The 64,415-nt window shown below is 36.6% G+C and overlaps 1 protein-coding gene across 1 annotated transcript; it reads left to right on the forward strand.

Annotated features, from left to right (window-relative positions):
• The first annotated feature begins 14,166 nt into the window (after positions 1 to 14,166).
• On the forward strand, positions 14,167 to 60,660 carry ORAI2 (ORAI calcium release-activated calcium modulator 2). The gene is made up of 3 exons (XM_053704598.1): positions 14,167 to 14,396; positions 29,785 to 30,023; positions 57,671 to 60,660. The coding sequence occupies exons 2-3, from the start codon at positions 29,799 to 29,801 to the stop codon at positions 58,217 to 58,219; spliced, it is 774 nt and encodes a 257-aa protein (XP_053560573.1). The 5' UTR covers positions 14,167 to 14,396; positions 29,785 to 29,798; the 3' UTR covers positions 58,220 to 60,660.
• Positions 60,661 to 64,415: the final 3,755 nt, after the last annotated feature.

A 64,415-nucleotide genomic window follows, 5' to 3' on the forward strand; every position in this document is an offset into this window, starting at 1 on the left:
TTACACATTGTTTGTTTGTTTGTAACAGTGCATAGTTTAAACATGTCACATACTTCGAACAATCATTTGTTATAACCGTAGTTTTACGGTAGTGTGTTAGATTAAGTACAAACCAGGCCTGGGTTTACTAGTTACTCCTTTTTAGTATAATTAAGGGTTTTGTGAATTGTTTTTGACATATGTAGGTTTACCAAATAAACCACTTGTTATTTACGCAATTTGAGTGCTGCCTTGTCATTCTTTCTCACAGCATGCACTTTTTGCTGTGACTACTCTCTTATCCTTTTGTTTACTATTGTATAGTGACTGCTAGCACCAAAATTGTTTTTTGTTTGTAAACTGGATAGAGTGCACACATTTCAATAATTTATATTTAATAATTATTCCTTAAAACAAACCCCCAATAAAATGCATATATGAAAAAATTAAAAGTAATATAAATTCCTAAATTCTTTATATTAGTTATAAACACATTGAATTATATTTATAGAAATCAATGAATAGAATCAAACTATACAAGCTTAAACTGTTACAATATTCTTTACAAAGCAAACCAAATGTACCTTTAGAATTAACCTTATTCACAATTGAATTACATTACATCACCACATTGAAATACCAGAGTATGGATCACTAACTTTAACAGTGCTTAGTTAAACAATATAACAAGGTGCTTTAACAGCCAATTTCTCTGAGCTGAAATAAAATCTATTTTAGCTACAATTAAGGCAAGTTCTAAAATATATATAGTTGCCAATAACTTAATGCACACCAGAGAGATTTATTTATAATAATAGGCCTGACTTAGAAATATGCAATACAAAGGACATTTATTTAGCAAATAAATTAATTACTTAGCATACAAAAGACTAGTTTTAAACTAGTAATAGATAATAGGTGGCACATTAAAACTGCTGTTCCTATGTATAACTAATGATAAAAATCAAAATAATTTCAATGCGTAATCCAAATAAGTCAAAAGTGACTATGACCTTAAAAAACAAACGGATATATATAGTTATATCAAATCGATGTTTATTACTAAATATTTTAAAAAGTACCTATTGGTATTTATCAATGAAACAAATAAAATCAGATAAAATGGATGACGTGTCTATACACTAAATAAAAGAAAATAAGAAACAAATTGAATAGTAAAAAATACAGACACCGGTTTCTTACCTTGTACTACTAATGTAAAATAGTGGATATAATATAGTGCAAATACTAATAATCACTTCTTAAACAATGTATCACTTTATACACAATGTATCTTATTATACACAATGTATCTTCTACATCACTTTATACACAATGTATCTTATTTTAAATCAGGGTTAGTATGTGAGGTAACCACCAATTGTAATCCAATCTGATGGGCTGATGGATATATCTGATGTCAGTCTTATTATGATATTTATCAATTTGGCTTTTGAAATGAATATTTGTGGTTGGTTGTCGCTATATTGGCAAAATGATAAGTTCAAAATAGTTCCCAAGTAGAAATGTACATGTGACTTACGTGGATCTTCAGCCTATGTGGGCAAAAAAGTACCTTAGGGTGGATAGGAGTATACCACTCTCCTTGATGTCAATTCAGAGGTCGCTTAACAGTGCACTGTTGTCAGGATGTCCTCTTATCCTGTCAATATGTTTGAAGGTTTACCGGATGCTTTGTCCAATAGCTAAGTTTTTTAGCTGATAGATTGACAAGTCCCGGTCTGTACTCTCCTCCTGTGTCAGAGATGGATCCTCCACATATAACGAGTAAGCGTATAATCCCACGCTTCGTGTCTTCAGGTATGTAGCCTTATGTGAGACCAGCAATCAGCGTTCCTCTCCTCATAGATATTCATGAAAATATTGGCATATGTAGGAGCGACATTCGACTCCTTGGCAGTCCCCTGGCACTGGATATAAAATTGATCCTTTTCTGCAATATGCAGTTCCCTGTACCGCACTGGAGATCAGGAAGTTTTAAACTACACAGGGCTATGAAACACAAGCTTGAAATACAACTGTGCCCTTTTAAATTTACTAATTGCAATTAGACTGTAGCAACAATGAATGTACAGGTAGCCCTCAGTTTACGCCGGGGTTAGGTTCCAGAAGGAATGGTTGTAAATCGAAACCGTTGTAAATTGAAACCCAGTTTATAATGTAAGTCAAAGGGAAGTGAGGGAGATAGGTTCCAGGCCCCTCTCAAAATTGTCATAAGTAACACCTAATACATTATTTTTAAAGCTTTGAAATGAAGACTTTAAATGCTAAACAGCATTATAAACCTAATAAAATAATCACACAACACAGACTTTACTTGCATTTTTCTGCAAACAGTTCTTTCTATGCATTCCAATCTGGACTGATTTATAGACAGGAAGATCTTGTTCCTTTGAAATCTGCTCGATAGCTCAGGTCTGGTTAAATTGATTAATTTCAGCTTGCTTGGCTTTGCTGCAACACAAGCGGACAGCTCCACCTACTGGCTATTTTAATAAATGCACTGCTTCTCAATTCTTTTCAATAGCAGTCACATGACTGCAAAAAAAGGTTGTTATTCTGAAACGGTGTAAATTGAACCATTGTAAAACGAGGGCCACCTGTATTTGCTTTAAAATATCAAGTTATATATTTAACAGTTTCTTATACTTCACCCAAATAAGCAAATCAATTCTTCCAGGGTTCCTCTGATAAATCCAATTTCACCTCATAAATTAAAAGAGGTAATTTTTGCAAGTTGGATAAAAATTAGGCCCATATTACTTTATAATAGACTGGATCATAAGGCAACAGTTTTTCAGTCAAAATTCAGCACAGACCTTTTTTTTCTCTTGCCTGGGGTTATATCACGTGATATAATCTCACCCCTTTTTATTCTAATCATAGGTGATTATTTGGAAATGCCCCATGATGCTTGTCTTTTTGGATTGGCCCTTCAGATGCTTAGCATTGATTGGTTATTTGGGAGACGCCTCCCTGATTGGCTCATCTGGCTCTGCATGTGTTCCAATAGTTAATTTATTTGGGTGTCATACCAGTTTTAATCCCCTAGGGGGCAGTAGACAACCGCAAATGCAGTTTCAACATCAATTATTGCCACATCTTAATATATCATTTTAAAGTGTTTATATTCAACATACTATAATTCCTAGTATTAATAAGTCACATGTTCAAATACACATGGATCACGCAGTACCATTTTTTCTGATTATTATAAGACCGAACGTGAATATATTCCACTTATGATATTTTAAAAATGCGTTTAAGAATCATATAAATAAGCTATTGCACTGTCAATTATTTGCTCTCCCCAGAATCATAGTATTTAACATCCTGGCATTATATTCATACAAACACAGCATATTTCACATTCCTAATAATTTTTGAGTACACAGATCTATGTTTATGGCTAATATTCATAGGACATCTTGCTGTCTGTAAAATAAAGAAACAAATGTTACCATTTTGAAACAAACATTTATACATCTACCATACAGCTATTCATTACGTTCAGTATACACTTATCTAATATGTTACTGTTAGGCATTTCTTCTCAGGATATATATATATATATATATATGTATATATATATATATTGTATATATATATATATATATATATATATATATATATATATATATACCTGTAAATAAATAAATATATATATATATATATATATATATATATATATATATATATATATATATACAGTCTGAGAATCTATTATACTTGAAATTTAAACACAAGTTGTAATTCAAAAATGAATTTACAAGTTATAATTCAAAACATGTGTCTCTGCTTAGCTAATCTTCATCTAGACATAACGTCTAGAATTCGTGGATTCAACACAGCAGGGGCAATCAACTCTTGCATACACTTAAGCCATGTCTGTTTATTTACAGGGGTCTGATAAGTTTATTACCCATCTTGGGCAGGAAATCAACTTTAAACATAGCAGCCAAATGGTGAACATTTCTTTGAAATAACTGCCTGACCTTTGAAATGACTGCCTGAACTAATTAGACCAAATGTTTTCTTTTGAATCCTTAGATGTCTAAGGTAGAGAGGGGGGTCTGTTGTAGTTACATTCTCACAAACAAATGAATAATTTGTTGTAGACAGCCATATATATATATATATATATATATATATATATTAAATATATTTAATAACACTCACAGATACACTGACATTTTAGAATTTTTTGTTTTTTGTAATTTTAGATTTATTTATTTTAATTTAATCTTAGTTTTTTTTAAGTACTGTTAGTATTTTTTATTTTAATTTTAACTTAGTATTTTATTATTTTATGTAATTGGGATTATTTAGGGGGTGTTAGGTTAGGGGGCTTAGTGATTAGTTTATTGCACTGTGGGGGGTTGGCGGTTTAGTTTTTTTTAGGTTAATTAGTTTTATTGTGTTGTGGGGGGTTGGCAGTTTAGGGGTTAATAGGTTAATTAGCTTAATTGCGTTGTGGGGCTTGGCAGTTTAGGGGTTAATAGGTTAATTAGGTTTAATGCATTGTGGGGGTTGGCGGTTTAGGGGTTAATAGGTTAATTAGGTTTATTGCATTATGGGGTGGCGGTTTAAGGGTTAAGCACTTTATTAGGCAGTTTGCGATGTGGGGGTTGGCAGATTAGGGGTAAATACATTTATTAGGCAGTTTGCAATGTGGGGGGATGGCGTATTAGTAGTTAATGCATTTATTAGGTAGTTTGCGATGTGGGGGGATGGCGGATTAGGGGTTAATACATTTATTAGGTAGATTGTGATGTGGGGGTTGGCGGATTAGAGATTAATATATTTTATTTAGTTATTGCGGTGGGGGGATGACGGTTGACAGGTAGATATTGCGCATGCGTTAGGTGTTTGAACTTCCAGGGAGTTCTGATGCTTATTTATTCAGTGCAAGGTTTGCCCTGCCTGCCTGCCTATGTGTGTTTAAGTAAAAATGGAGTAAAATGTCTCAATTTTCGCCACGTAAGTCCTTTCACTGAATATATGATACCGATTTGCGACGCAGTTCTATGTTAGTTTATGGGAGTAAAATTAGCGGGCAACGGGTGAAATATACGCGCCGAATTTATATGCGGCACTGTATATGTGATAGCAATTCCGGACTAAAAACTGCCAAAGCCGGCTATTGCGGGCGATGCCGCATATGTAATCTCGCCCTTTGTGTCTTCTTTAATCTGAATAAGTGCATGTGTTACAGTCTTTTTAATGGGTGCTCCTGGGCCATATAAACTAAAACTTGACTTGTTAAACTTATAAAGGTTTGTCACTTTTCACAAATAATGGGACCTGCAACTGTCAGCCAGTAAGAATTAAAGACATTAAACCGCAGCGCACAACTACTCACTACTTATCATGTTATTGTTTTTCTTCCTGTGCGACAGTTATCCGGATGGTAAAGCCTGCATCGTCACACTGGATGCTGCCATATTGGAGCGTATCCTTGCACCCTGTGACACAAATGACATTGTTGTCTACCTAAAAAGCCATATCATGCTCTTCAGTTTAGCATGTACAATTCAAAGCAGGAGACGTCATTTTTGTAATAGCTTCATTGGTCTATATTATTCACAAGGGTTATTTTTTATATTTATTAAATACCTTAAACTGTTTAAAAACAAACCGTAAAAATGCAAAGTACAGTTGTCAAAACTCCAGAATCAGTGAGCTATGAATGAGCACTGCTTTTGTCACAGGGTCAAAACTATGCCAAGATGGGATCACTCAGTATGAAGCTGTTGAGTTTCCCTAAACAGCAACTGTAATGGGTTAAAATATGAGAACTGCTTTGCAGGAAGATGCAGGTACTTGAGAAAAATCACAACATGCGGGGATGTAGTAGTAATCATTCTATTGTAGACGTGCTCAGCAGTTTAATGTCACAATAATACAACAGAATTAGGTGTTAAAAAACATTAATTTCTTCATTATTTAATTTAAATTTAGACAGTGTCCTTTTAACACCATAAATTACAATTATATCCTAAAAGATTCATGTGTTTTTCCCCCAGAGATTGAATTTTTGTGATCAGCATGGGCATATTTATTTCTCTAGAAATACTACAATTAAAAACAATCATTGCAAATGGTCGGTGCTCTTAAAATCAATTACCAGTTACAGATTTGTTATGTTAAATATGTATTCATGGCAAATTTGTCCATGGGATTCAAACTGCATGTAAATAGGATATTACTGTTGTAGATAATGTACCGTAGTAACATCTTTTAACCTTAGTTATATATTTTCGGCACCTGTTGTGGTTGACCCTGATGGATAACTCCTGTTTTTAGCGTTAACACATTTTGCCAGCTTTAGCACAATGAAACAAACATCTTCCTAAACTAAACATATATTCTATTAAGATTTGTGCGTTGTATTTTTTTTTTTTAATGTCTCAATGCCTTGCTTTTAGTCGCCACAAAGTGCCACACTAGGTGAAATTTATTTGGTCTGCTATACCACAGCATGGGCTAAATAGCATTAGTAATCAGGAATATGAGCTTTAATTGCAGTAGCATATTTTTTTACATTTTATTTTAAATAAAGACATGTTTTCACCACTATTAAACAAATTCTGTTTGGCTAGATTATTATCGTTATTTTTTGTCTTGCCATGTATATGTAAAGCAGTGCCAAATTCTGTAGCACTGGGTAATTGTCAGCACCAATCTCTGTAACATTAGCTGCTTATGTACTTTTTTGCTTAGAGTCTACAAAGGCAGGTGGTGTTGCCTCTGATTGGCTGTGTCGCTAACTTGTTCCTAACTGGGCAATAAAAGGCACTTTGCCTTTATTTTTCAAATGCAAGGAGGCAAGTAACATTAAAAGAATAGTTTGTTCCTGATACTTACACAAACAGCACATACATGTCCTCCTCCACTAAACCACCAGAGCACCAGGAACAGCTCAATGAAATGAAAAAAACCTATGTGTAGCTGAACATATCATATCCTGCATATCCTGCAAAGTCCCTTGCTTCTTAAGGGCTAGATTACAAGTGGTACACTATTTAGCACTCCACTTCTGCGTAAACATTACTAGAAATAATAATTTTGCGCGCACTGGTTAGCGTGCGTATTACAAGTTGAAAGTAACTTTTTCTCCCCATACGATTTAATAGATAGTGCAGAAGGAGAAAACACATTGCTTGCGCATTAACACAAAAGGGCAATTTTATTTTAAATGCATATATATATAACAATAACTCATTGTGTAGTTCATTAACAAATCTAGACAGGCTCGAAGGCTTGTTTTCCCACAGAAAACCTCTGAATTAAATTGTTTCCAATGCAGCAAAGAATTCTGGGTAAGATATGCAAATTAAGTACACAATGACACACCTTTTTACTTCAGTCTGCTTTTCAGCAGATTCCCTTTACGCCAAAGTATCACTGTTTACACAGCTTATAAACTTAGCTAGGGTTAGTGCAGTGATTCATAACCATCCCAGGACAGACTGTTTTGTAGTTGTTGCTACTCATCATGTGGAGAAGGTTTGAATCACTGCTGGGTGAAGTTGATTCCGGGCAGAATACAACAACATTTTAAATTAGGGGGAGATAAAAGGTGAGTTTAAAATCCTCAACTACGCACAAAATATAGAAAAATAACTCATTGTGTAGTTCATTAACAAATCTAGACAGGCTTGAAAGCTTGTTTTCCCACAGAAAACCTCTGAATTACATTGTTTCCAATGCAGCAAAGGATTCTGGGTAAGATATGCAAATTAAGTACACAATGACACACATTTTTACTTCAGTCTGCTTTTCAGCAGATTCCCTTTACGCAAACCTTCTCCCAGCTGATGAGTAGCAACAACTACGAAACAGTCTGTCCTGGGATGGTTATGAATCACTGCACTAACCATAGCTAAGTTTATAAGCTGTGTGAACAGCAATACTTTGGTGTAAAGGATCGGGTGGATTGATGTCCGCAGCCTCAAAGGCAGCAGACCAGTTATGAAGCAGCGGTCTTAAGACCGCTGCTTCATAACTGCTGTTTCTGGCAGGCCTGAAGGCTTGCGCAGAAACAGGGGCATCAGGGGCCATTCGGCCCTTGATAAATCAACCCCAATGACTCAAAACACATCTCCAAACTCTGCAAGAACTATTAAGGGGAGGAACAGTCAGCTGGTATTCTGTCTTTAATGGAGTGGCCAGCACTGTCACCAGGTCTCAACCCTATTGAGCTGTTGTAGGGGAAGCTTGATCATATAGTACGTAAGAAGTGCTCATCAAGTCAATCCAGCTTGTGGGAGGTGCTTCAGGAAGCATGGGGTGAAATCTCTTGAGATTACCTCAACTAATTGACAACTAGAATGCCAAAGGTCTGCAAGGCAGTAATTGCTGCACATGGAGGATTCTTTGGCAAAAGCAAAGTTTAAAGGAAACAGTTATTTTTTTCACTTAAAATTAATTATGTCTAACCTTGTCAATTACTATATTTCCTATCCAAATTCATTTCATGTATATGTTCATGGAATGTAAGAAAATTAAGTGAGCTTAAACTTTTGAACGCAAAATAGATAGATAAATCCACAAAGTCTCATTGGTTTCATTGACACCACTCCCAATGTTGTTTTTAAACTCTGTTTTTCATGGTATGCTAAACCAAACTTTGTGGATTTATATTTAAAAATGAAGAGTGACCATCAAGTATCATTGAGAGGGAGGGGAAGAGACTATTGCTACAAAGGGAGCCAAGTGTGTATTTCAACTGGACACAGTACTCCCAATGGGTTTCATCATGTGTTTATTTTTTGTGAGTTTCTTATAATGAAGGAATACTAGCTCAAGAATGTGTACAAATCTTTTACAGTATGGCCCCTATTTATTAAAGGTCTTGAGGACCTGATCCTACAGTGCGGATCAGGTCTGCAAGACCTCGCTAAATGCGGAGAGCAATACGCTCTCCGCATTTAACATTGCACCAGCAGCTCACAAGAGCTGCTGGTGCAACGCCGCCCCCTGCTGACTCGCGTCCAATCGGCCGCCAGCAGGGAGGTGTCAATCAACCCGATCGTACTCGCGGTTCCTGTCCGCCTGCTCAGAGCAAGCGGACAGGGTTATGGAGCAGCGGTCTTTAGACTCGCCAGAAACACGGCCCTTCAAGCTCCGTACGGAGCTTGATAAATATGGGCCTATGAGTTGATTTTGAAATGATGTTTCTTTTTTATTTTATATTTTACCTGCTGGGATCTGATACATAAATTCTTCTGAGTTCTATTTGTACCAAGCGCTTTTTGAAGTGTGATTTCAAAGATGTCCGCTAGGTGGCAGCAATTGGCTTTATAAGTCAGGGAAATTAAGTGTTATGTAGATAAATGTGATATGATTACTGCTTGTTTACCTTAAGAAGTGCCCAATAGGTGCACCTAAAAATTAATAATATTATGCATAGATACATAAGCATTTCTGAAGTACCAAGTTTTTTCATCTCTCTCTTTCTATTACTGTAGAAACCAGTAGAATAAATGGAGGCAAATGTTTAAACCATGAATGGGCAACGGGTGGTTCCTCTGTACTAGTCTAAGTGGCCCTAGGAGAAAAGCATAACCCATACAGATTCAATGTAAATGCTGCTCTTTGTTATGCTTGGCAAAAACAGTACAATGACCCTTTAAAGAAAAAGAAAAATAATGGGGTATGATCTGGTATTTAGCTCTTTAGTCAAATTTTGCATCCTGGATTTTACAATCTATAATATAAAAATGTATTGCTTTATATTGTTATCATCTCACTGATATTTTGCTGCTTTTTTATATTGTGTTTTAAAGAGTAAGATTTATAAATGATATGGTCAAAAATGTACAGACACCTTTTTTATACTAATAATGAGCCTTACAATAAATGTACATTTGTTAAAAAAGTACTCCCTGAATTTATATTTTCACGTTTGTGTTGCAAAAAATTGAATTTACACAATAAGAATGATACAGACTAGGAAATGCAAACTCATTTTCTATTTAACTATCATACTTCTGATGAGTATAGCAAGTGTAATTTAAAGGAAAATTTTAAATTAAAAACAAAAATATAATATTTTCTAAGAGAATTTTATTTTTAAACAAATTCCAAAAGAGTTAACTATAATTAAAGTCAAATGTGTTCTCTTCTGTCACTTAAGATGAGGATACAGGGCTAGATTAGAAGTGGAGCGCTAATTTATTGAGCTCCCATAAACGTGCAAATTTTCCCATTTACAGGGCACGATAAATAACCAGCCATTACAAGAGGCGCTCTAAAAATTAACCAGAGATCACATCTCTGGTTAATTTTCTAAATGTGCCTCAATTGCCCTCAAATTTAAGTGTAAGGTTTTTTTTTATAAAAAATTTAAATAAAAGATAACTGCACAAAGCAGTTATGAGGGGTTAAACTGAGCGGGTGTGGGGTGTTAGAAAAAAATGTCACTGAAAAGTACCTTTACATTGCGGTCTATGGGGACTGTGTGTTACCTGTAAATATATATGTATATGCTTATATACATATATATGTATGTGTTATTATGTTTATATACACATACAAACACATAAATATATATGTACATATTAATCGACATATATATTTACACTTTGCTGCCCAACACTGTGCAACTTACCTCCGCTGCGCTAGGTTCTCTGCCATGTCTCACATCATAAGAATGAGGATCCCATGGGAGCCTATGGAAGCTCACTCTCATGAGCGCAAGGCCAGTGGCAGATCCAGGAGGGGGGGGGGGCATCGGGGCAATTCCCCTTCCCCCACAGCCCTTCACAAAGAACCATTTTAAAATGGATCCAATACTCCAGTACCAGACCCATCTTACAATGATCCCTGTGATGAAGCGATTCACAATAACAGCAAATGCTCATTAAGGCTGATGATTTAATGAGGAGTTTCTGACAACCCCCCAGACCTGAGTGCAGACCTCCCAATTCCCAATTTGCACTGGAAAGACCTTATTTCTGATGTCTTTCATGCAGTCCCGCTCATAAAGTCTTCTGTCCCATACTGCACAGATATTATTTTCTTTCCTGTAGCCTGGACAGAGTGCTCCTCCTGACAGAGCCCTTATCAGCTGCCTCTAGTCTTTAGTGAGGGTTTGCTAGTATGAGGGACAGAGTTCATTTTCTGGCCTCTGCACAGACTGCCCTGAGCTCCAATGAAAGCTACAGCTCTCAGTAGTAGCCACAGGAGGAGGGGGCACCGTTTTGGGGAGAGTGAAAAGCTGCTAAACCTGTCACTGGCTGTCGTGATATAATCCAGCTGGGTATCTTTGCTGATCTCCGGTTCCCACTGCAGCGTTTCTCTGGCTGTCACTTGTGTACTGGATCTGCTGTGTTGAAATATTTCAGGTAGTAGCAAAGGGCTTTATGTTTTTTGTTGCATTTAACAGTTCTTCCATACATATCTGATATAAGCATTTTAGAAATATTTTCCTCTTTTGATGTCATCCTACTATGGTATGTGTGCATGACTGACTTACAGGCTGCGTAAGGTGGACAAGGAACGTTGTGAATTTAAGAAGAAAAAAGTTGAAGGAAGAAATATGAATTAATATATTGTAAATATGTCTTTAATTCACTGAAATATATCTATTGGTGAAACAAATACATTTCTTTTAGGTTCCTTTTAAGTTTCATATCTATTTACGCACAGTTTTCATGTATTTCCTATTTGGTACACTTTCAATAACTGTCAAAGTACAGCATTTACACAAGCTAATTATAACATTTATTTTGGTTTCCCAGAATTTTTTTTCACTACTATAGATTGTTAAAGGGGCATTTTTTGGTAAATTAAATGGCACAATATGTTGAAGATTGGCATGTAAGTTTTACAATAAAAAAGCCACTACCATGTGAATTTAACTATGACAAAGGCATCACTGCCAGCTTCCTGTGCAGATTAATCTTGTGAAGTAGCTGATTGGTACATACATGCTATGGGGTCGATTCTGACCCACTCTGCTTTAGATCTGCCTGAAGCGTAAGTTAAGAAGCAGCTGTCGCAAGAACACTGCTCTCGTCTGCCACCTCTGAGACAGCGGACAGCAATCAGCTCAGCCCAATAGGATACGATCGGTTGCTTGACACCCCCTGCTAGCGGCCGTGAATGTGCAGGTGGCGGAATTGCACAAGCATTTCACTAGAAATGCTTGTGCAATAATTAATGCCGACAGTGTATGCCGATAGCTTATCAATGTGCAGCGGACATGATCCACAACAGTGGATCATGTCCGCTTGCACTATAATAAATCAGTCCCTATGAGTGCTCTTCAGAAAAAGTTGAGAGAAGAATATAGTGTATATGTACCAGACCCCTTCTTTGTATGCTGTGAGATCATTACTACATGTGCTCACTGATCTTAGTGTTTATCTGTTAAATATAAATTAAAAATAACTTGATGTAGGAGCTAATATAGCTGCATCTGGGATGCTGGAATACAGTGATAATGCACAGAACCTGCTTGTGTTACAGTTGAATCTTTTGTTCGTAAAAATCATTTGTGCTGTGTAATAATGGGGTTGTATCCCTTTTTCTAATGTTCCCTTGGTAGTTTGTATGTTACTGTTTGTGTATCTTGCTATCAGTTTTCAGTGGGATCACACCAGTTGCATTTAGAAATGTAAAAACAGATGACCCCTAATTGCATTATATTGAATTCTGAGCTATGTTGTTCGAAGCTTTACTTACAATTGTTAATGTGCAGTCCTGTATTATGCTTTTGTGCTCATTCATTTACAGTGCACTCTAACTTACACTTTGTGGTATATGTGCATTTTACAAAATAGCTGTTAGGGGATCTGGACATTATGAGTGTGGAGTGAATATGGGAGAGTGAGAACAGCCTATGGGGCCTATCTATCAAGCTCCGAAAGGAGCTTGACGGCCCGTGTTTCTGGCGAGTATTCAGACTCGCCAGAAACAGCAGTTATGAAGCAGCGGTCACAAAGACCACTGCTCCATAACCTGTCCGCCTGCTCTGAGCAGGCGGACAGACATCGCCGGAAATCAACCCGATCGAGTACAATCGGGTTGATTGACTCCCCCTGCTGGCGGCCCATTGGCCGTGATTCTGCAGGGGGCGGCGTTGCACCAGCAGCTCTTGATCCATTCACACAAAAATATACAGGAAAAAAATTGTATTGTTAAAGTGCATCATGACAAAATTATCACAAATGTACATTTATAATGCAAATTACACAGGAATAAAACATATTAAATATTCATAGTGGAAATCGTAATTTAAGTACCCTGGATGCACAAAAATCACACAGAAACGCATACTTATAAGTACAAAATACGCGTAATTGTTATTTTATTTGTAAAATGGGCTGAACATGGGCGTTCCATGGGTGTATCTGAAATTGTCTCTCTAAGCCTAGCGTAATTCTGTAAAGATTTTCACACTACAGATTTTACAGTTTATTCTTGCAAACTAAAAGGGAGTGAGCTTTTCTCAAAACATTCAAGATCCTCATAACCCTAATAGACAAGATGCTACACGCAAAAAGCAGCATAATGGGATTTATATTGGCTGCAAGATTTACTTTTTAAAGTGTGCCCCCTACTCACTGCTAACTTCGCACAAGGAACATTTTACATTTGGCCACAGATAAGTAGGTAAGGTAAACATACTTTAGACTGCTTTAAAGGAGAACTGCTCTTGTTTAAAAAAAATGCAACAAAATTAGATATGTTAATGCATTTTAAAATCTTTATTTTTATGTAGATGTTTTGCAATGTTGTTTTTAACTAATGATATGTGTAGATAAACATATACTGCATATAGTTATTTGATACTACATAGCAGAACACATTAAAATTCCAAGGATGAAACATTTATTTATTTTGTTTGTATTACAACACATGCAATTTAATGGTTAAAGCTTTGCTGAAGAGCATATTACTTTCATTGCCATCATTTTCCTAAGGGTGTTTGTACAGTGAATGTGACACTATTTACATTTACATACAGCTATCATATTGTGGAAGTCTGGGCTGTAACCAGGGAATGACTTGTCTCTGCTGAGAGAGAACATATTATGCTTACAAAACCTACTGACTAATCACAGTGAGGGATACAGTCACCAGTAAGGAAGAAGCTACTCTACCCAATCATAATCTGGTTTACATCTTCACATCAGACACTGGTTCCCACAGCTGGAAGGCAGCAATGCATGTGTTTTGTCTGCATACTCTGTGTTATGTGTTTTGCCTGCATACTCTGTCATTTAAGGTTACATTTCTTATCCAAGGCTTCAGGTGATCATCAGCATTTGCCTGAGACATGGTCTGATAGTGATGCTGGGCCAGTTCAGGAATATCAGCCTTGTACAGTGGATCAAGTGTCTGGTTAAAAAGGACGAAATCTAATAGCATCAGAGCTGTGCCTGGTAAGTAGCAGCTTGTCATTTTAACTGTGTATCTTTTGCAGAAATTGACATTCTCCAAAAGCAGCGTAGGCGTTGAGCAGCCCATAAAGAAGCAAGGGCTTATGAGTATATTTTATATATACAGAGTTCTGTCTTTATTTAGATTTAACAAAGTGCAGAATTGTCATACTCTTAAAAGAGTCACTTATTCAAATCACAAAACCTAATAATACAGAATAATAAACATTTGATCTGGTTGACTACAGGTTTAGTATACGTTGTGTTTATAATTATGTCACTGGAGGATTTTTTTTTATTTTTAAATGTATTCACATTTTATGCAGTTTTTTAAATCACAGTTTATATTTCAGGAATTTGGTGGTGCTGTGCAAATTAGTAATAATAATTTCACCAGTTGCTTGCAGACTAGGCTGAAATGTTACACTGTTATTGGCGATGCTGAATTTGTGCCTTTTTCAAATAACAACAAAATGAATGAATAGAATGATTTATTTTAAAAAAGCATAGACTTTAACGGTGGTTTTCTGTAGAAAAACATTTGAAACATTTTTCGAAAGGATCTAACCCCATATATCAAGCATTTGTAAATAATATTAGAGTTGATCACAGTCGTTTAGAAAAATGTATCCAATGATAAGCAACAAAAAAAGTCTATGGGGATGTGCAGATAAATAATTAGATTTTTTTTTTTTTTTAAATTTAGATTGACTTTATACATATTAGATATATTAATAAGATCATAAAGATGTCACATAAGGGTTCTTATATGCCTTAGATATTACTATATTCTTTTTAAACTAAACATGAGTGTTTTTTGTCTTTGTTGCATCTTAAAATGAATTATCTTTTGTTACTTTTTTTTCATGGGGAATTTTTTTTTATTGCTAGTGGGAGGTTTGTTTCTGTCAACCAATAGAGCTGTGGGAGTTTTCTGTTGAATTCAATATTAGCTTAAGTTTTTTTTTACATAACCCTTTTTTATTAAAACAACATTTTAAAAATTTAAGTCTGGAGAAAAAAGAAGAGGGTGCCACAGAGTGTATTACGAACAGTTAGATTGTTTAGCACACAGAAGGTAATATGCTCACCAGAAGATGTGGCACCGTACTGTGACCGATGCTAAAATACAGACTAGCGGCTAGTACAGTGTCAGCTGTTCCTTAGCTGGGGGTAGCTGTGAATACCGGAATTATCTCTTGTTAGGTACTCATCCAAACTGGAATCTTTTTGCTAATTAGAAAGAAAATGGGCTGAAACTAGGTCAGCATATAAAAACCACTTCCAGAATGTTATTCAAACTCTTTAATATCTTTTTGCTGCAACGTGTTTCTCGACCTCTCAGTGGTCGTTTCCTCAGGTAAATACAAAAAAATTATGTTTTTTGCATTTGCCTGAGGAAACGACCACTGAGCGGTCGAGAAACACGTTGCAGCAAAAAGATAGTAAAGAGTTTGTTTTAATAACATTCTGGAAGTGGTTTTTATATGCTGACCTAGTTTCAGCCCATTTTCTTTCTAATTAGCAAAAAGATTCCAGTTTAGAAGAGTACCTAACAAGAAATAATTCCGGTATTCACAGCAACCCCAGCTAAGGAACAACTGACAGTGTACTAGCCGCTAGTCTGTATTTAAGCATCGGTCATAGTACGGTGCCACATCTTCTGGTGAGCATATTACCCTCTGTGTACTAAACAATCTAACTGTTCTTAATACACTATGAGGCTCCCTCTTCTTTTTTCTCTCCAGCCTTTTAGATAATTCCACACACCGGAATTGTAAGTGGAGCAGCCTTCTGTTATTTCCATTGAGGAATTACCAACTAGAGGCACATTGAACTACAAACAGCAGCTGATAATTCGAACATTAGACAATCTGCCTTTAGATATTTGGATCCCACACCATCGTTGACTCAAGTACTCTTTTATGTCACATTGGAATATATATATATAATTTTTAGCATATTTATTTCTCATTTATTATTATTAATTTTCATTTATTGTCATATATATTAATCATATCATTTTTTTTTTATACGGTGCGCCCCCATTGCTGGACACCCCTCGGGTATCCTTGTTTTAAAATTTTAAGTGCTGCATTTTTATCTGCATGATATAAATGTTCTGAATTTGAGTTTAAAGGGACAGTCAACACCAGAATTATTGTTGTTTTAAAAGATAGATAATCCCTTAATTACCCATTCCCCAGTGTTGCATAACCAACACATTTATAATAATACACGTTTTACCTCTGTAATTACCTTGTTTCTAAGCCTCTGCAGACTGCCCCCTTACTTCAGTTCTTTTGACAGACATGCATTTTAGCCAATCAATGCTCGCTCCTCTGTAAATTCATGTGCATGAGCTCAATGTTATCTATATGAAACACATGAACTAACACCCTCTAGTGGTGAAAAACTGTCAAATGCAGAGGCGGCCTTCAAGGTCTAAGAAATTAGCATATGAACCTTCTAGGTTTTGCTTTCAACTAAGAATACCAAGAGAACAAAGCAAAATTGGTGGTAAAAGTAAATTGGAAAGTTGTTTAAAACGACATGCCCTATTTGAATCATGAAAGTTTTTTTTGGACTTGACTGTCCCTTTAATGTCCCTTTAATGCCCTTTTACTTTTTTAACTTGTCTGGAAACAATCTATGGCTCATTTAAAATAATAAGAAATATTGCATGTCTTTTTATTATGCACTCATTGATTATGCAATTCTACTGTATTTAACAGATTCAAGGCGCATGATAAGGATGCCTCATCATGCACATCATGGCCTGTGTGTGCATGAGGAGGAATCATCGTCATGCTGGGGATTGCAAGACTAAGCTGTTTTCGTTGGTGACCTTGTGGGCAGAACTCCTAAGCCATTAATGGAAGTGCCAGTGATAACATTGCCACAAAGTTGTAGTGATGTAACAAAGGGGCGGGGCCACTATAGGTGGTAAGGAAGCTGGATGGGGGAGTTAATTTAAACCCCTCAATCTCAGCTCCCATACCAGCTACAAACAATCAAGATCCCTCTTTTGAAAGAGAATTGCCTGCTGACTTGAAAAGTAACAAGCCCTTCCCATAAACAAATAAAAAAATATGAAATGTTAATACATAAGGTTTTACACTTGATTATAGTTTTAGGTATATAAAGTATAATAAAAATGTTTTTAGAGTCATAATAAATTGTATTTTATAGTGGACAAGTCCCATTTAAAAACATTTTTTTACATTTTTGGTTTTCTTTCTACTCTGGCAAAAAGGGCGCCTCTAGTTTTTATTAGAACCCCAAAGCCCTATGGACCCCTAATGCAACTTTAAATAGCATTAATAATAATTTAGTAAGGTGATCTTTTTAACAACAGTGGTCACCTAGCTATTTCCAATGTTATTTACTAAAATTATAACAAAAATATTTGTTTTGTTTTAACATTTCTGTTGCAGCATTCTCATCTGCAATAACATATACATATAATAATTGTATATTCTGAATCTGCTGGTTCTGGTGAAAAAAAATATTTTTATAATTTGTGTGGGTCACTCAGTGAAATACTGAAACCCAGCTCTACTACCCACCCCTTCTTTTAGCAAAACTCTTTTCTCCTGTAACAGAGGAAGAAGTCATAATACTACTATCTTCTGCAAATCTCACAACCTGTCCACTTGACTCCATTCATGACTTCTTCCCTCTGTCTCTGCTTATTTTATCCCTTACCTGACTTATCTCTTTAACCAGTCTCTCACCAGTGGTGCATTTCCAAATACATTCAAACATGTGCCAATCACACCAATCCTAAAAAAGCTCTTCTACCCCTTCTAACTTTTGGCCAGTCTCCTTCCCTTTGTCTCCAAATTATTGGAACAACTAATCTATAATCACCTAACTCAATTTATTTCAACTAACTCCTTACTTGATCCCCTACAATTTAGTTTCTGCCCTTAACACTTAATAGAAACTGCTCTTAATAAAGTAACAAATGATCTTCTATCAAAGGGACACTACTCCTTACTATATCTTCTGCGTCTATCTGCTGCTTTCAACACAGTAAACATCCTTTTCTCTTACAAAGCCTTCCTTCTTTTAGCATTCGATACACAGCCCTTTCCTGGTTTGCTTTTTATCTCTCAAAACACTTGTTTTCCTTTAACAGCATATCATCCTCTGATGATTCTATTTATTCATCCTCCCTTGGAAAACGTATTTCCTCCTTTGGGTTTCAGTACCACTTATATGCTAATGATACCCAAAAATCTAGCTTTCCTCTCCTGATATCTATCCCTCTTTACTCAGCCAGATTACCAACTGTCTTTCTGCAATTTACTCTTAGGTGTCTTCACACTACCTCCAACTCAATCTGTCTAAAACTGAGCTGCTTTTTTTCCCCCTCTCGGGGTCATTCATCACCTGATATTTCTCTTACAGTTGGCAACTCTATTCTCAACACCTCACCCCAGGCCAGACTTGACTCTAAACTCACATTCACTCCACATATTCAAGCTCTTACCAAATCCTGCTGTGCACACATATGCAACATTTACAGAATTCAGTCTTTACTTAATCAAGAAACTACAAAAATACTAATCCATTCCCTCGTCTTGTCACACATTGACTACTGCAATCTACTTTTTAATAGACTTCCCAAACACCATCTCTCACCCCCTCCAATCTATCATGAGTGCTTCAGCTAGACTCATCAACATAAGTCATCAATTTATATCAGCTGCTTTGCTCTACTAGTCTCTACACTGGCTCCCCATACACTACAATACAATTTAAAGTATTAAACTTAACCTATAAAGTGCTCAACAACTTCACTCCCAACTATATTTCTTTTCTAATCTCCAAATGCTCCCCTACCCGTCCTCTTTAATTAATCTCTGACATACATCTTGCCACTTCATTATCTCTTTGCCCCTCATTCGCCTCCAAGACTTCTCAAGCACTGTTCCTGTCTTCTGAAACTCTCTACAACGCTCCATCAGACTGTCTCCAAACTTGTATATCTTCAGACACTCTTTGAAAACATAAATCTTAAAAACTGCCTTGTCTCATTTCTGCAACTACAACCCACATGTCAATCTACTCTATCTAAACCTTATGTCTTATAATAGAGTTTACATATAAGCAGTAAAAAAAGCTCAAAATCAGCTTAGCACAGGGGCGTGAATAAAGGCTTAGCAGCGAAAGAGTTAATGGAGCTTTGAATATTTACTTAAATATTACTGAAAAATATTAATTGCAATTGATGTTTGAAATCTTTAAAACTTTCTTGACATATTTTCAAAATATTTGGAATAGTGCGTGAAATATGGAAGCTTTTTCCAATGTTATCAAATTTTGCTCAGTCAGTAACATAATCTTAACTGATTTCACAATCAATGCAGGTGCTGTATTTTGATTTAAAAAAGAACAAGCTGAGCTAACTCTTTCCAGCAGGATAATGTTCCTTTTATAAACAGTAGAAGCTTGAAATTGTATGTAAGAAACATTTCTAACATTTAATGTATTTTTTAAGACTATTACATACATTTAAGATAAAAATACACTAAATTTATTTTTCCTGAACCAAAATAATATTTTCATTTCCTATTTTCTTCAAAATGCTTACTCAGGTAAATGTATTTGCTGCTTGATAGGAAACCTTTCACATTACTATATTATTCCATAGAGCTTATTCACAAAAATACGTAGCAATTTTTCTTTTTTAAGCAAGGAAACATTATCTCTTCTGCTATATTTTTTACTCTGGTATTTTATACAATTTATTATTATTATTATTATTACTTTTAAATTAAACCCTGTTTATCAAAGTCTGTTTTACCCCTTTGTTTATTCTTTTTTGTGCAGTAGATTTAATGTAATCATATCAATATTATACTGTCAAAAAGGTGCCAATCATAACGCTTTAGTAGAAATTACATGTCACTATATATAATGCTTTGGTTTAACAACTTGTAAACTTTTTCTCCCCGTATTGAGACTCTTGGGAGCCTGGCGTATATGGCCATGCATGTCTAGGGGGGATACATTGTTGCACAGGCATGAAGTTTAAACGGGGTCTTTTTGGTTTTTGATAGGTTGGTTCACAGATATGTAGAAATAAGTTTTAATCAAGGAAAGTTCCCATCTTGATAAATTCAGTACAGGAGATGAAATTCAAGCTGTTTTGTTTGTGGAAAGGGCCTAAGTAAAATAAAGCTCATAGACCTCATCCCAGATTTGATTTGGTAAATCTCTCAATTCAAAAGCAGACTTAGATTATCAACACAAAAACACTACACCCTGTACACAGGGAAATAAATACACACAGGGACTACCAACCCCCAAAACAACATCAAACTCTCAAAATATAAATGTTTTTTCATTGGCTACCTGTGCTAAAACTAGTCCCCAATGTACCTAGAGAAAGTTATTTTGAAGTTACAGCAAAAATATCTTAAATAAAATATATATTTTAAAACTTATTAATGATACAACGGCTAGACTGTGTTTATGGATGGGATCAGACTGATATAATGCAGGGAAGTTTCCTTCTGGCTCAGACTTGGCATAAAGAGGTTTCTGTACCCTTTACCATCTCATAGGGTGGGGTCTCCCTGAGGATTCATTAAGATTATTTTGGGCATTTTTCTATCTAGAAGATATTATCACATATTCTTGGTTTTGAATTTCTCAAAACTATGAATCGGTGTCTGCAGAAATAACATCAATGGAAAAACATACAGAGTTGAGAAATGGACATTAAATTGATGGTAAAGTTAGATTTATCAAATTTTCTTAATAGATAGATTTTACATTAAAAGTACAATACTCTTTTTCTCAGTGTTTTAAAGTATTTCTAAATAATCTAATAGATATTTTTTTGTACCGCATCCAATGATAACCATTTTTGCATGACTTGTCCTCATGACATACAATTAACCAGTGAATTGGAGCTTATTTCCCGATTCACTGTATACCTGGCTAGTTGCCAGAAGAAATGCAATCGAGCAGATTGTTTACACCCCCAGGATCACTCAACAGCTACTACATATAGAGTGGGTGGGGCCTTCAAGGGAGTGGAGGCAAAGTTTTATGACACAAACAAGTGTTTATTATTAAATATAAATAAGAAAACTGATAAAAAAATAAAGCAGTGTACATTGGGATAGTATAATGCAATAAATTAGCATAGTCTAGAAATCTTTAATTTACACTTTAAAGGGGCATAAACCCAAAATTTATATTTTGTTATTCAGATAGAGGATGCAATTTAAAAAAAAATCATATTTACTTATTTGATCAAATTTGCTTCATTCTTTTAGTATCCTTTGTTGAAGAAGTAATAATGTACTACACTGAGCTAGCTGAACACATTGGGTGAGCCACTGAAAATAGGCATATGTGTGCAGCCACCTATCAGCACCTAGCTTCCTGTAGTGCATTCCTGCTCCTGAGCCTACCTAGGTATGCTTTTCAACAAATGATACCAAGAGAACAAAGCAAATTAGATAATAGAAGTATATTGGAAAGTTGTTTAAAAGTGCATGTGCTATCTGTATCATTAAAGTTTAATTTTGCTTTTACTGCACCTCCAATTCCATGGTTACTCTGCAATTCTATGTACACAGAATCAACCCCTTACTAAGTTTCAAGAAGCTCAATGAATAAAAGATTGTTTTGGAGAGGACTAGATCTGCACAAGGATCTATGTTTGAGCAGGGAGGGACAAGCAAATGATAGTGAAAGCTATAATACTACTCTTTTAGTTAAATAAAAGTAAACTGTTATTATTAGGGTCTTTTAGTTGAATCAAATTAATTGTTATTAAGGTAATACTTACAGTATTTTACAAATACAAATGATTACCCTATTAAACTGGAGATATTTCACCTCTCTACAATTTTATAATTATCTATGTATTTATATAGGTGTATAACTAAAGCAGTAATTTTATGATATAACTGGAAAAATAATCTGAAAAGTTATTTTTCTAAAAATGAAACCTTTATGTAGGAAACCACGATTTAAAATGAGTATTAAAGGGACACTGAACCTAAATATAAGCAACTTTCTAATTTACTCCTATTATCAAATTTTCTTCATTTTCTTGGTATCTTTATTTGAAATGCAAGAACGTAAGTTTAGATGCCAGCTCATTTTTGGTGAACAACCTGGGTTGTTCTTGCTGATTGGTTAATTAAATTCACCCACCAATAAACGCTGTCCAGAGGGCTGAACCAAAAAAATAGCTTAGATGCCTTCTTTTTCAAATAAAGATATCAAGAGAACAAAGAAAAATTGATAATAGGAGTAAATTAGAAAATTGCTTAAAATTGCATGCACTATCTGAATTACAAAAGAAAAAAAAATTGGGTTCAGTTTCCCTTTAAGGCTACTGATTTAAATTGTGATTGCAGTTTGATTTAAAGGGACAGGAAACCCAAATTTGTGACTCAGATAGAGCATACAATTTTAAACAACTTTCCAATTTACTTATATTATCGAATTTGCTTCATTATTTTGGTATTTTTTGTTGAAAAGCATAGCTAGATAGGCTCAGCACCTGGGTGCTCTTTACTAATTGGTGGCTGCACACATATAAATTTGAGGTTTGGTCCCTTTAAATCAAATCCACCCTGTATTTTAGTCTACAATGATACAAAATATCACAAAACACCAGTCAAAAAGCTCTTTGCTAGTTATTACTTACACTCCTTAGCTTGCATGAATGGCGATTTGGCGCTTTGCTTCTAGTACCCCCAGATATACAGAAATTCAATTGGATAAAGCAGTTGTCAGAACCTTCAAATCAAGAGATACACAGTGCCTTGGTTACAGCTGACTGACTGCTTCTTTACAGTTTTCTTAAATGTTTCAACCTTTATACATTTGTAGTGTAACTTATATCATCACGTTGAAGCTAAAGGCTATTTTCAGCCTTGATATAGTGTGCTATGTTTTTCGACACATTTATTTCTCTGCGTTTTTTTTTAAAATCTTTTATCTCATTTCCCTTTGCAGTAATTGTATCATTAGTGCCAAGCCCAGAGGATTCCCTTTCTTTTTTGTTTTCTTTCTTTCTTTCTTTTTTGGTCTTCAAGAATATGCACAGAATATCTCAAAAACTTTAACCTAATTCTAGAAACCGTGTCACTTTTTTTTTATTTGATTGGCTCTGACTTGTTTGCGGGTATCAAAAGGAAGAAGTTTTGTTTGTGTGATTGTTTTGATGAGTTTCTATCAATAATTCCTGCAGCTTATTGAGTTTTGCCTTTAGATATGAACAAACAAACAATGGAAATATAAAGTATACCACACTGTCAGTAATAAAAATGTGTGTTAAATTAACTTACATTTTATTTTCTTTCAAAATCTACATTAAATAACAAACAAAAAACTAGATGTAGTTATAAGAAATGTAAAGTTTTAGATTAATTATAACATTGCTAACATTAAAAAGCAATGTAAAATTGAACTTTTTGGATCTACAAACGTATTCTTAAACTAAGATGTTGAAAACAAGTGATTCCGTTGAAGAAAAAGATTCTAATCTTCATTTCTCAGAATGGATTGAATTTACTGCTATGTTCAGTTAGCGCTTAACATTTCAAGTATGATGAAATATATTTCATCCTCTTAGAAAGCATTTTTTCCCGCTACACTAATGGAAGCTCTTTGCTTTATTTTAAACAATGTTATTTCCTGTGAATTATTTTTGCTTTAATCAGATCCATCCTTTTAAAATTAGATGTAGAAACAAAAGCATAGTTTTGAGATTCAACGTGATTATTTGAAGCCAATACGCATATTTTAGTAAACAAAGAACAAGGTTAACATTAGATTAGATTTTCATACTTGTGAAATGCTTTGCAAGTATCAGAAATTTGGATTAAAGGGACAGTCTACATCAGAATTTGTATTGTTTAACCCCTTAAGGACACGGCCATTTTTCAATTTCTTTCCCTGAAGGACCAGGGCTTTTTTTAAATTTCTGCAGTGTTTGTGTTTAGCTGTAATTTTCCTCTTACTCATTTACTGTACCCACACATATTATATACCGTTTTTCTCGCCATTAAATGGACTTTCTAAAGATACCATTATTTTTATCATATCTTATCATTTACTTTAAAAAAATGATAAAATATGAGGAAAAAATGGAAAAAAACACACTTTTTCTAACTTTGACCCCCACAATCTGTTACACATCTACAACCACCAAAAAACACCTATGCTAAATAGTTTCTAAATTTTGTCCTGAGTTTAGAAATACCCAATGTTTACATCTTCTTTGCTTTTTTTGCAAGTTATAGGGCCATAAATACAAGTAGCACTTTGCTATTTCCAAACCACTTTTTTTTTCAAAATTAGCGCTAGTTACATTGGAACACTGATATCTTTCAGGAATACCTGAATATCCCTTTACATGTATATATTTTTTTTTAGAAGACATCCCAAAGTATTGATGTAGGCCCATTTTGGTATATTTCATGCCACCATTTCACCACCAAATGCAATCAAATAAAAAAAAATGTTCACTTTTTCCCAAATATTTTCACAAACTTTAGGTTCCTCACTGAAATTATTTACAAACAACTTGTGCAATTATGGCATAAATGGTTGTAAATGCTTCTCTGGGATCCCCTTTGTTCAGAAATAGCAGACATATATGACTTTGGCGTTGCTTTTTGGTAATTAGAAGGCCGCTAAATGCCACTGCGCATCACACGTGTATTATGCCCAGCAGTGAAGGGGTTAATTAGGGAGCATGTAGGGAGCGTCTAGGGTTAATTTTAGCTTTAGTGTAGTGTAGTAGACAACCCCAAGTATTGATCTAGGCCCATCTTGGTATATTTCATGCTACCATTTCACCGCTAAATGCGATTAAATAAAAAAAAACGTAAAATTTTTCACAATTTTAGGTTTCTCACTGAAATTATTTACAAACAACTTTTGCAAGCATGGCATAAATGATTGTAAATACTTCTCTGGGATCCCCTTTGTTCAGAAATAGCAGACATATATGGCTTTGGCGTTGCTTTTTGGTAATTATAAGACCGCTAAATGCCGCTGCGCACCACACGTGTATTATGCCCAGCAGTGCAGGGGTTAATTAGGTCATTTGTAGGGAGCGTGCAGGGTTAATTTTAGCTTTAGCGTAGAGATCAGCCTCCCACCTGACACATCCCATCCCCTGATCCCTCCCAAACAGCTCCCTTCCCTCCCCCACCCCACAATTGCCCCCGCCATCTTAAGTACTGGCAGAAAGTCTGCCAGTACTAAAATAAAAGGTGTATTTAAAAAATAAAAAAAAAATTGTATAGCATATTTACATATGCAGCTGTGTAGGATCCCCCCTTAGCCCCCAACCTCCCTGATCCCCCCCAAACAGCTCTCTACCCTCCACCTCTAACTTACTGAGAGCCATCTTGGGTACTGGCAGCTGTCTGCCAGTACCCAGTTTGCAAATAAAAATGTATTTTTTTTAATTTTTTTTATTTATTTTCCTTTTTTCTGTAGTGTAGTGTAGCTTCCCCCCCCACCAATCCCCCCCCCGCTCCCAGATCCCTTAGATTAACTTTTATTAGGGATTTTATCCCCCCTTACTGCCACTTCTGTACAATGTCTTTTTCCGTAGTGAAGCGGTTCCCACCCGCTCCCTCCCCGTGCACGCGCCCGCCCGCCGCCCCCCGTGCACGCGCGCGCTCCGGTGCGCACTCCCGACAACCCCGCCCCCGATCCCGCCCTCCTCTCTCTTCAGCCTTTCATCGATGGCCGCCCACCCGCCTCCCACGTCAGCTCCCACCCACCAACGATTGCGGCCATCGATGCCGGTGCAGAGAGGGCCACAGAGTGGCTCTCTCTGCATCGGATGGGGGAAAAATGTTATTGCAGGATGCCTCGATATCGAGGCATCACTGCAATAACTGTAAAGCGGCTGGAAGCGATCAGGATCGCTTCCAGCCGCTTTAATCCCCAAAGTCGTACAGGGTACGTCGCTGGTCTTTAAAGACCAGGTTGTGTGCGACGTACCCTGTACGACTCGTGTCGTTAAGGGGTTAAAAAGATAGATAATACCTTTATTGCCAATTCTTCAGTTTTGCATAACCAACACGGTTATATCAATATTGATTTTACCTCTGTGATTACCTTGTATCTAAGCCTCTGCAGACTGCCCCCTTATGTGAGTTCTTTTGGCAGACATTAATTTTAGCCAATCAGTGCTGACTCCTAGGTAACTCCACGGGCGTGAGTACAATGTTATCTATATGACACACATGAACACCCTCTAGTTGTGAAAAACATGTCAAAATGCATTCAGATAAGAGGCAGCCTTCAAGGTCTAAGCCTACCTAGGTTTAGCTTTCAACAAAGAATACCAAGAGAACTAAGCAAAATTGATGATAAAAGTAAATTGGAAAGTTGTTTAAAATTACATGTCCTATCTGAATCATAACAGTTTATTTTCAACTAGACTGTCCCTTTAATGCTGATAAAATGGATCAACATTTTTTTTATCTAAATAGAATAAAGGACAAACTTGCTTACTTTTAATAGTACATCTTGTTCTGTGTTTGTGTCATGTTTAAAATGTATTGTGTTACATAGGCAAATATGAAAATCAATTTGCATTCAAATGTAGTACAATGATTTGAATAAGTATATCACTGTTCAGTAGAGGAAAATTGTTGTATGGGTTTTAAAGCGTAAAATATGGCCATAGTGTAACTTAAAATGTGTTCTTTTTAGGAATTATTAATATCCATAAATTAACAAATTCTTACATTGCAGAAAGAAGGCTTGCACATGGCTCAAAGAAGCATCTACTGCTTTGTACATTGAGGGCTCCATGTACTAAGCCGTCAATTCATCCGTCATTGTAGACGCGGATAAACTCGTCGTTACTCGCCGCGGGCGAAATGGTGTCCGCTGTCGCTATGTACTAATAATCCCCCAATAAATAGACACATCTAGCCCGCCGCGAGCAGTGGCGGAATATTGATAAATTTTACACCTCGCTCGCCGCGACTAAGCTGATTTACTTAACTTTCAGTTGAATTGTCTGGCCAATTATTAACACGTGACATGCAAGGTGTCACGAACATCATAGTAGTCGCGGGAATAGAATTTTGCTCCTATAAAAGTTCAACTTATCTAAACAACTTTATTATTGTTCAAAAATTTTTGAAGAGTGATTACAGAGCTTTATTTTTGTAATATTTATTTACAATGTGGATATGGATTCATCTGGATCTGAAACCACTTCAAAATCCAAGAATCCTCACTTTTCGCATCAGCAATTATCCCCCTGGTAGTTCGGTGAGCTTCATTGAAACGTACTTGACTGGTCTTTGGGTTGTTATAGGGAGTCAACAGACATTCTGTACATGAGTAGCCTCCATCTCCTAATAGAAGATATAATAAATATAAATATTAATATAAAAATAATTATAAAGATTGACAAATATACAATACAAATTTAAAATATAGATTACTCTTTAATTACAGTCGACAAATTGGGCGCAATTTATGTACATGGAAATGAGAGACAAATTAGACGCCAGTTATGCTGTATGTACAATGCTGATATTACTGCCTTTTATATATGTCTAGACTGGCGTCTAGAGTGACTTTCCTATTGTTTTGTACCTTGCCCGCCACCTAAAAGGTGGCGAGGCAAAAATAACAAGGTGGGAGCGGAAATTGTCGCGAGCGGACAAATAGATTTTTTAGTACATTCGTTTTTGGCGAGTTGGTGGTCAAATGTGTCTAATTACAGTGAAAAATGGAGAGGTAGCGAGGTTTGGCGGATAAGTACGCTCACAATTTTAAAGATGCGAGTTTGAACATAGTTGACGACTTTGTACATATCAGTTTGCGAGTTTTGACGCGAGATTTGTTGCGGGTAGCTCGCTGACTGCTTAGTACATGGAGCCCTGAGTATAATGCCACTATAGATTGATAAACCTTACGGATAGCAGACACCTGATAAAATATTAGTGGGGATTTAAAGCACTTCTTAATTTTCCCATAGAGCGGTGATAAAATAAACAAGCAACTAAATTTGACTAAATATCAAAGTCATAATATAAATTAAAGTTAAGCACCTGGAGATTTGATAATTACTGTTCCATGAGAAGTGGTATTGCAGGGGATCACCTTTGGATACATTGATTCTGAATGGTATGAATTGTCAGATGTTATAGGTGTAACAGGATATAATACTTTATTGAATGTTAAGGTTAAAAATGATAGTTTATTTTGAAAAAGTACATAAGGTGTGTAACTTCTAATGTACTATGTTAATAAATAGTTGGAGCTATATAACCATTATATTGAGAATTGTATTGAAATGGTTAATATAATTAATATGATAACTCCGCCTAGTTGTGGGCCTATAAGAGAGTGGTGTTAAATATTGTTTTATGTGACATGATTAAGGTTGTATGAACCGAAACGTTGTGATTATTCATTGTGGCGATGTTCCAATAAACTTTAAGTGAATATGCTAAGAAGAGGTGCTGATTTTTTGCTGGAATTACTTTATATATTGGGGAGTGCAATACCCTATGGTATGCACCTAATTCCTTTGGAGGTGCTGGACACTTGAATTATATCACTTTATCTCCACAGACCTACCACAATACAAACAGCCACAAATCATCATCTAGCTCCCAGCAGTGCATTTCTGATCCTAAGCCTATCTAAGTATGCTTTTCAGCACAGTACTCCTAAAGTCAATTTTATAAAATAAGTAAATTGAAAAGTTGTATAAAATTGTATGCTCTGTCTGAATAAGGAAAGATTATTTTTTACTTTACTGCCTCTTTAAAAAGTTAAATGAATGTGAACGCCGTATGAGGTTAAGCCTTCCTTTATCTGATTTACTGAAATTATTAAAGTTAATCAACATTAGATAGACAGACAAAGAAATAGACAGGCAGCCATACAGATAGATAGACAGACGGACAGACAGACAGACGGAGAGACAGACATACAGACAGATAGACAGAAAGACAGACAGACAGATAGATAGATAGATAGATAGATAGATAACATAATACGCCACAACGTGGGACATAAGAATATTAAATATTGCATTTTATGTTATCTCTCTACAAAAGGATAAATTACCAACAATATACAGTTATTTGAAACTTTGTGAGAGACTATTAAAGATGTAAAACATGATATGAATTTCAAATTTAAAGTGACAGTAAGTTGACATTTTGTGCAATTAATGTATTCATAGCATGCATTTCAAAGCTTTAAATATAATATTAGTACATCAACTATGTCAGAGATATATATAATATTTTTTTAGTATGGAAAACCTGATAGATAAATCTCACAACTTGCACATTTACTTGATACATTATAGATCCAGATAAAAGATGTTTGTTTTTTTCACTTCTAGAGCTGCTAAAAATCATGAGTAGTGAACTTAACATCCCAGTGGATCCATCCACCCCAGCTGTCTCAGAACGTGGAAACAAAGGCATGGACTATAGAGACTGGGTCAGGCGAAGCTACCTAGAACTAGTGACGTCTAATCATCACTCTGTGCAGGCTCTTTCCTGGAGGAAATTATATCTCAGCAGAGCCAAGCTAAAAGCCTCCAGTCGCACCTCAGCTTTGCTTTCAGGTTTTGCTATGGTGAGTACAGAGAAGTGTCTCGTAGGTATGAGCTACATTGCTTTAGTTATCAGTTATACTTCTTATCTTTAGAAAAAGAATACTTCTAGACTGCAACTAAGTTAGGTAAAACACTTTATTATAACTGCCATTCTACAGTATGGGCCAGATTACAAGTAAAGTATGGGCCAGATTACAAGTAAAGCATTATATAACGCTCCTGCTCGCACGCTAACTCCGCTAGTAATAAGCTTTTTGCGCGCGTCAGGTAGTGCTTGTATTTATAAGTTAGTTGAAAGTAAAATGTTTTCGCTCGCATGCTAACCCGATGCACGCAAAAAAACAACCTTTGAATATCGCAATTGCGTTAATGTATTCCCCCATAGAAATCAATGGAGCAAAAAAGTAGAAAAAACCCACCCTACTCGAACATAAACCCGATCGCATATTCTCAAGTGTGCTAACCTGACATGAAAATATGAATATTTCATATTCTAATGTTCTTCACATAGCAGAATACATTCTATTTATTCATAGATACATATTTCTACACTCACCAGCCACTTTATTAGAAACACCTTGTAAATTGCTTGGTAACACAAATTGCTAATTAGCCAATCACATGGCAGCAACTCATGCATTTAGGCATCTAGATGTGGTGAAGGCAACTTGCTGAAGTTCAAACGAGCATCACAATGGAGAAGAAAGGGGATTTAAGTGACTTTGAACATGGTATGGTTGTTGGTGCCAGACGGGCTGTCCTGAGTATTTAAAAAACTGCTGAATTACTGGGATTTTCACGCATAACTATCTCTAGGGATTACAGAGAATGGTCCAAAAAAGAGAAAATATCCAGTGAGCGGCAGTTGTGTGGACAAAAATGTCTTGTTGATGTCAGAGGTCAGAGGAGATTGGGCACACTGGTTCAAGATGATAGAAAGGCAACAGTAACTCAAATAACGACTCGTTACAACCAAGGTATGCAGAATATCATCTCTGAATGCACAACACGTTGAACCTTGAAGCAGATGGGCTACAGCAACAGAAGACCACAGCAGGTGCCACTCCTGTCAGCTAAGAACAGGAAACTGAGGCTACAATTTGCACAGGCTCTGATGAGTCTTGATTTCATCTGCAACATTCAGATGATAGGGTCAGAATTTGGTGTAAACAACATGAAAGCATGGATTCATCCTGCCTTGTATCAATGGTTCAGGCTGGTGGTGTAATGGTGTGGGGGATATTTTCTTGCCACACTTTGGGTCCCTTAGTACCAATTGAGCATTGTTTAAATGCCACAGCCTACCTGAGTATTGTTACTGACCATTTCCATCCCTTTATGACTACCATCTTCTGATGGCTACTTCCAGCAGGATAATGCACCATGTCACAAAGCTCAAATCATCTCAAACTGGTTTCTTAAACATGACAATGAGTTCACTGTACTCCAATGGCCTCCACAGTCACCAGATCTCAATCCAATAGAGCACCTTTGGGATGTGGTCTAACGGGAGATTCGCATCATGGATGTGCAGTCGACAAATCTGCAGCAACTGCATGATGCTATCATGTCAATATGGACCAAAATATCTGAGGAATGTTTCCAACACCTTGTTGAATCTATGCCACAAATAATTATGTCAGTTCTGAAGGCAAAAGGGGGTCCAACCCAGTACTAGCAAGGTGTACCTAATAAAGTGTCCGGTGAAAGTATATCTGATGGTATTTTGGTACAATATATATCTATACCTATATTTATAGTAGATTATATATAGGTATAGATACATTCAGATATATATAGTAATTTCTATTTCTAAATACTTAGAACATATTCTGCTATGTGCAGAACTTTGGAATGTGAAATATTTACAGTAAATACACAGTATAACACTTTATTAAAAATGAATATTGCATAAATATGCTTTTACATGTTTATATCTACTTGACTGCAAAGGGCTCCAATGCACTTCTATATATGTATAAATATGTATACATATTTATGTTTGTGTTTAGATGTGTATATATGTCTGTAAATACATATATACACATATAAATACATAAATACATATGTACACACACATATATATAAATTTATATATACTGTATATATATATATATAGTTAGACATGTACTGTATGTGTATGTATCTCAATGTTAAAGCCCTTTGTCTGCCTTTTTTTCTAACACCTGAGACCTCATATCTTTGAGCACGTATAAATTTAATGTGCAATTTAAAAAAAAAAAAAAATTTTATTAGATAGTGTTAATATTAGTGTAACTGTACTTTTTAATGTGTTTTTGATGTATTTTGTGACACTTGTTTGTTTCGCGAAACAGTTAACCAGAGCTTTGAGGACATGGTAATTATTCTAGCGTAAATCGCGATTGCGCTCACTCATTCATATTTACTTTCAACTTTTAATACAAGTGCTAAACCCGATGCGTGCAAACTGTTAGCGCGCCACTCATAATCTAGTCCTTTATGTGTTAAGGGATTTTTTAAAATATTACCCACAATAATCTCAGTTTGCACCTATATTTTGTAATATAAAATATTGTGCTATTTTAAGTCACATAGAGACAGATGTAATATTTTTTACTTATTAATAATGTTACCATACATCTTGAAATAGACATTTTTCTACAAAATTCATAATTTAAAATCTATGGGGATTTATGTTGATAAATTAGTTGATAAGCTTTTTAAAAGGATTGGGATCGACCCAATTGATGTTTGATTGAAAATAGATTTAGGAGTCTGACTTTAGATCAGTTGGATACCAACATTGTTAAAGTCAGGTGAAATATTTTTTAAAGGCAAGTCAGTTACAAAGCTAGTGAGTCAATTAAATATTAATTAAAAAGTGGATAGTAAATTGGTTTAAATTCATTTTTTTAGAATGGAATGACGCCAACATATCTTTCTTTGAAGAGTTTAAAGGTGTTTTTAAGTGTGTTGAAAATGGGCAAGCTTTATAGCAAATCAGAAACATGTGTACGCAAGTTTGGAGACAGACTAATTTAAAGGGACATACAATTCAAAATCTTCTTTCATGATTCAGAATGAGCATACATTTTTAACCCCTTAGTGACCAGACCATTTTTCAATTTTCTTACCGTTAAGGACGGGGCTGTTTTTACATTTTAACGGTGTTTGTGTTTAGCTGTAATTTTCCTCTTACTCATTTACCGTACCCACACATATTATATACAGTTTTTCTCACCATTAAATGAACTTTCTAAAGATACCATTATTATAAAATATGATGACAAAATTGAAATAAAACACACTATTTCTAACTTTGACCTTCAAAATCTCTTAAGCATCTACAACAACCAAAAAACACCCATGCTAAATAGTTTCTAAATTTTGTCCTGAGTTTAAAACTACACCCATTGTTAATATGTTCTTTGCTTTTTTTTGCAAGTTATAGGGCAATAAGTACAAGTAGCACTTTGCTATTTCCAAGCCATTTGTTTTTTTCAAAAAATTAGCGAAAGTTACATTGTAACATTGATATCTGTCAGGAATCCCTGAATAACCCTTTACATGCATATATATTTTTTTAGTAGACATCCCAAAGTATTGATTGAGGCCCATTCTGGTATATTTCATGCCACCATTTCACTGCCAAATGCAATCAAATAAAAAAAATTGTTAACTTTTTCACAATTTTAGGTTTCTCACTAAAATTATTTACAAACAGCTTGTGCAATTATGGCACAAATGGTTGTAAATGCTTCTCTGGTATCCCCTTCGTTTAGAAATAGTAGACATATATATCTTTGGCATTGCTTTTTGGTAATTAGAAGGCCGCTAAATGCCTCTGCACACCACACTTGTATTATGCCCAGCAGTGAAGGAGTTAATTAGGTAGCTTGTAGGGTTAATTGTATATTTACTGTAGAGATCAGCCTCCCACCTGACACATCCCATCCTCTGATCCCACCTTGACTCCCTCAAACAGCTCTCTTCCCTCCCCCACCCCCCAAAGATCACCCCATCTTAAGTACTGGCAGAAAGTCTGCCAGTATAAAAATAAAAGGGTTTTTATTTTAATTTCTTTTTTATATATATATATATATATATATATATATATATATATATATATATATATATATATATATATATATATTTTCTGCAGGGTAGTATCCGTCCTTACCTCCCAACCTCCTTGACCCCCCCCCCCCCCAAACAGCTCTCTAACCCTCCCCCCTCTAACTGTTAGCCACTATCTTAGGTAGTGGCAGCTGTCTGCCAGTACCCAGTTTCCAGTAAAATTGGACTCAATTTAATTTTTTTTTAAAATAAACACGTTTTTTTCCATAGTCTAGCTGCACTCCTCAGTAACCTACCTTGCTCCTTCTCCCAGATACCTTTCCCGAATCTCTTAACACAAAAAGACAAAAAATGGAGGGCGCTAGAAGCGGAGTGTATGAAAGGACAAATTATAAATAATCATATACTTGGAATCCGAAAACTAATAATTATAAAAATATCACAATTTATTGGCTCTTAAATAGTCACAATTAGTAACTCTGAGCAGGTATAATAAATCTCTATGCAGATAATAAATTCTAGTCTATATAGATACAATGTATAGAAAAATGAACACAATAAGGGCAGAATAATGTAACACAATAAGGGCGGATTAATGTTACACAATAGTGTGCTGAGATAGGTAAACTTCAATAAATGTTTATAACTGTAAGATCTCCAAGGGATACATTATTAAGCTAAACATCACATATATTACAATTGAGAATTCAGACTTAACTGTAAACATGTACTTAAAAGCGTTATAATACGCATATACTCTAAAACTGTATCAACAATGCCTATATAAAAAATCCTAAAAAATGTGTGTTTTAAGCCTATCTGGCCTATAAAACAATAAGAGGTTAAATATCTTTATCCAGTTTCTTTGTGTATCAGTATCGCTTGATGAAAGATTAACGGTACTCACCCTCCAGTTCCTCAGATGCTTTGGAAGGGTTTTTACTTGAGCTGCGCAATGTAATCTGCCTCTGGGGAGATTTGGGCATTCTTCTTCCGATATGTATTTCGGCGTTCCAAAGCATGCCCTTCCAAAGCATCTGATGAACTGGAGGGTGAGTACCGTTAATCTTTCATCAAGCGATACTGATACACGAAGAAACTGGATTAAGGTATTCAACCTCTTATTGTTAATGCTTTGAGCATCAAGTACCCACTATACAAGATCTGTGGAAAAGTGATCCATGAACTGAGACTATTTTTGACTATCCTCTCTTTTCTGCGTAATTAGTTTACCATTAAACTTACCACTTTGGAACTCTCTCCTACTAGTCACACTGGCTTATAGGTGCTCTGGGAGACGTCCCAATAGAAACTTATATACACAATCTCATCTCTAGTTTATGTATTTGTTTTAGAGTGCTTTTTATAAGGCTTCATATTCTAAGGCTTCATTATTTTATAGGCCAGATAGGCTTAAAACACACATTTTTTAGGATTTTTTATATAGGCATTGTTGATACAGTTTTAGAGTATATGCGTATTTGTCATGCTTTAATCCTCTGTACATACCCCTTTAAGACTCTCACTATTTTGTCCCATAATCCTCTCCTCAACTCGTCAATTATTGTTTAGGTGTGTAGCTACTGACTTCGTATGCATTACATCTCCTAAACTTTGCTGACTTTATCCAAGCTGAACTTGTACCCTTCCTTAAGAGTACTCATACTAAATCTCCTGATCCTCCTGTTTTCCTGTGGGTTCAGGCAACCTGTATCTGGGACTTTACAAACTCTTTACACTCCGGACAACAACGCAGCACCCCCCAGAGGTAACCATCACAGAGACTGCATTCCCAACCTCCTGGCATACCTGGAGCCAGAAGAAAAAAAAAACACTGCAGACTTATTCCTTACTATAAGCGGCTCTGCTACTACAAACAGATACCTTCGGAAGCCTCTTTTCTCCGATCACGAAGCTGCCGATATTCAACGCACCCGATTGGTGCTCGGACACACACCCCCTGTGCTACGTCACGGCTACAAAGAGAAACCTCCGGTAGGTGCTTCCTCTGAACACAAGGCTGCCGAGATTCCACGCACACGATTGGTGCTCAGAGACACCCCCCCTGTGCTACGTGTAGGCTGACAGTATGCAGCCCTCTCATACGGCTCAATTCAATCTTGATCAGTCCAAGTTACAGCTCTCAGGCATATACCCAGTAAAGGGACATTCTTCTGTTATACTCCAAGAAAAGAAGTGTTCAGCTAGTAGTTTCAACCTACTTAGCATCACTGCCAACTCGTACAGGAAATCTCTGGGGATACTCTCCTGTAGCCAAATACCTAACATAAAACAAGGAACTGTTTCCCATAGTAGTTCCTATTTCCTTACCACTTGGTACACATTCTGCAGTTGTGATCCTCACAGTAAATCTCTAATTCCACATTAAGGCTGCTGCATTACAGTATTATACATGTTTACAGTTAAGTCTGAATTCTCAATTGTAATATATGTGATGTTTAGCTAAATAATGTATCCCTTGGAGATCTTACAGCTATAAACATTTATTAAAGTTTACCTATCTCAGCACACTATTGTTTAACATTAATCTGCCCTTATTATGTATAATTAGTCCTTTCATACACTCCGCTTCCAGCGCCCTCCATTTTTTGTCTTCTAAAAGATACGACGAGTCCATGGATTGCATCCTTACTTGTGGAATATTATCCTCCTGCTAACAGGAAGTGGCAAAGAGCACCACAGCAGAGCTGTATATATAGCGCCTCCCTTCCCCTCCACCCCCAGTCATTCTCTTTGCCTGTGTTATACTAGGAAGACATGGTAAAGTGAGGTGTTAGTTTTAGTTTCTTCAATCAAGAAGTTTTTTATTTTAAATGGTACCGGTGAGTACTATTTTCCTCAGGAGGATATGGAAGAAGATTTCTGCCCTGAGGTTGATGATCTTAGCAGTTGTAACTAAGATCCACGCTGGTCCCTGCAAGACTTCTGAAGGTAACACATGAGACATCTTCAGTGTGGAGACCGGTTTCATGCTGTATGGGAATAGGGTAAGCAGTAGACCTGTTATACAGAAGGGTGTTACTGGAGTTGCCTGTGTTTATTTATTTTCACTAGTTGACATATAAGGGCATGACACTATGGGAGAGACACAAAAGAAAAATGTTTATAGGAGTTTTTATTTTTATAACCAGTATAGCTTACTGGGATGTGTTTTGGGGTGTTTATGTGTTTCCACTTAGCTTGGTGTAAAAAACTCTTCTCCATGCGGTTGTGTTTGGGCCTACTCCGGCATTGGCCTTAAGGGGCTGGTGCTTATTTTCGGGCGCTCAGATGCGCACTTCCTTCTGACTAGGATGCAGCAAGCTGTAACTCCAGTTGCTCCTGGACAGTGTATCTCTGGTCTGGAGGGTTGGCAACTCATTTTGAAATACCCTGGGGGCAGGTAGGCGCCACAGCAGAGCTGTGGCGAGGTGCAGGGGGTATTTTTGATGTGAACTGACGTTTTTGCTTTTCTAAGTTACTTTAGTGCCTTATTCTCCCCTTACTACTGGGGTGCAGTACTTTTTGGATAAACCAACAAGTTTAGTTAAATTTTGAGTCAATTTAACGTTATTTAGGCAGTTTTGGAAAAATTGTTCACTTTCTATTCTCTTAAAGGCGCAATACACGTTTTTCAAAAAGTTTATTTAAGCAATAAAGAAAGTGTTTAAACGACTTCTGTGGTTATTACTAGTCTGTTCAACATGTCTGACATTGAGGAATCTCATTGTTCTATGTGTTTAGAAGCTATTGTGGAACCCCCATTAACATTGTGTACCTCTTGTACTGAAAGAGCCTTACATTGTAAAGACCATATTTTAGGTCAGGAAAGTGTGTCTAAGGATGATTCTCAGTCTGAAGAGAATCAGGATATGCCATCCAATTCTCCCCATGTGTCACAACCTTTTAACGTCCACACAAGCGACGCCAAGTACCTCTAGTGCGTCTAATTCTTTTACTCTGCAGGAGATGGCTGCAGTTATGTCAACTACCCTTACAGAGATATTATCTAAATTACCAGTGTTGCAGGGTAAACGCAGTAGGTCAGGTATTAATGTAAATACTGAATCCTCTGATGCTTTATTAGCTATTTCCGATGTACCCTCACAGTGTTCTGAGTTGGGGGTCAGGGAATTACTGTCTGAGGGAGAAATTTCAGATTCTGGGAATGTATTACCTCAGACAGATTCAGACACCATGTCCTTTAAGTTTAAGCTTGAACACCTCCGCTTGTTACTTCGGGAGGTTTTAGCGACTCTGGATGATTGTGACCCTATTATAATACCACCAGAGAAGTTGTGTAAGATGGATAAATATCTAGAAGTACCCACTTACACTGATGTTTTTCTGGTTCCTAAAAGAATTTTGGAAATTATTAAAAAGGAATGGGATAGACCAGGTATACCGTTTTCTCCCCCTCCTAATTTTAAGAAAATGTTTCCCATATCAGACACCATTCGGGACTCGTGGCAAACGGTCCCTAAGGTAGAGGGAGCAATATCTACCCTGGCTAAGCGGACAACTATTACTATTGAGGACAGTTGTGCTTTCAAAGACCCTATGGACAAAAAATTGGAGGGTCTTCTAAAGAAATTATTTATTAATTATTTTACAACCTACGGCTTGCATTGTTCCAGTAACTACTGCAGCAGCCTTTTGGTTTGAGGCTCTAGAAGAGTCTCTTAAAGTTGAGACCCCATTAGATGACATTATGGATAGAATTAAGGCTCATAAGCTAGCTAATTCTTTTATTACTGATGCCGCTTTTCAAATTGCTAAATTAGCGGCGAAAAATGCAGGATTTGCTATCCTAGTGCGTAGAGCGTTGTGGCTCAAATCTTGGTCTGCTAATGTCTCATCAAAAACTAAGCTTTTAGCTATTCCTTTTAAAAGGTAAGACCCTTTTTGGGCCTGATTTGAAAGAAATCATTTCTGACATTACAGGATGTAAAGGCCATGCCCTACCTCAGGATAAGTCTGTTAAGCTGAGGGGTAAAGAGAATAATTTTCGTTCCTTTCAGAACTTTAAAGGAGGACCCCCCGCTTCCTCTTCTTCCGCAAAGCAGGAAGGGAATTTTACCCAATCTAAGTCAGTCTGGAGACCCAAACAGAACTGGAATAAAGGTAAACAATCCAAAAAGCCTGCTGCTGCTACTACGACAGCACGAAGGGGCGGCCCCCTATCCGGGACCGGATCTAGTAGGGGGCAGACTCTTTCTTTGCCCAGGCATGGGCAAGAGATGTTCAGGACCCCTACTAGTGACCCACGGTTATCAATTGGAATTCAAGGACTTTCTTCCAAGAGGGAGATTTCATCTTTCAAGATTATCTGCAAACCAGATAAAAAGAGAGGCGTTCTTACGCTGTGTAAAAGGGAGTAATTTGTCCAGTTCCAAAATTAGAACAGGGACAGGGGTTCTACTCAAATCTATTCGTGGTTCCCAAAAAAGAGGGAACTTTCAGACCCATCTTAGACCTCAAGGGTCTAAACAAGTTTCTCAGAGTCCCATCATTCAAGATGGAGACTATACGAACAATTTTACCAATGATCCAGGAGGGTCAATATATGACTACCGTGGACTTGAAGGATGCTTACCTTCATATTCCTATCCACAAGGATCATCATCAGTTTATAAGGTTTGCCTTCCTAGATAAATATTTTCAGTTCGTGGCTCTTCCCTTCGGGTTGGCCACAGCACCCAGAATCTTCACAAAGGTTCTAGGGTCTCTTTTGGCGGTTCTCAGACCGCGAGGCATAGCAGTGGCGCCTTATCTGGACGATATTTTGATCCAGGCGTCAACATATCAACTGACAAAATCTCACACGGACACAGTGTTGTCTTTTCTGAGAACTCACGGTTGGAAGGTGAACATAGAGAAAAGTTCACTTGTTCCACGGACAAGGGTTCCTTTCTTGGGAACTCTGATAGACTCAGTAGCCATGAAAATATTTCTGACAGAGGTCAGAAAATCAGAAATTCTGAATACTTGCCGAGCACTTCAGTCCATTCCTCGGCCATCAGTGGCTCAGTGTATGGAGGTAATTGGATTAATGGTAGCGGCAATGGACATCATTCTGTTTGCTCGCTTTCATCTCAGACTGCTGCAGCTGTGCATGCTCTGACAGTGGAATGGGGATTATGCAGATTTATCTCCTCAGATAAATCTAGATCAAGAAACCAGAGACTCTCTTCTTTGGTGGTTGTTGCTGGATCATCTGTCCCAGGGGACTTATTTCCGCCGACCTTCGTGGGTGATAGTGACAATGGACGCCAGCCTTCTGGGCTGGGGTGCAGTCTGGAATTCCCTGAAGACTCAGGGTGTTTGGACTCAGGTGGAGTCTCTACTTCCAATCAATATTCTGGAACTGAGAGCAATATTCAATGCGCTTCAGGCATGGCCTCAGTTGGCTTCGGCCAAATTCATCAGATTCCAGTCGGACAACATCACGACTGTGGCCTATATCAATCATCAGGGGGGAACAAGGAGTTCCTTAGCGATGAGAGAGGTATCCAAGATAATCCGTTTGGCGGAGGCCCATTCTTGTTATCTGTCAGCAATCTACATCCCAGGAGTAGAGAACTGGGAAGCGGATTTTCTAAGTCAATAAACTTTTCATCCGGGGGAGTGGGAACTCCACCCGGAGGTATTTGCCTCATTGACTCTCCGATGGGGCAGACCAGAATTGGATCTGATGGCATCTCAACAGAATGCCAAGCTTCCAAGATACGGATCCAGGTCGATGGATCCTCAGGCAGAACTGATAGATGCCTTGGTTGTTCAGCCTAGCTTATGTGTTTCCACCGTTTCCTCTCCTTCCATGCGTGATCGCTCGAATCAAACAGGAGAGAGCTTCAGTGATCCTGATAGCGCCTGCGTGCGTATGCGTATCTAGTGGACATGTCCTCTCTGCCACCATGGAAACTTCCTTTGAGACAGGACCTTCTCATTCAAGGTCCTTTCCAACATCCAAATCTAATTTCTCTGCAGCTGACTGCTTGGAGATTGAACGCTTGATTTTATCGAAGCGAGGATTCTCTGATTCGGTTATCAGTACTTTGATACAGGCCAGAAAGCCTGTCACTAGAAAAATTTATCATAAGATATGGCGTAAATATCTTTATTGGAGTGAATCCAAGGGTTACTCATGGAGTAAGGTTAGGATTCCTAGGATTCTGTCTTTTCTCCAAGAAGGATTGGAGAAAGGTTTATCAGCAAGTTCCTTAAAGGGACAAATTTCTGCGTTGTCAGTTGTTTCACAAACGTCAGGCTCTATCCAGAATTAAGCCTGTATTTAGACCAATTACTCCTCCCTGGAGTTTGAATTTAGTTCTTCAAGTTCTTCAAGGGGTTCCGTTTGAACCTTTGCATTCCATAGATATTAAGTTATTATATTGGAAAGTTCTGTTTTTGGTTGCTATTTCTTCTGCTCGAAGAGTTTCTGAGCTTTCAGCGTTACAGTGTGATTTGCCTTATCTTATCTTCCATTCTGATAAGGTGGTTTTACGTACCAAACCTGGATTTCTTCCTAAGGTTGTTTCAAATAAGAATATTAATCAGAAAATTGTTGTTCCTTCATTATGTCCTAATCCTTCTTCCAAGAAGGAGCGTCTGTTGCATAACCTGGACGTGGTCCGTGCCTTGAAGTTTTACTTACAGGCAACTAAGGATTTCCGTCAATCATCTTCATTATTCATTGTTTATTCTGGAAAGCGTAGGGGTCAGATAGCGACGACTACCTCTCTTTCTTTTTGGCTGAGGAGTATCATCCGCCTGGCATATGAGACTGCTGGACAGCAGCCTCCTGAAAGAATTACGGCTCATTCTACTAGGGCTGTGGCTTCCACATGGGCTTTTAAAAACGATGCTTCTGTTGAACAGATTTGTAAGGCTGCGACTTGGTTGTCCCTTCACACTTTTTCCAAATTTACAACTTTTTAATTTACTTCTATTGTCTAACTTGCTTCATTCTCTTGATATTCTTTGCTTAAAAGCATATCTAGATGCACATAGATGCTTTGTGTGATTGGCTCACCCATGTGCATTGCTATTTCTTCAACAAAGGATATCTAAATAATGAAACAAATTAGATAATAGAAGTAAAGTGTTATTTAAAGTGGTATTCTCTACCTGAATTATGAAAGAAAAATATTGGGTTTAGTGTCCCTTTAAGTTGTAAAAAAGAATAGGGAAGTATGTAAACTGGGTGGAAAACTGAAGCTGATAACATTTTACATGGGCTAAATTGTTTAACACTTTTCATCACAAAGTTGACACCTCCAGAAAGATCACAGAATCTAGAATTGTGACTGTTTTAAAACACATCACGTTTCCTAGGCTAATATTTACTATATCTAACTTCTTTAAAGGGACATGATTTTTTTTTCTTTCATGATTCGGGTAGAACATGTGATATAAATCTACTTTCCAATTTCATTCTATTCTCTAATTTGCTTTGTTCTCTTGGTATCCTTTGTTGTAAATGATACCTAATTAGGCTCCGGAGATGCTGATTGGTGGCTGCACATATATTCCTCATGTTATTGGCTCACCAAATGCTTGCAGCTAGCGCCTGGTAGTGCATTGCTGCTTCTTCAACAAAGGATACCAAGAGAATGAAGCAAAATAGGGGCGCGATCACATATACGGCGCAGGTTTCGCCGCAAGCGAGGGAACCTGCGCCGCCCGTAATTTCACCTCGCACATCGGGGTATTACATATACTGCGCAGTCAGATGCTAAACTGGCGTAAGTAGGACAAACTGGCGATCTTCTGAAATGTGCGCAAATACACATTTTAGTCGTCGCAAGTAACTTACCAGTATTTTGTCCACGGAAAGGGTAAAAAAAGAGTAGTTTTATGCAAATTAGGCTAACACTCGTAAAAATGAACCGCGATTTCAAATAAATGCGACACGTAATTATGCTATTCAAAATTCTTATATAAACCCATATATAAAGAGATGAAGGTAATACAATTATTCTCTCCTCCAAGTATTGTTGATTGTTTTGAGAAGAAATTTAAAGTAAATAGGCAAGTATATGTCCACAATGTACCTACAAGTTCAATCCTTTTGATTATGTTGTGGCTTCAAACTATTTCAAATACAAAAATAAACCTTAAAAAAGCAATATCATAGTATACTGTCCCTTTAACCTTGAGATGCTGCTTAAATGTATGTGTTTGTTAAGGCTTCCAGGGAGTTATGTTGCTTTTTTAGTCAGTGCAAGGGTTGCTGCGCCTGCAATTTGTGGCGAGATGAGAATGGAGTAGAATTTCTGAATTCTGCGCGCGTAACTCCTTACGCTGTATATTGGATACCAAATTGCACGTCTGTTCTATGTTAGTGTATGGTTAAAAAAAATACGGGCGAAGGGTGAAATATACGCGTGTAACTTGTATGCTACGCCGTATATGTAATACCAAAATCGCGTAAAATCTGGCGTCGCCAGAGAGGGGGAGAGAGCCAAAGAGGGGGGGAGAGTGAACAAAAGAGAGGGGGGAGAGAGCGCAAAAGAAAGGGTTGAGAGAGAGCAAAAGAGATGGGGAAAGAGAGAAAAAGAGAGGGGGAGAAAGAGCAAAATAGGGAGGGAGAGAGAGAGAGCAAAAGAGAGGGGGGAGAGAGAAAAATAATAGAATGGGGAGAGAGAGTGAGAGCGAAAGAGGGGGGAGAGAGCAAAAGAAAGGTGGAGAGAGAGAGCAACAGAGAGGTGGGAGAGAGCAAAAGAGAGGGGGAGAGAGAGCAAAAGAGAGCGGGAGAAAGAGCAAAAGAGACGGGAGAGAGAGAGCAAAAAAGAAGGGGAAGAGAGAGCAAAAGAGAGGGGGAGAGCAAAAGAGAGGAGGAGAGAGCAAAAGAGAGAGCGAGTGAGCGCAAAAGGGGAGAGAGAGAGCAAAAGAGAGGGGGAGAGAGCAAAAGAGAGTGGGAGAAAGAGCAAAAAAGAGGGGAGAGAGCAAAAAAGAGGGTGGAGAGAGAGAGCAAGAGAGAGGGGGAGAGAGAGCAAAAGAGAGGGGAGTGAGAAAGCAAAAGAGAGGGGGGGGGGAGAGAGAGAGCAAAAGAGAGGGGGGAGAGAGCAAAATAAAGGGGGGAGAGAGAGCAAGGGGTGGGACCGCTGTACTGCAAAAATGGCCCGTGTACACGGGCTTTAGTACTAGTTCATAATAAATACAAATAGCAAACATTACAGATAATTATATGCAAATAGATGTAGCCTAACACTCTTGTTAAAACACAAACAAACATTACATATGTTAAGAATAAAATTTCTGTATGTAAAAAAACATAAAATGAAACTAGTTATTGAAAACCCAATGCTCTTTTTTGGTTTTTGAATGCAAAAAAAGTGTTCAAGCTTTAAAATAATATTCAGATTTTTTTTATTCGTGGAAGAACAATTTTATTGGGAGAAAAAGCTTAAAACTTTACTCAATCTCTGTAAGAATGTTTGAGATGGTCCTTTTAAATGTATGACAATTTGCCAAAAAGAGCTGGAATGGAGACTTTTATTGTTACAAACTATGAAAAACAGAGAACCAAGAATAAAATGTACTTCAAACAAATCGTTTTGATTCTTGGTTTTATTGGGAATGATTTCAACTTAAGCAAAATATGTTTTGAGGTTTTACTTTTGTTTACTGTATTTTTTGTTATAGCTTTATGGGTTTTCAGTTTATTGGATTTTGTATAAGATAATTTTATTTTTAGTGTGAAGATCTTCCATTGTCTACGTCAGTATTTCTCAACTCCAGGCCCTAAGTAAGGAAACAATTACGTTATGTAGACCGGTGTTTCTCAACGTCAGTCCTCAACTTCCCCTTAACAGGCCATATTTTCATGATATCTTACATATAGCACAGGTGAAAAAATAAACTGATTAGTGAGATTATGTTAATAACCATGGTTACTGATCAGCTGATTAGCTCACATGACAATATGGCCTGTTTTACGGTTACTTGTGGACTCATGTTAAAAAAACACTGGTCTACATAACGTAATTGTTTTCTTACTTAGGAACTTTTATAATGAATAAAGGACTTTTGTCTCACTAAAGCAACTTGTAATATATATGTTTTTAAGATGTTTAGTACCTTAATGATTATGTGCATCTCTCAAAAATAGGGGCTTTTCTATTTTTCCTCCTGAAAATGCCTTGCTATTTGACAATCCTGATTAAAGGGATCTTGTTCTTAAAACTGTTCTATTATGCATATAACATTTACACATATCAAAAATATCTTTCTGACGTAAAATAAAAGCTTAAAGTCTCTTTAAAATAGGATATGGCTTCTAAGTAAATTGTGAGGTAAAATATCTTCCTTTTTACATAGAGATGCTCATGTGATATTTTCTAGTCAGCTTCTTAAAGATATGATGCCTCACTTCAAGTGATTCAACATTTGGGTACTATGTCCCTTTACTACTTTTTATTAAAGGAACACTCAATGCAGTAGAATTGCATAATTAACAAGTACATAATAAAAAGACAATGCAGTAGCATTTTTTCTCCCATTTTCCGGCCCCCTGTATCATGTGATAGACATCAGCCAATGACAGGCTAGTATACGTATACCCTCTGAGCTTGTGCACATGCTCAGTAGGATCTTGTTCCCCAGAAAGCGTGAATATAAAAAGACTGTGCACAATTTCATAATGGAAGTAAATTGGAAAGTGTCTTAAAAATGCTGTTCTATCTGAATCATAAAAAAATATTTTGGCTTGAGTGTACTTTTAAGTTTTAAAACAAATTGAGGAAGTATGCAAACTGGGTGGAAAACAGAAGCTGATAACATTTTACATGGGCTAAATTGTATTTATTTTTTTGTAAAGGGAAATGAAACGCAAATTTGTTCTTTCATGATTCACATAGAGCATGCAATTTTAAATAATTTTCTAATTTACTTCTATTATCTAATTTGTTCATTCTTCTGGTATCATTTGTTTTAAAAAAGATACCTAAGTAGGGTCAGGAGGTGCTGATTGGTGGCTGCATATTTATGCCTCATGTTATTGGCTCACCCATATACGTTGATGTTTCTTCAACAAATGATACAGATAGAATGAAACAAATTTGATAACAGAAGTAAATTGGAAAGTTGTTTAAAATTGTATGTTGTATCCGATTCATAAAATACATTTTTTTCACTCTAACCCTCCCCCTTCACTAGTTGCCGCCAGTGCCAAATTAAGGGCTTATTGATCCCGGAGCTGAAGATTTTCCAAGAAACACACACAGGGACACATTAAAGGGCCATTCAATACAGTAGAATTGTGTAATCAATAAGTACTGTACATAATAAAAAGACAATGCAATAACTCTTACTCTGAATTTGAAATATGTTGTATTTTTTTCCTGACAATTTTTTTTCTCTCCATTTGCCAGCCCCTGTATTATGTCATTACCCAAATACAGACTAGTATATGTAGACACTGGGAACTTGTGCATATGTTTAGTAGGAGCTGGTGCCTTATAAAGGGTGCTTATAAAAAAAAACTGGCCAAAATTTGAGACTGGAAGTAAATTGGAAAGTTTCTTAAAACTACATGCTCTATCTGAATTATTAAATTTTAATTTTGACTTTAGCGTCCCTACATACCCAGAGACTTAGACACATACAAAGACACTAATGCAGACACACTCACACACAGACTATTTCACACATACCCAGACACTCGCACACTCGCACACAGTCTCATATACACACACATGCACACACTCACACACTCATACACACACACTCTAATGCACACACGCACATACACTCTCATACACACATACACTGTCATACACACTCACAGTCTAATGTACACACATAGACACTAATGGACACACACACACACACACTCTCATACACACACACTCATACAAACTAATGCACACACTTTCATCTCTCATACATACACTCATTCACAGACACACTCTCACTCTAATACACACAGACACTAATGCACACCCACATTCACTCTCATGCACACACGCACAGAAACACTTTCATACACCCACACTCTATTGCACACACATAGATACAATCTCATATACACACACACACACAATCTCATACAAACAAACACACACATATGCATGCATAGATATTCCGACACTTGCATACATTCACACATATACAAACCACATGAACTCCACTGAGCAGCAGTGAAGAAGTCATTTAAGACCAAAAACTGAAGCATTTTATTTACCCAAAATGAGGAACTATTTAGAATATATTGATTCATACAAAGAGAAATCTGCCTGACTCTCTTTATTAATCAAGTCATTGACTCTCTGACCCTGGAAATCCTTTTTAAAGTATCACAAAATATATTCAATCTTAAAGACAGTGAATTACAGAGTAGAGACTGAGATGGCACACAAACTGGGAGAACACCAACATTATACTGCCAGGCGCTATCATCCCTTTAGTATATAAAAATGGGATCACATTTGACTAAGTAGAATCAGCCCTACCATAGTACCAGAGACCGTCCTGCTCTGCAGTTTTCCTTTAGCAGAGTAAACAACTTTTGCTTTAAGTATGCAGGGCATCTGACACTGCTACTGTCCGTAGCACAGTGTTATAGCCTGTGTGCAGGTTTACACAAGTTTAAAATTAAACAAATATAAGACACTAAACCTCCAGCGTGAAGTCGAGTGTGCTGCACCTTCCACACCTGCCTAGAACCGCCCCTGCATCTGAGCCTGGGGGCGCTAAACCCCTCCTGCATCTGTCTTAGTGGTGTCATGGGCCGATTTGGGTGCATGGGCCTTGATCTGCAGCTCAAATAGCCCTTACGTTAATCTGGCCCTGGATACCGCCATCTTAGGTACTGGCAGCTGTCTGTTAGTACATAGTCTGTCGTTTTTATTTTTAAATATTTTTTTTTTTCTGTAGTGCAGCAGTCACCACTCACCCTCCCCCCTTACAGACCCCCCCCCCACTCTCATCCCTTTTCCGTAGTGCAGCATCCCATCCATTCCTCTCCCTTCAATTTTGTTTTCTGTAACGTATTGTCACTCCTATTCTCTCCCCCCTTTGCTGCTGTGCCACCCACTCCACTCCCGACTTCCCTCCCACAACTTCCGCTGGCACCAGCGGAGATCATTACACACAACAACACAAACCGTGTCACTGTCTGTAATGATCTGACAATCTTCCTTCATATGGTAACAGGAGCACGATTAATGCTTCCTTACCATATAAAGGGAGATACCGTTTTCCTCTGACTGTGGACTGATAGCCAAGACCGCAGCATGGGGCAGATGGTTGGATGTAGCTACTACAGTATGTCAACCGGGTATGCGAGGGAAAGTAGCTATGTCTATATGGCTTAATGGGTTAATATGTTTATGTAGGAAGATGATCATTTTGAAAACTAAGCTATGTTAATAAAATTTATTGAACTGGCTAGTTTTCTTCTTAATTCCTATTACTCCATTATTTGAAATCCTTAAACTGGTTTGTTAGAAAAAATGCAGTTGGGATGGGTTGGATGTGCACCCCAATTGTTTTATTGATATACTTCCTTGTTCATATCCACTTGCTTATTACATTATAGCAATGTATTTTATTATTGCAGCTATAGAAACGTTTAAAATACATCCAGGGAGAAACAATGAATCAAAACCAAAACAAGCAAAACTAATAGTGAGCAATAAAAAAATTAAAAAGAAATACAAACGATTGAGATCTTCACTAGGCTATTACTGCCCAGATGGTTCTTTCATGTTATTTATCTGCTGTGAAAATGTATATTTCTGTTCCAGAAAAAGTTAGCATTCATAAAACATGGTTAGAAAATAATAAAGCATGATATCTATCTTAAAGGGACACTGAACCCAAATGTTTTCTTTTGTGATTCAGATAGAGCATGAAATTTTAAGCAACTTTCTAATTTACTCTTATTATCAAATTTTCTTTATTCTCTTGGTATCTTTATTTGAAATGCAAGAATGTAAGTTTAGATCCGGCCCATTTTTGGTGAACAACCTGGGTTGTCCTTGCTGATTGATGAATACATTCATCCCCTAATAAAAAGTGCTGTCCAGAGGTCTGAACCAAGAAAAAAACTTAGATGCCTTCTTTTTAAAATAAAAATAGCAAGAGAACGAAGAAAATTGATAATAGGAGTAAATTAGAAAGTTGCTTAAAATTGTATGCTCTATCTGAATCACGAAAGAAAAAATTTGGGTTCGTGTATGTGTTCAGATGCCACTTAAAAAATATTCCCGAAAATAGTGGCTGGATGGCATCTCTTATTATTGCTAAAATAATGAATTAAACTAAACAATGTGTAGTTTCTAGAACTAGGTCATAAATACAGTGTAATATGACTATAAGGAAATGGTGCTTTAAAAGCAAGAATATGGCAAACAATCCATTTCAACAGTATTGTTCAACATTCCAGAGAAAAGAACATTAAAAAATAGGCTAGAGCACAAATTCATTTTATGCCTGGGAATACCCACAACTTTACATGGCAATTTTAGAAATAGATTCCTAGGGGCCAATTTATCATGGCCCGAATGGGGCAAAATACCCCTGTTTCTGCTTAACTCGTCTGCTGCCTCTGAGGCTGCAGACATCAATCCGTCCGATCGAATACGATCAGGTTGATTGACACCCCCTGCTAGAGGACTATTGGCTGGGGTCGGCATTGCACAAGCAGTTCACCAGAACTGCTTGTGCATTGTTAAATGCCGACAGCATATGCTGTCGGCATTCAGCGATGTTTGGCAGACATGATTCACTACAGCGGATCATGTCGGCCAGACATTGATAAATCGGCCACCAAGAATGGATTGCAGGCACTTCTAGAGCAGATAATTTGTGGGTACTAATAACAGCTGATATATTTTAGGATTAGCTTGTACTTTCTGGTGGGGGTCTGAAATTCCTAGTACCCATTCACTCCTTTCTTATTTAAACGCCACTTCTTCATTCCATCTCTTTTTGACTCTCTATGTATGCTGATTTTATCTGAATAGCCCATACTCCTATGTACTTATAACCGGTCTTAAAACCGAGTCTCTGGTGAGCTTTGGGCCTGTGCAGCAACTATTTTAAGTCACATAGTCTAATAGGAGTTCTGCGTTAGCCGTCAAAACCAGCGTTAAGGGTTCCTAACGCTGGTTTTGGCCGCCCGATGGTATTTAGAGTCAGTCAGGAAAGGGTCTAATGCTCACTTTCCAGCCGCGACTTTTCCATACCGCAGATCCCCTTACGTCAATTGCGTATCCTATCTTTTCAATAGGATCTGCCTAACGCTGGTATTTAGAGTCTTGGCTGAAGTGAGCGTTAGAACTCTAACGACAAAACTCCAGCCGCAGAAAAAAGTCAGGAGTTAAGAGCTTTATGGGCTAACGGCGGTTCATAAAGCTCTTAACTACTGTGCTCTAAAGTACACTAACACCCATAAACTACCTATGTACCCCTAAACCGAGGTCCCCCCACATCGCCGCCACTCTAATAAAAATTATTAACCCCTAATCTGCCGACCCCACACTGCCGCAACCTACATTATCCCTATGTACCCCTAATCTGCTGCCCCTAACATCGCCGACACCTACATAATATTTATTAACCCCTAATCTGCCCCCCCCCAATGTCGCCGCTACCTTACCTACACTTATTAACCCCTAATCTGCCGACCAGACCTCACAGCTACTCTAATAAATGTATTAACCCCTAAAGCTAAGTCTAACCCTAACACTAACACCCCCTAAAGTTAAATATAATTTAAATCTAATGAAATAAAATAAATCTTATTAAATAAATTAATCCTATTTAAAGCTAAATACTTACCTGTAAAATAAACCCTAATATAGCTACAATATAACGAATAATTATATTGTAGCTATTTTAGGATTTATTTTTATTTTACAGGCAACTTTGTATTTATTTTAACTCAGTACAATAGCTATTAAATAGTTAATAACTATTTAATAGCTACCTAGTTAAAATAAGTACAAAATTACCTGGAAAATAAATCCTAACCTAAGTTACAATTAAACCTAACGCTACACTATCAATAAATTAATTAACTAAACTACCTACAATTATCTACAATTAATTCAACTAAACTAAATTACAAAAAAACAAACACTAAATTACAAAAAATAAAAAAAGATTACAAGAATTTTAAACTAATTACACCTACTCTAAGCCCCCTAAAAAATAACAAAGCCCCCCAAAATAAAAAAAATGCCCTACCCTATTCTAAAATAAAAAGTTAACAGCTCTTTTACCTTACCAGCCCTTAAAAGGGCCTTTTGCGAGGCATGCCCCAAAGAAAACAGCTCTTTTGCATTTAAAAAAACATACAATACCCCCCCAACATTACAACTCACCACCCACATACCCCTAATCTAACCCACCCAAACCCCCCTTAAAAAACCTAACACTAAGCCCCTGAAGATCTCCCTACCTTATCTTCACCACGCCGGGTATCACCGATCCGTCCAGAAGAGGGTCCGAAGTCTTCATCCTATCCGGCAAGAAGAGGTCCAGAAGAGGGTCCGAAGTCTTCATCCTATCCGGCAAGAAGAGGACATCCGGACTGGTAGACATGTTCATCCAGGCGGCGTCTTCTATCTTCATCCATCCAGCGCGGAGCGGGACCATCTTGAAGCAGCCGACGCGGATCCATCCTCTCCCGACGAATGAAGGTTCCTTTAAGTGACGTCATCCAAGATGGCGTCCCTCGAATTCTGATTGGCTGATAGGATTCTATCAGCCAATCGGAATTAAGGTAGGAAAAATCTGATTGGCTGATTGGATCAGCCAATTGGATTGAACTTGAATCTGATTGGCTGATTCAATCAGCCAATCAGATTTTTCCTACCTTACCTTACCTTATCTTCTTGCCGGATAGGATAAAGACTTCAGACCCTCTTCTGGACGGATCGGTGATACCCGGTATGGGAGATCTTCAGGGGCTTAGTGTTAGGTTTTTTAAGGGGGGTTTGGTTGGGTTAGATTAGGGGTATGTGGGTGGTGGGTTGTAATGTTGGGGGGGGGTATTGTATGTTTTTTTTAAATGCAAAAGAGCTGTTTTCTTTGGGGCATGCCCTGCAAAAGGCCCTTTTAAGGGCTGGTAAGGTAAAAGAGCTGTTAACTTTTTATTTTAGAATAGGGTAGGGCATTTTTTTATTTTGGGGAGCTTTGTTATTTTTTTAGGGGGCTTAGAGTAGGTGTAATTAGTTTAAAATTCTTGTAATCTTTTTTTATTTTTTTGTAATTTAGTGTTTTGTTTTTTTTGTAATTTAGTTTAGTTGATTTAATTGTAGATAGTTTAGTTAATTAATTTATTGATAGTGTAGTAGGTTAGGTTTAATTGTAACTTAGGTTAGGATTTATTTTACAGGTAATTTTGTACTTATATTAACTAGGTAGCTATTAAATAGTTATTAACTATTTAATAGCTATTGTACCTAGTTAAAATAAATACAAAGTTGCCTGTAAAATAAATATAAATGCTAAAATAGCTACAATATAATTATTTGTTATATTGTAGCTATATTAGGGTTTATTTTACAGGTAAGTATTTAGCTTTAAATAGGATTAATTTATTTAATAAGATTTATTTTATTTCGTTAGATTTAAATTAAATTTAATTTAGGGGGGTGTTAGTGTTAGGGTTAGACTTAGCTTTAGGGGTTAATACATTTATTAGAGTAGCAGCGAGGTCCGGTCAGCAGATTAGGGGTTAATACTTGAAGTTAGGTGGCGGCGATGTTAAGGAGGGCAGATTAGGGGTTAATACTATTTATTATAGGGTTTTTGAGTCGGGAGTGAGGCGGTTTAGGGTTTAATACATTTATTAGAGTAGCAGCGAGGTCCGGTCGGCAGATTAGGGGTTAATAAGTGTAGTTAGGTAGTGGTGACGTTGGGGGGGGGGCAGATTAGGGGTTAATAAATATAATATAGGGGTCGGCGATGTTAGGGGCAGCAGATTAGGGGTACATAGCTATAATGTAGGTTGCGGCGGTGTACGGAGCGGCAGATTAGGGGTTAATAATAATATGCAGGGGTCAGCGATAGCGGGGATGGCAGATTAGGGGTTAATAAGTGTAAGGTTAGGGGTGTTTAGACTCGTGGTTCATGTTAGGGTGTTAGGTGCAGACTTAGGAAGTGTTTCCCCATAGGAAACAATGGGGCTGCGTTAGGAGCTGAACGCTGCTTTTTTGCAGGTGTTAGGTTTTTTTTCAGCTCAAACTGCCCCATTGTTTCCTATGGGGATATCACGTTTTTGAAGCTGGCCGCGTCCGTAAGCAACGCTGATATTTAGAGTTGCAGTGGCGGTAAATTATGCTCTACGCTCCCTTTTTGGAGCCTAACGCAGCCCTTCAGAGAACTCTAAATACCAGCGTTGTTTAAAAGGTGCGGGGGGAAAAAAACACGCGTAGCTAACGCACCACTTCTAACGCAAAACTCTAAATCTAGGTGTCAGTTTTTTCCCTATCTCTTATGTTTAGGTGTATTACAAGAATTATTGGACATACTGTAGCCCAACACTAAAACTTCCACCAGGCAGAAGTAGAAATATATTGATATTGTTACATAATTATATATTTTTTTATAAATATAAATGATCTATAATAGACATACAGACATCAATAGCACAAAATATATAATCATATCTGCATATGTTAAGCTAATCTTATATCTAATTCTATTACAGGGAATTTTTGCCTTAACCAACTATTCCTGTACCTAAGGCAAGCAGGAATTAGAGCAAGCAGATTTTGAGGGCTATTTGAATGACTTCCTACTCCTATGTTCTTTAAAAGTTTTAGTTATTAATTTTCAGATAGATTACGAGTTTTGAGCGCTATAGGGAAATTACCGACAGCCACAAAAGCGGCGTTACTTCACCTCCCTATAGCGCTGCTATTACAGGTTTACAAAAGCAGGCTTGCGCGGGCGATATGGTTGCGTTGAGCTCCATACCTCACCCAAATACAAGCGCTGCTTTGACGTGCTCATGCACGATTTCCCCATAAACATCAATGGGGAGAGCCGGCAAAAAAAAAAAAGCCTAACACCTGCTATCGGGGAATGAAAAGCTCCGTAATGCAGCCTAATTGATGTCTATGGGGAAAGAAAAAATTATGTTTAAACCTAACACCCTAACATAAACCCAGAGTCTAAACACCCCTAATCTCCCGCACCCGACATCGCCGCCACCTACATACAGTTATTAACCCCTAATCTGCTGCCCCTAACATCACCGCCAGCCCCCAATGTCGCTGCCACTATTAAAATCATTAACCCCTAAACCTCTGGCCTCCCACATCACTAACACTACATAAATATATTAACCCCTAAACCTATCCCTAATGTAACCCTAAACATAAGTCTAACCCTTACCCTAACACCCCCCAACTTAAATATAATTAAAATAAATCTAAATTAACCTTACAATTATTACCAAAATAATTCCTATTTAAAAATAAATGCATACTTACCTGTAAAATAAAACCTAACCTAGCTACAATATAACTAATAGTTATATTATAGCTTTCTTAGGTTTTATTTTTATTTCACCGGTAAGTTTGTATTTATTTTAACTAGGTAGACTAGTTAGTAATCTGCTGCCCCCAATGTCGCTGCCACTATTAAAATCATTAACCCCTAAACCTCTGGCCTCCCACATCACTAACACTACATAAATATATTAACCCCTAAACCTATCCCTAATGTAACCCTAAGCATAAGTCTAACCCTTACCCTAACACCCCCCAACTTAAATATAATTAAAAAAAATCTAAATTAACCTTACAATTATTACCAAAATAATTCCTATTTAAAAATAAATGCATACTTACCTGTAAAATAAAACCTAACCTAGCTACAATATAACTAATAGTTATATTGTAGCTTTCTTAGGTTTTATTTTTATTTCACCGGTAAGTTTGTATTTATTTTAACTAGGTAGACTAGTTAGTAAATAGTTATTAACTATTTACTAACTACCTAGTTAAAATAAATACAAATTTACCTGTAAAATAAAACCTAACCTGCCTTACAATAAAACCTAAAATTACAATCAAATCCAATAAATTAAATTATTCAAATACAATTATCTAAATTACAAAAAAACAACACTAAATTACACAAAATAAAAAAATGAAATTATAAAAAAAAACAAATTACTCCTAATCTAATAGCACTATCAAAATAAAAAAGCCCCCGAAATAATAGAACTCCTACCCTACACTAAACTGCCAATATCCCTTAAAAAGGCCTTTTGCGGGACATTGCCCCAAAGATAACAGCTTTTTTACCTGGCAATAAAAATGACAAACACCCCCAACAGTAAAACCCCCCACCCACACAACCAAACCCCCCAAATAAAACTCATCTAAATAAACCTAAGCTAACCATTTCCCTGAAAAGGGTTTTTGGATGGGCATTGCCCTTAAAAGGGCATGTAGCTCTTTTACGGTGCCCAAATCCTAAGCTAAAATTAAAACCCACCCAATAAAACCTTAAAAAACCTAACACTAACCCCCGTCGATCCACTTACAGTTTTCGAAGACCGGACGTCCATCCTCATCCAAGCGGGCAGAAGTCCTCATCCAAGCCGGCAGAAGTCCTCATCGAAGCCGGCAGAAGTCTTCATCCAAGCGGCCAGAAGTCTTCATCCAAGTGGGCAGATAGAATGCGAGCTCAATCCTATTGGCTGATTGGATCAGCCAATAGGATTAAAGCTCAATCCTATTGGCTGATTGGATCAGCCAATAAGATTTTTCCCCTTTAATTCCTATTGCTGATAGAATTTTATCAGCCAATCGGAATGTAAGTGACGCCATCTTGGATGATGTCACTTAAAGGGAACCTTCAGTTTACCGCGACAACCGTATGAAGAGGATGCTCCGCGCCGGATGTTTTGAAGATGGACCCGCTCCGCGCCGGATAGATGAAGATAGAAGATGCCGTCTGGATGAAGACTTCTGCCCGCTTGGATGAGGACTTCGCTGACTGGATGAGGATGGATGTCCGGTCTTCGAAAACTGTAAGTGGATCGTCAGGGTTAGTGTTAGGTTTTTTAAAGGGTTTATTGGGTGGGTTTTATTTTTAGCTTAGGGTTTGGGCACCGTAAAAGAGCTAAATGCCCTTTTAAGGTCAATGCCCATCCAAATGCCCTTTTCAGGGCAATGGTTAGCTTAGGTTTATTTAGATAGAGTTTTATTGGGGGGGTTTGGTTGTGTGGGTGCTGGGTTTTACTGTTGGGGGGGTGTTTGTAATTTTTATTGATTTGATTGTAATGTTAGGTTTTATTGTAAGGCAGGTAAGGTTTTATTTTACAGGTAAATTTGTATTTATTTTAACTAGGTAGTTAGTACATAGTTAATAACTATTTACTAACTAGTCTACCTAGTTAAAATAAATACAAACTTACCTGTGAAATTAAATTAAAATCTAAGATAGATACATACTATTGGTTATATTGGAGCTAGCTTAGGTTTTATTTTACAGGTAAGTATGTATTTAGTTTTAAATAGGAATTGTTTAGGTAATAATTTTAAGGTTTATTTAGATTTATTTTAATTATATTTAAGTTAGGGGGTGTTAGGGTTAGGGTTAGACTTAGGCTTAGGGTTACGTTAGGGTTAGGTTTAGGGGTTAATATATTTATGTAGTGATGTGGGAGGCCAGAGGTTTAGGGGTTAATAGTTTAATTTAGAATATTTCATTAATTCATTGGGGGGCTTGCGGTTTAGTGATTAATAGGTTTATTATAGCGGCCGTGTGGGCGGACGGCAGATTAGGGGTTAATAATATTTAAGTAGTGTTTGTGATGTGGGAGGGCGGCAGTTTAGGGGTTAATAGGTTTATAATAGTGGTGACAATGTCGGGGAGCAGCGGAATAGGGGTTAATATTTTTTAAAAGTGCGGCACGTTGCGTGACGGCCAAAAAGGTGTGCGGTACACCTATACCTACAAGACTTGTAATAGCGGCATTAGGGAAAAAGCAGCGTTATGAAGCATAACGCTGCTTTTTCACTCATAACACAAAACTTGTAATCTAGCTGTATGTTATAAATCAGTTATCTTTGGTTATCTAAAGAGATCCATAAACTCTCCATGCTTAACTGGCCACTAATAAACCAAAGTCATTGAGAAGGGCTCAGGGGGCAGTACATTTCCCAGTGCCCAGAGCAGCATTAAAAAAATAAATGTACTACTATTCTATAATAATTGCAAGCTAAGCTGGCCTAAACATTGCCTGCTTTGTATGCATTTAAGAAAGTGATTGTGTATTATTTAACATCTAGGTTAGGGCATTAATGCTTTTCGTATGATAATACCAATGTGTTGGCATGCATAGGTACAGCTTCATCATTAATTATTACAGTGGGTGAAACAGATGTATATAAAATGAATGATAATACACTTTTGTGTTGCTAATATGGATATTACAAGTCATCTAGGAGCTTTATGATTATGTAAAGTCACAAGGCCACAGACATTTGTATTTTTACAATATCACATTTCTGCGTGACTTCATATAACTCTACTCCATCTCTGATCTTGTACCTCTGTTTAGTTGTATTTGCTATTCTAAAAATGTGTTCCCTTTTTTTCAAATTTGTTCTTTCATTTTTATTTCTAGGTAGCAATGGTGGAGGTCCAGTTGGAGATGAAATACGAGTATCCACAGCTATTGCTTATAGCCTTTAGTGCATGTACAACAATATTAGTTGCAGTTCACCTCTTTGCACTTTTGATCAGCACATGTATACTACCCAATGTAGAATCAGTGAGTAACATCCACAACCTGAACTCCGTGAATGAGTCCCCTCATGATCGTATGCATCCTTACATTGAGCTTGCATGGGGCTTCTCCACAGCTCTTGGGATTCTCCTTTTCCTTGCTGAGGTGGTACTCTTATGCTGGATAAAATTCCTGCCCTTAGACTCTGCATCAATAAGGAATGACACAACTACTGCACATAAGCCGCCTAGCAATGTTGGCTGGCACTCTGCATTAATTTCCACCATAATAATGGTGCCAGTGGGTATTATCTTTGTTATTTTTACTATTCATTTTTATCGCACCCTTGTGAGACACAAGACAGAGCGTCACCATCGAGAAATTGAAGAGCTGCACAAATTAAAAGTTGAACTTGATGGCCATGACAGAGGCATAAATGTAGTGTGATACAGGAGAAATCCAATTCTTCCTCATTATGGACAATTGACACTCATTCAAATGCTGATTTGTTGCAAAATTATAAACTAAGTTAGAGCTCTAAGAATTGTGGTCCATTTCAAGTTGTGAAATTCTTAGACTCATTACTGCCAGGCAGGTGTGATCCTAGACCATTAACTTGGAGGTACTAATGAAGGTTGCTACATGTCAAGGATGAAGGATAATACTGATGGGGGCCTCACTTTCTACTTCTTATGTGTGATTTTCATTCCTTTGTTTACTTCTCTTTTTCTTGTGGAGAGACAGTAAAGCAATTACAGTAGCAGCACATAATAAAATATAACTTAATTCCATGTTGACCAAGGTAAATGACAAAGCTTATGTCTGACAAACATTATTAGGGATCATCCAGATAAATGTTAAAAATCACCAACATATTAATTAATCAATCTATACTTAACCCATTAAAGCGTAACTCCATGTTACTAATTGATAAAACCAGTAAGCGCCATCTCCTGCCATTCATTAGATTTGCATAAATAATTAAATTGTACTACCAATTGGTTAAAAATTAGAACAAAACCAATGTACAAACAGCCCCTAAATATGTAATGTATTTAACATATCTATACCATGTAAGGAACCCAGGAAGTTAGTGTGATGGCCCTACAACATGTACATTCTTTATAATTATACACATGCTAGTGAATGATCCTATGTAGAGCAAATAACATGTAAAAATGGATTGTCCATTAAATGTATGGCTAAGGGGACAACTATAACTTGGAATAAAGTTGCTACAATAATGATTGGGGTGTTTATCACTCCTAGCGCCCTCAAGAACTGCAACTACAGCCATGTATTATTGTTAGTTATAAGAATAATAATATAATAAAGGTACTCATATTAAATTGATGTTTTGTAGCTCCCAATCACTACCCGGTGTAGGACACTCCTAAAATAACTCCCTCATTCTAATTACTGTCCTTATTTCTGTTAATCTTACACAAATTGTACCTAAACACACCAACTGACCCAAGACTCCCCCTCCCTTAGACCACATAGACTCCCCCTGTCCAAGCACCACCCCTTTATAAGCATTTTAGGTTATTTTTTGTTAAAAAGTTAAATGATATGCAAATGGTAAAATCATGCAAAAAGCCCCTCAAAAAAATAACACCAAGAATCTGCAAAAATCTCTGCGATTTTATATGAGATTGTGACTTTTCACCAGTGTTCCCTCTAAAGCCCGTTTTGTGAGTGAGCCAGCAGTGAAACAGTTAATTAGAGCAATTAGCAAACACTACACATTGCAGACTGCAATGTGTGGTTCCCTTATTAACTGTTTCATTGCTGAACCGCTCACAAAACTGGCCTTAGAGGGAACACTGTTCTTGACGTATAAAAATGTAGCGTTATTTTTTTATTGCATATCTTTCAGAGTCTACAAATAAATACATTAAAAATAGCCCTTTTTTGTAATAAGTTCACAGGTGAGTATAAAGCTGAAAAATGTAATGTTATGGTTCTTGAATGTTTCTGTGGGTACAAATTAATATTTGTACCCACAGAAACATTCAAGAACCATAACATTACATTTTTCATATTAATTGTTGTAGTTGGTAAATATATTATATAGCACAAGTAATTATTTAGCAGTTAAAGATTCTATAAAAACTAAAGGTTTTAGATGTTCTTTGGGTATAGCTATTTTTACACAAATATTTCTAAACATTCTCCTTAAAAAAATAAGAGTGTGCCTTGTATAATATTTTAGCTTTAACAAAATAATATTTAGCTAAAAAAGATAAGTTGTGAAGGACAGCAGCTAGTTGGTTATGTTAGTAATGTACACTGAGATATAAATGAAAAATGTTTTACTAAAGGTAATTTAAATAAAAGATTAACTGTGCACTGAGAAACCCTTTTAGCTGGAAAAAAACGAGAAAAAAACACACCCCTAAAGCTATCCTTAAACAGTATTATTTCAAATGATATTGTAAATTCTAATTAAAAGATCAATATACACCAATTTTCAAATAACTGCATGTAATAGACACTACTATAAAGAAGAATATGCACAGATACTGATCTAAAAATCCAGTTAAAAACCTACTTAGAAGCTCCATGTCTAGCACTATTGGTGAGGTTAGGCTGGGACACTCAGTGAAAGGGGCTGGGAAAACAGGAACAGCAGACACTGCCTCTTCCCTGAATATGAAAAGACAGATTATACAATCAGTAGCCACAGGAATCTGTAGACATCAGTATATATCTAAAACTGTGGGGCTTGGTTAGCATTCTGAAAATCACCAAAATGCTTTTAAAAAATAAGCAAAACTATACACGTTTACAAAAACACCCCTAGATGGACTAAATCAATGGATCATCTACAAAACATTTATGCAAAGAAAAATCTAGTGTGCAATGTCCTTTTAAATTAAAATCTTGTCATTATAATTTCCCATAGGCTTTAAAGAAGAGTTTATATTTATATATTTATATATATATATATATATATATATATATATATATATATATATATATATATATATATATATATATACTGTATATATATATATATATATATATATATATTTATATTATAATATTAATAATAAACATGTTTATCAGCTTTTCAGCCTATAATTAGAGTATATTCCATTAATAGTGCTATTTTTCAAAATACCTTTTTAATATTATTGGCAACTGTCACAAACGAGTACAGAAATGTTTTATTGTGAAATTTCACTATTTATAAACAAAAACCTTCTATTCACACTATAAATAATAACCAACATTTATTATTACAAAAGTCTATAAATTTACTTTTGCTATGATTGATGTGCAATACTAACTACAGCATGCATTTTGTGAAATGTGTTTTAAGTGCTGATATGCCTTATTATAAATACAAGTGTTCAGTGTTAGTGATTTTCCTATGTTTATAATATACAGTAAGTGTCCTAAAAGTTCAGTAAAAATCCGTAATACCTTATAGCACTTTAATTTTTTCAGTTAATTTTCTATTATATAAAAAGCGTTTTAGTATTTTTTATTTTAATTATTTTTTCAATGAAATTATAGCTCGTTAGCTACTTGGATGTTTATTCTTTATTTATCTGAAAAACGTGCACTATCAAAAATGAGAAGCTTTAATATATTTAATGAGTTGCTGCATCTTTTCTATCATTATTTTAGCTTTAATTAAGAGCATTTTTAAGTTTTATATTGCCTTAGGTACAATCACTTTCATATATTGTAGCTAAGGGCTCCATGTACTAAGCAGTCAGCGAGCTACCCGCAACAAATCTCGCGTCAAAACTCGCAAACTGATATGTACAAAGCCGTCAATTATGTTAAAACTCGCATCTTTAAAATTGCGAGCGTACTTATCCGCCAAACCTCGCTACCGCTCCATTTTTCACTGTAATTAGACACATTTGACCACCAACTCGCCAAAAAACGAATGTACTAAAAAATCTATTTGTCCGCTCGCTACAATTTCCGCTCCCACCTCGCTATTTTTGCCTCGCCACCTTTTAGGTGGCGGGCAAGGTACAAAACAATAGGAAAGTCAATCTGGACGCCAGTCTAGACATATATAAAAGGCAGTAATATCAGCATTGTACTTACAGCATAACTGGCGTCTAATTTGTCTCTCATTTCCATGTACATAAATTGCGCCCAATTTGTCGACTGTAAATAAAGAGTAATCTATTTAAATTTGTATTGTTAGTTGTCAATCTTTATAATTATTTTTATATTAATATTTATATATTATCAGATCCAGATGAAGCCATATCCAAATTGTAAATAAATATTACAAAAATAACGCTCTGTTATCACTCTTCAAAAAATTTTGATCAATAATAAAGTTGTTTAGATAGGTTGAACTTTTATAGGAGCAAAATTCTATTCCCGCGACTACTATGATGTTCGTGACACCTTGCATGTCACGTGTTAATAATTGGCCAGACAATTCAACTGAAAGTTAAGTACCATCAGCTTAGTCGCGGCGAGCGAGGCGTCAAATTTATCAACAATCCGCAACTGCTCGCGGCGGGCTAGACTTGTCTATTTATTAGGGGAATATTAGTACATAGCGACAGCGGACACCATTTCGCCCGCGGCGAGTAACGGCGAGTTTATCCGCGTCTACAATGACGGATGAATTGACGGCTTAGTACATGGAGCCCTAAGTATCTAGTATAAAGACATTATAGCTTCTGGACTATATTGGGAGATCTTAGCAAAATCAGCAGGGATACTTTATGCAGAATGTAATAGGCCTGTGTTTAAATATAGCCCTATTTTTTTTTGTTTTTGTTAAACACCAGAAGCCTATCAAAAAAAGCAAGAACATAATTCATAAGAATTTGGTTTTGTTGCAATCGGTTACAATTAAATGTTGAGTTATGTGTTCCCTTGATGTAGTATAACACTGTCTTATGATATAAACAATGTGATTATGTGATAAATTTGCTGTTTGCTTATAATTGTTAGATTCTAACAGTTTTATTTTGAAGGAATAAGAGTTTCTGGTGTTTTATAAAACTTGTCTGGATTAATGTAACAATACAAAGTGAATAAAATTAAACTCTAATAAAGAGTAATTAGGGCTAGAAAAGCTGGGGTGTGTGTATATATATATATAAAACGGATACTAAACCCATTTTTTTTCTTTCATGATTCAGATAGAGCATGCAATTTTAAGCAACTTTCTTATTTACTCCTATTATCAATTTGTCTTTGTTCTCTTGCTATCTTTATTTGAATAAAAGGCATCTAAGGAGCCAGACAATTTTTGGTTCAGGACACTGGACAGCACTTGTTTATTTGTGGGTGCATTTAGCCACCAATCATCAAGCAAACATATTAAAATATACAACGCGTTTCTCAGCTTCAAGCTGTTTCTTCAGGCATCAAGGAAACAGCTTGAAGCTGAGAAACATGTTGCATTTTTTAATCTGTTTTTATTGTTATATATTGTATTGTATTATTAAATTAATTCTAGTAGTATCACTTTGGTTTCTACATTGCTATTGGACACATTGGAACCTAGGAATCATGACATACCTTCCTGGGAGACCAAACAAGTCTAGTCAGCTGGTGACTACAATACCCAGCCTGCCTTTACAGCACTACCTGACAGTGCTTTCCCACATGTGACTACTACATTTATACTTTACATTCTTTGGGGTTGGGAAGTTTGTCTGCACCATTGGGTGGTCTCTTTGTTTTTTGTTTTCAAAGATCCAAATCATCTATCAATACCCTTGTGTTTGCACCCCTGGAGGAGTTTTCCTTGCACAGTCAGCTGGAGACTGAGAGACCCAGCTTGCTTTGTTTGCAATCACAAATATTGCAATACTTTTGTAAGTATTTACACTTTCATCAGATTTTTTTGCATATCTTTGATTTCTACTCCATGAGACACTATTTTTTGTTTTCCCCAAAGATAAAATATACACTGAAACAGAAGGGACATACAATTCCAAAGTGTTGCCAAGAGTGGACTAAAAAACAAGATTAGGTACCTAGGCTACACTGGGAAAGTGTTTATGTCAAGTTGAATGGACATTGAGATTAGTTAGAAAGGCTGTGGTAAGAAAAGAAAAAAAAGCTATATCTAAACATGCCCTACAATGCAGGGTTTGCAAATCTAACAGTTGCTCAGTTGATATGCATATTTCTGTCTTGAAATATGAAACACTCTAGAATTATATAAATAATGTATGTAAAACTAGAGCTAAATGCAATTTAGCATTGCAAGCAGGATCACATTTTGATTTGTATCTGAAACTGATTTTAGCAGTGCTGAGTGCTACCATGTTAGGCTTCAAAGCCTTCTTTGACTTGTTTAATATAGAGTACTACATCTTTCTATGGAAGCATCTTATTGGAAGCTAGATTTTCAGGCCCCTTTATTTAATTGGCTGGGGACTTTTTTTGTGAAGTTTATGAGCAGTTATCTTACAGTCCAAGAGAACTATATTCATTTGAGAACAGTCCTGTTGCTTAGTGCCATTTATAGTTTGTTAGCATCTGCTCGAAATGGAAGTTTATTTTAAATAGAGACCTGTGTTGAACAAATGATTAAGTTTTAATGCAGTCTCATTCCATTCCTTATGTCATCTTTGTTACAAATTTATCATTAAATTCCAGATATAGTGTTCACTAAGATTAGCAGTGTAATTCAACA

The sequence above is a fragment of the Bombina bombina genome, chromosome 3 (assembly GCF_027579735.1).
Source record: "Bombina bombina isolate aBomBom1 chromosome 3, aBomBom1.pri, whole genome shotgun sequence".
NCBI classification, from domain to species: Eukaryota; Metazoa; Chordata; class Amphibia; order Anura; family Bombinatoridae; genus Bombina; species Bombina bombina.

What these genes read in the sequence shown, in the direction of transcription:
- ORAI2 (XM_053704598.1), top strand. Translation starts at nt 29,799, where the DNA reads ATGAGTAGTGAACTTAACATCCCAGTGGATCCATCCACCCCAGCTGTC. An exon ending in TGCTTTCAGGTTTTGCTATG is followed by an intron (nt 30,024 to 57,670) that starts GTGAGTACAGAG and finishes TTTTATTTCTAG; the next exon opens with GTAGCAATGGTGGAGGTCCA.